The sequence below is a fragment of the Argopecten irradians genome, chromosome 2 (assembly GCF_041381155.1).
Source record: "Argopecten irradians isolate NY chromosome 2, Ai_NY, whole genome shotgun sequence".
Taxonomy (NCBI): domain Eukaryota; kingdom Metazoa; phylum Mollusca; class Bivalvia; order Pectinida; family Pectinidae; genus Argopecten; species Argopecten irradians.
Window position 1 is genome coordinate 34,747,570 of NC_091135.1, and position 70,428 is coordinate 34,817,997.

Genomic DNA, 70,428 nt, shown 5'->3' on the forward strand with positions numbered 1-70,428 from the left:
CGAATACGGTATTAGAGATAATACGCCGTTTCTCTAGAACACACCTGAAGCCCCAAGCCATTGACCCCGATTCGGGTCCCCTGACCTGTGACGTCACGAGGACTACGGGATCGAATCACTCGCATAAGTTAGAGTGACAATTTTCGGTGACTGCCATCTAATATAAACTACCTGTTTGTAAATATCGATTTTGAAGACTCAAATACCTGTATACATGTCCGATACATGTTTAATTTTATCCTCAATCAAAGATAGAGATTGGAATACGCTTGGAAATAGAGATTAATACCATACATATATATTGATGTACCTGTCGTAGAAAAATGAACATCTCTGTGCGATTACTGCATAATTATACACAATAAAATGTACATAATAATCCACGTACCTTGTATATCCGCGTTGTTTGGAACCACATATACATGTACACGAATATTATACATGTCTATCAAGGACGTATATATATATATATTCTTGATAATTTCATCCAAAACCCTCCATAATGGGTTGTTGCACTGATACGTGGAGGTGTGCCATTGGTACATTTTACTGTAAAACATGTTATATTGGTAAACGGTTAAACTTTACTGGCAAACCGGATTCCTTTTTCAGTTTGTTTAAAACAGCTGTGTACTCTAGTGTACTGTTTGTCTACCTTACCTGCTTACAAACGTTTGTGAATCAAAACATTATTTTTCTTCTTTTGCTTAAATTTGTGCTGTCGTGTGATGACTATGATAGTAGTGGTAACTGTACATCATCGTGTTTACGTAGATATCAAAGTCAAAAAGTTAACATTTACCATTTCAAAAAGTTTATTAATTCACTAATTAGAGTATTATTTTTATGTTTTCGTAATAGTCAATTCTCTATAACTTTGTTGATTCTTTTATTGTTATGTATGGATGTTGAATCAAATCCAGGCCCTGGTATTGACGAGCTTTCAGTATTTCATCTTAATGTAAGAAGTATCAGAAACAAGTTAGATTACATAGAAGATATTGCAGGTGAATATGATATATTGTGTATTACAGAAAGTCACTTGGATGACCAATTTCGTACAGATGACTTACTTATTTCAGGTTTTCACACTCCTTTTAGATTAGATAGAAATTTTGCTGGTGGTGGTGTTGTTGTCTACGTAAATGACCTATTAAAAGTTGATCGCTTAGTAGGACTTGAACATCCGGGTGATGAAGTTATATGGATACAAGTCAAACTTGAAAATACTTATTTTATTATTTGTGCCGTATATCGGCCTGAACATTCTGTCTTACCTTTCTGGGATGACTTGCGAGCATCTATACATGACGCTTTAGATATATCACCAAATTTGATCATCACCGGTGACTTCAACGTTGACTTGTTAACTGTTGCACAAAATCATGTTTTCATTGACATAATTAATTCTTTTAGTCTATCGAATGTTATACAGCAACCTACACGTATAGGTCAAACTAGGTCATCCTTACTTGATCCGATACTGTTAAGTGATTCCGTACTCCATAATGATTCGTCCGTTTTAAATATTGATAGGTATATTAGTGATCATGAAGGTTGTGTAGTTAGTGTTAAATTGCCGTGTGCCTTTAAATCAGTGTATAAGCAGATTTTCTTAAGTTAAATAATCTTATATCTGAATATGATTGGGAAAGCTCCTTACTTAATGCTGAATCCGTACATATCGCATGTGAAATGTTTACCATACTTTTTATAGATTTTGCCGCTCAGTGTATACCTACTAAAGATGTTATAATCAGGCCAAATGACAAACCATGGATGACGTCAAAATTGAGAAAGCAAATCAGAATTCGGGATCGACTACATAAAATAGCAATTTCTAATCATCCTCGAGATATACAAAAATTCAAAACACAACGTAATAAGGTTAACAATATGAAAAAATATAGTCGTCAAAGTTTTTTATGAAAATGTGCATGGCATCATCGATACTTATTTTTGTTCTGACCCCAAGGCTTATTGGAGATTGATTAAAAGACTTATGAAATCTAGTGGTACTTCACAGACTATCCCTACCCTTATTGATCCAACAAGTGACAATTTAGTAAATAGCGATGAAGATAAATCTAATTTGTTAAATGATTATTAGGTCATCTGACCCAAAGGGTCAGGATGACCTATAGTCATCATGCACCGTCCGTCGTCGTCCGCCGTGCGCCGTCCGCCGTGCGCCGTGCGCCGTGCGTAAACTTTTCATTCAAACAACTTCTTCTCAATAACCGTAAGGCCCAAAGTACTCATATTTGGCCTGTAGCATACTTGGATGAAGGGCTATCAAAGTTGTGAAAATAAATGACCTTGACCTACTGTCAAGGTCACCTGGGGTCAAATAGGCTAAAATCTTTGAACGACTTCTTCTAACTAACCAAAAGGTCCAGGGTACTCATATTTAAGCTGTAGCATGCTCGGATGAAGGGCTACCAAAGTTGTGAAAATTAATGACCTTGATCTACTTTCAAGGTCACAGGGGTCAAATAGGCTAAAATCTTTGAACGACTTCTTCTAACTAACCAAATGGTCCAGGGTACTCATATTTGGCCTGTAGCATGCTGGGATGAAGGGCTACCAAAGTTGTGAAAATAAATTTCCTTGATCTACTTTCAAGGTCACAGGGGTCAAATAGGCTAAAATCTTTGAACGACTTCTTCTAACTAACCAAAAGGTCCAGGGTACTCATATGTGGCCTGTAGCATGCTGGAATGAAGGGCTACAAAAGTTGTGAAAATGAATGACCTTGACGTACTGTCAAGGTCACAGGGGTCAAATAGGCTAAAATCTTTGAACGACTTCTTCTAACTAACCAAAAGGTCCAGGGTACTCATATTTGGCCTGTAGCATGCTGGGATGAAGGGCTACCAAAGTTGTGAAAATAAAGTACCTTGATCTACTTTCAAGGTCACAGGGGTCATATAGGCTAAAATCTTTGAACGACTTCTTCTAACTAACCAAAAGGTCCAGGGTACTCATATTTGGCCTGTAGCATGCTGGGATGAAGGGCTACCAAAGTTGTGAAAATAAATGACCTTGATCTACTTTCAAGGTCACAGGGGTCAAATAGGCTAAAATCTTTGAACGACTTCTTTTAACTAACCAAAAGGTCCAGGGTACTCATATTTGGCCTGTAGCATGATGGGATGAAGGGCTACAAAAGTTGTGAAAATTAATGACCTTGACGTACTGTCAAGGTCACCGGAGGTCAAATAGGCTAAAATCTTTGAACGACTTCTTCTAACTAACCGAAAGGTCCAGGGTACTCATATTTGGCCTGTAGCATGCTGGGATGAATGGCTACCATAGTTGTGAAAATGAATGACCTTGGCCTACTTTCAAGGTCATAGGAGTCAAATAGACTAAAATCTTTGAATGACTTCTTCTAACTAACCGAAAGGTTCAGGGTACTCATATTTGGCCTGCAGCATGATGGGATGAAGGGCTACCAAAGTTGTGAAAATTAATGACCTTGACGTTCTTTCAAGGTTACAGGGGTCAAATAGGCTAAATTCTTTGAACGATTTTTGTTAACTAACCCAAAATCCAGGGTACTCATATTTTGCTGGTGGCAAGCTGGGATGCAGGGTTACCATAGTTATAAAAATGAATGACTTTGACCTTCTTTCAAGGTCACGGGTCAATTAAGCTAAAATCTTTTAACTACACCTTTTAATTAGCCGAAAGGTCCAGGGTATTCATATTTAGTCAGTAGCATGCTGAGATAAAGGGCTATCAAAGTTGTGGAAATGAATGACCTTGACCTACTTTCAAAGTCACGAGAGTCAAATATTCCAAAATCTTGAATTTTGGACTTCTTCTGAAGTTCTACCAGTGTGATTAAGCTGAAACCTGCATGAAATGATCCTGACATGGTCCCGACCAAGTGTTGTTATATTTTATGTCAATCCAAAATCCAAGATGGCTGCCACAGATGATCCAAGATGGCTGCCACAGATGCCATCTTGAAAACACATTTTGAACTTCTTCTCAAGTTCTACCAGTGCAATTTAACTGAAACTTGAAACATGAAATGCGGCTAATATGATCTTGTCAAAGTGTTGTTATATCTCTGGTTGATCCCAGATTGAAGATGGCTACCATGACACCAATTGCCAAGATAGTCAGATGACCGTTAAGGCCCTTGGGCCTCTTGTTTTTGTAGTATAACCCGTATTGATGATAGTACTACCCCTCTCCCCGATGTAGCACTCAAAACCAACAAAACTCTTAATGCTATTAGATTAAATCATAGTGAAATTAAAGATGTCTTAAAAACTTTGAAACTCGGCAAGGCCTCGGGTCATGATGAAATCAGTCACCATATGTTAAAAAATGTTTGTAACACTATTTGTAAACCACTTGAAATATTATTTAATATGTCACTAACTACTGGTGTATACCCCAGGTCATGGAAACTAGCAAAAGTTATGCCATTATTTAAAAAGGGTGACAAGCACTCTCCATCGAACTATCGTCCAATTTCTCTATTATCAACTGTGGGTAAAGTTTTTGAACGTGTCATTTTTAAGCATATCTATAACTATTTTCATGACAACTCCTTGTTTTATAAATACCAGTCGGGTTTTTTGCCAGGTCACTCCACTGTTTATCAATTAATAGAAATGTATCATAATATTTGTTTATCGCTTGAAGAAAAAAAAACATACTTGTATTGTATTTTGTGATATTTCTAAAGCCTTTGACCGTGTCTGGCATAAAGGTCTATTAGTAAAATTAAAGTCATATGGAATTGGTGGTGAGGTGATCGTTTGGTTAAAGGGCTATTTAAATCAAAGGCAGCAAATGGTTTGTTTGATGCCGGAGTTCCGCAAGGTTCTATCCTAGGACCTCTTTTATTTTTGATATACATAAACGATATATCCGATATTTTTTATTCTGCATCTCGTCTGTTCGCTGATGATACCTCTCTCCAATCTTCCTCATCTTCCTGTTTTGAAATTCAAACTATCCTAAATAGAGATCTTGAAGCTCTGAATACGTGGGCCAAAACCTGGTTTGTCACTTTTAACCCAGATAAAACCGACGTACTTTTTATCTCAAATAGAAATGAAATAGATGAAATGTTAGAACTTGTGTTTGACGGAAATATTTTAGACTTTACGGATAGTCATAAACATTTGAGTGTAACTTTGAACTCTAGTGTAAAATGGGGGGACCATGTCGTAGCTATATACTCTTCAGTTACGAAGAAAATAAATGTTATGAGAAAATTGCAATTTATATTATGAAGAGATGCTCTCTTGAGAATTTACTTAACGTTTATTTTACCAATCTTAGAGTATGCTTGTGAATTGTGGGATGGTTGTACTATTTTAGAAGCTGAAAAGTTAGAAAAAGCTCAACGCGAAGCTGCAAGAATTGTCACGGGTCTTCCATCTTATGCAAGTGTTCATGCCTTACAATTTGAAACTGGTTTAGAAACGTTATCGGATAGAAGAAAGAGAAGGAAACTTCAACTTTTGTATACGATACATAACGATCAAACTCCAGAATATCTTTCTTCCCTACTTCCATCTACTGTTCAAGATAATGTCAGATATCCATTGAGAAATATAAATAATTATAGAATCCCATATTATAGATTATCGTCAACTTCATCTTCATTTTTACCGTCAACACTTCGTTGTTAGAACTCCCTAGACAATTCTGTCAGATCGTCAGCTTCAATTACCATTTTCAAAAATTATCTAGAACCTCTTAACCATATCTCTCCTCCTCCCTTCTTTGGTATCGGCGACCGCAAAATTAATATTATTCATACTAAGCTCAGGCACCAGTGTAGTTCCTTAAATTATGATTTATTTCGAGTGAACCTTCCAGAAACTCCGAGCTGTTTGTGTGGACATTTATGTGAGAATGCTTATCATTTTTTCTTTGAGTGTGTCCTTTTTGATATAGAAAGAAACATTTTAGTTCAGAAATTAAATAATTTAAATTTGAATATTCCCTTAGATCTTGACTTACTGCTACTTGGTAGTCAAGAACTATCTTCAAATACCAATTCGGAACTATTCATATGTGTTCAAAATTTTATAAAGGGCAGCAAAAGGTTTTGAGAAATCAATATCGTTACACAGTATATGCTTTATTGAATATATACTATTGTTGCTTGTATTATTTTGCACAATATATATATTTATTTTTTGCCCATCCATAATAAAAATGTTATGCTCTCTCTCTCTCCCTCTCTCTCTCTCTCTCTCTCTCTCTCTCCCTCCCCCCCCTCTCTCTCTCTCTCTCTCTCTCTAAAAATATATTCATATATTTATTCATTATCTAACTTTATATGTATTTAAAGCAATTGTAATTATTTATATGTCATTGTTGTTGGGAAAGGGCTTTTATAAGTTGTAATAACTTGTGTCCGATCCTTTTGTAAATTTGTTTGCAATAAAATACGTTTAAACTAAACCCGACTCGGGTCGTCTAATGTCTACTGCTCCAACCCGCTTTACAAATTTCTGAATTTTTCATAAAATATGCGCATACGAATTAAGGTATGATTCTTAACCAAGGATTTATAAGTCCTTGTTCTAAACAGATTTTTTTTTTTTTTTTTTTTTGCATATGTAAATGCATCTACTAATTGCGTTATGTCTGAAATCGATTGTGTGACTTAATTACTGTACATTTGATACCATTGCTTAATTATCAGTATGTATATGTTTGTCATTTAATTCTACTGTGATTTGGTGGATTTAATCTTAAACCAAGTTTTGAGAACAGTCACATCACAAATGTTTATCATTTAGCCAGAGATTTAAATAGTTTACTATTTAAATCTCTGGCAGACGTGATATTTTTCGATCATTTTTTTTTTTTTTTTTTTTTTTTTTTGACGAAATACATTCAGTTTTCATATAGAATCTTCTACAGTGCATACGACGACTTGCTGATATTTCGCTCAAGGTCATTCATTAGTGTCTTTACTTGAAAAATAAATCATGCACGGGTCAGGCGATAAAAAATGAGACTGAAGATGTCTATGTCTACTCCAAATAGCAGATATCAAGTATCAAAATCAGAATACTTCCCAATAGCCCATGTCGTGCTGCGTTAATCTCTTTACCTGTATACTGCAGTAACTAAAACGCGGTCAACTCTGGCTAATTAGGGGCTAACGAGTTACGTAAGAAAGGTGTGACCTGTCACGCTGTGTAAACTAGCACACGTCACGTGTCAAAATATCTGTCCACAGGTAAGTTAGACGGACCATCATGTAATTGTGGTATAATGTCATATTTACAGTAAAATATACCGTTCGTATATAACATATAACAAGTGTATCACACTACATGCATGGTTAATATTTCTGATAGTTGCTCCAATTCTTTTTTAATTTTGGTCAATTTCGATCATTGTATGATACCAATAATGACAATATATATGACCAATAAATGCACTGTTGAAGATTGTTTAAATAACACATGTCTACATAGTAAGTTTTTTGTTGTTTTTACGCCCCCCCCCCAAAAAAAAATAAATAAATAAATAAAATAAAATAAAATATGTCTGTGATATCTACGTATTTTGAACTATGAAATACATCATATAACAAACTTTCTTTTTGTTACGTTTGTTCTTATACAGAAACATATTCCAATGGATAGTTATATATGACCAAGGATTTTATGGCCATCATTTTCCAAAATCCTCTCCTTTTAGATTACATAGTGAAGATTAAATATTCCCGAACTTTGATAATTTAATAATTTATTAAAACAGAGATTATATTTCTAGTAAAAAGGTACCGAGCCGTGCATGTATGAAAGCTTACACAAGGCAGAGATATAGATGAATTAAATTATTGAAATCCCTGCACAATTATGTATTTTAGCATTGTTTCAGTTGCAATATTTCCTTATACATAATCAAATCGTCATCATAACTATATATACAGAAACATGTATATATGTTTCTGATAGGCCCCTATATACTTGTGAAATTCTCGTAAGCCTATTTCAGGAAATCATTTATGTCCACAAGCGAATACTCGCCTGAATGCCAATTTTAGTGAGGCGGTGTCAAGGGAGACGTTAGGAAGAAGGAAGCTATATAGTTAGGAAGAAGACGTTTGCTTGTGTTTCCGTGATGCAATTTATTTCAAGTGGCGACAATAAATACATGACTTCACTTAGGTGAGACAGATTGCAAGGCAAGGCTTTTTGTTCTTTCAGGAACCAGACAGCGTGCAATACTTCAACGCCAATTTCTAAAGATTCCATACTTATACACAAGTTTTAATTATAACTATTTTGGTACAAAAGTATAGTCCATAACAATTGGACTTATCTAAATCTCCCATAGTCTTTTATGAATACGATATCATATAGCACCAAAACATGTGGCAAGAGTTGCACTGTTTGAATTTCGCACATCCGGGCGGTATACATGAACACGAGCACGTGTGATATATACATATGACGTCATGACATTGCATAGTAACAACTAAGGTATTAGTCTATATATAATATAGATTCACGTATTACTCCTGGAGGAGTTGTCATTTTTCATCCACTTCCGGCTAAATACTTCTTCAGAGAACGGATCTTCGTCACTATCGTCAACGTGACCATACCGGTTACTTCTGAATGGAACAGGATCTGAAGCCTTGGGCTCGAAAAACTCCAACACCGGAACGGTAGAGGATACCTATAGCGATCAGAAATTAATTGGCAATTAAGATTAGATTTACTAACTTTGTCTTAATCTCTGTAGCATATTTATACAGAATGACGTTCATAAATCGCCCATTCCCTACCTCAAGTAACGTTCACAGTGAACTGGCTAGCTTTAACTTATTAACCCCTGAAAATCCATAATGAGCTATTCAATCGTCTGAAATGGAGAGTTCAAATGCGTCTTCGGGGTAAATGAGTTATATTTAAAAGATCTAAAAAGATTTAAAAGAAGTTTTCAAGAACAAAATTAAGAGAGTCAAAGCAAACCAATATTTCATTCATACGTATGTACGTACAGAGAATGTCATTCAGGTCTGACAAAATTTCTACTTTTAATTTGGGATTAGTTCGTAACTTTTTACAGTTATTTGAATTGTTCATGTACTTTGTTCCACGGACCATAAGATATACAGATTACGGTTCTAATGTGGTTTAGAGTAAAATGAAACAGTTTTATAAGATAATTAACCTTTGTTTCGTCTGTGTGTTATCGAGGATGTCTGTGTGTTTGGATTCTGTTTTTTTGTGTGTGTGTGTGGGGGGGGGGGGGGGGGGTGTTGTTTTTAGTGATATACATAGTCCCTGATCCTGGTACTGAGGAAAATTGACGTTTCGGATAAAATCGTCTATCGACGATCAATACATAACAACAACTACACTTTGCCTATATTCATAAAGACTAGAACGCTAGATGGTCTAATGTGAATGCCAAATACCACAGGGATCTGAGAATTAGTTACAGATTATATAATCATTGACCCACCAGAGTGTCCCAAGACCATTTTTAGACGTTTTAGAGCTCTAGATAAAAAAAAAAGATACAAATCATACTCTACATGGTACTATACTCTATATAGTACCATGTAGAGTATGATTTGTATCGTTTTTTATCTAGAGCTCTAAAACGTCTAAAAATGGTCTTAGGGCACTCTGGTGGGTCCATAATTATATAATCTGTATACGTAACTAAACAGCGCCTACAGTAAAAACACATCGTGGACGTTATATGACGTCGTGTGGAAAAAGTAAACATTACCAGGGGATTTCCGTTGAGGAGATTTTTGACGAATTTATGAAGTTCCGCTTCTCGCTCTTCCGCAAGGTCACGTGTGTAGCGTCGGAATAGCTTCAGACCTGTCAAAAAATCAAATAAGTTTAACAAACGATTGATTTTGTTTTGTCTTGAGAGTGTAATGGGTCAGACGTAGATTTTGAAATGGACGTGTGCAAATTAAGGTACTGCGCACTACTCCACAAATACGAGAGGCCTTTTATAGGAACGTCGCAGCTTGCACTTTAAAACTGTCTTGGTAACGTATCGATTATTTAATCAGACGTATGACGTAATAAACAAATATTTACTTATACATGTGATTTATATATTTATTGAACGACACAACACCGTGTATTCACGATATATATGGAGCAATGCTATCGTTTCAAATAATCTACATTACATCATAGGCTAAGATCTTCATAAAAGCAAGAGATTTATAAATCTTATCACTGGCGAAGTTTGTGCATGTGGTATCATGAGGTAATAGGTTATCTCTCAATTAGTTGATATGAATGACCTTGACACGGGGAAAAATATGTGAAGCAATGCAATTATGTTGTACTTTTTATTTTGTGTATAACCATTTCTTACACGGGATCTTGTAACTTAGGTTTAAGGGATATTGAAGTGCTAAATATTCAGTATTTGCAATGTTACAAACCCCTGTGATTTTCTCCCTAGTGTTATTCCCTCCTTCAGAGTAAATGTTTCTTACCTTCAAGATGTGGTATGAATACTGGTCCTTTATTGTGATCATCTTTCTGAAAATATTCCACTAACACTTTTCTAAAATTTAAGAAGTGTTTGTAAGTTCTTTTTATACACATTGATCGTCCGTCTGACCAGAGTACATCCACTATAAATAGATAGTCGCACGTGTTTTTACATTTCACTTCCGAGAACCCAGAAACATCTGCTGACGTCACAGAAACGTTTGAACACGTGTTCTGCTGCATGATGTCGTACAGTTCAGGGGACAAATCCCCGTTCAGGTTCACGTTCTTGAACACCTCCATCTTCCAAATGTCAATCCTCTGTTGATGACGTGTCCCACTCATTGTGAAAAGAAGAAACAAATTACAATGACGAAAAGTTCAGTTGTTTGGAAGTTACTGTTGTGTTTGGTTTTGTAAACTTCTATATTATCGTTGCTTGAGAATTAATCGATTTCCGATTTTGCATTTGGAATTACAGCTTAGATGGTAAGTGTTTGATAACATATGTCGGCATTGTTAACATCCAGATCACGTGTGTGTTGTGTTTATATTCAGATCACGTGTGTGTTGTATTTTCATCCAGATCACGCGCGTGTTATGTTTAAATTCAGATCACGTATATGCGTTGTGTTTACATCCAGATCACATGTGTGTTGTGTTTACATCCGGATCACACGTGTGTTTTGTTTACATTCAGACCACGTGTGTGTTGCGTTTACATCCAGATCACGTGTGTGTTGTGTTAACATCCAGATCACGTATGTGTGTTTTGTGTTTACATTCAAATCACGTATGTGTGTGTTGTGTTTACATTCAGATCACTTGTGTGTGGTGTTTACTTTCAAATTATGTGTGTGTTGTGTTTATATCCAGATCACATGTGTGTTGTTTTTACTTCTAGATCTCGTGTGTGTTATGTTTACATTCAGATCATGTGTGTGTTGTGTTAACATCCAGATCACGTGTGTGATGTGTTTACATCCAGATCACGTGTGTATCGTTATGATATCCAGATCACGTGTGTATTGTTATAATATCCAGATCACGTGTGTGTTGTGTTTACATCCAGATCACGTATGTGTTATGTTTACATTCAGATCACGTATGTGCGTTGTGTTTACATCCAGATCACATGTGTGTTGTGTTAACATCCAGATCACATGTGTGTTTTGTTTACATCCAGATCACGTGTGTGCTGTGTTTACATCCAGATCACGTGTGTGTTTTGTTTACATTCAGGTCATGTGTGTGTTGTGTTTATATCTAGATCACGTGTGTGTTGTGTTTACATCCAAATCACGCGTGTGTTGTGTTTACATTCAGATCACGTGTGGGTTGTGTTTACATCCAGATCACGCGTGTGTTGTGTTTACATCCAGATCACGTGTGTGTTGTGTTTACATCCAGATCACGCGTGTGTTGTGTTTACATCCAGATCACGTATGTGTTATGTTTACATTCAGATCACGTATGTGCGTTGTGTTTACATCCAGATCACATGTGTGTTGTGTTTACATCCAGATCACAAGTGTGTTATGTTTACATCCAGATCACGTGTGTTGTTTTTACATCCAGATCACGCGTGTGTTGTGTTTACATCCATATCACGCGTGTGTTGTGTTTACATTCAAATCACGTGTGTGTTGTGTTTACATCCAGATCACGTATGTGTTATGTTTACATTCAGATCACGTATGTGTGTTGTGTTTACATTCAGATCACGCGTGTTTTGTGTTTACATCCAGATCACGCGTGTGTTGTGTTTACATCCAGATCACGTGTGTGATGTGTTAACTTTCAGATCATGTGTGTGTTGTGTTTACATCCAGATCACGTGTGGGTTGTGTTTACATTCAGACCACGTGTGTGTTGTATTTACATTCAGACCACGCGTGTGTTGTATTTACATCCAGATCACGTATGTGTTTTGTTTACATTCAGATCACGTATGTGCGTTGTGTTTACATTCAGATCACGTGTGTGTTGTGTTTACATTATGTACATCCAGATCACGTATGTGTGTGTTGTATATCGTTACCACAAATGTAGTGTCCACCCTGGTTATTTCCTGGTCGTGTGAATATTGTAATTATATATTTGTGAACGCATGCTATCTCCAATTATTCCATGCAAAACTTTAAATTATATGTTACCATAGCGTTTTATAACTGTTACAAGATGTACATTTACTATATTCTGCCCTGAAGTTAAGATTAACAAGTAAATGTTTATAATTTACTTAATCAGATGTCTATTCCACGTCATACATATAAATACCTGGCGAGACATTCCTGTCCACACTATTGTGTATCTGACATGTCCTTACTAGTCCGGGGAGACACCATCCTTCACGGGCCACGAGAAGCAGTTTAACTGGTGACAAATGATGAATTGGTCCAGCTGACTGATCACTATTACACTAACTTGTGTGTAGTAAAACCCTCGCCAGGTACAGTGAACATGTAACGGATTTCTTCAAAGTTCAGGGGTCAGGTATATTAAGTACACAATATACGTGTGCGTCGATGTCACAAAGTCCCAATATAAGTATATATGTATGTATTGTGTAATTTCCGTGTTATCAGCGTGTACCAATAGGTCCGTTATCTCAAATGTAGTTATTTTTAATCCACAACAGATATCTACTTCTGAACTCCGCAACAAACACGTACCGGGAACTTGTATTCGAGCACGATGTTGATGAGCCGGAAAATGATGTACACGTCAAATTATAGCTTCAAAGTCCTGTGGCGTCATGATGCTACATGTATAGTACAATTATGATATTGAGGCTAAACCTTACACGCAGCGGTGTACGTAGCCAATTTTATGTGAATTCATCTGTGTTGAAATTACATCATTGTATTAATATATATGTATACAAATGTATGTATATGTTCAAGGTGAAGATCATCCACCTCTTTAGTTAAGGACGTTACCGCTGTCTCTTCAAGTCTACAAATGTATGTCTTAAGGGCAGTAAATGGTTTGATAAATATTCCATTATATGTAACTAAGTGATTTTAATTGTATTAGATATGTCGGTGAAGTGTTCCGACATGTTTAGTGATCTAACTAATGGCTTTAGGGTGTCCCTACATGTATACATATATACAGGTATCTGAAACTACAAGAAATAAAGATAAACTAAAACGCGTGCAAGCCCTCTAAATGCCGTAAAGGTTTTTTTCTTTTCTTTTTGTCTTACTTTCCATATTCTATTAGATAGCATAACTATCATCTGCGAAAAAATCCTACTTTAACAACTTTAGACTCTTAAAAATTGCATTGGCTTTATTAGTACAGCTTAATTTCCATTCCTGACAAATCCTCGCCTCCTCAAAAAACAACACACATGCCAGATCTATACTTGTCTGTTTCAAACATTAGAACAATCGCCAATGCTGTGAGAGTTTTGACGCTGCAACTTAGGAGGGCACGAAATCCGACACTGCCGCTATATATATGTGTTGTTTTTCACTACGTCACATTTGTATACGTGGCTCTGTTAAATATAGACAGACAGGTTCCACGATGACGTGATGAAGTGACTGATCTGCTCATCATTCTCTAATTAATTACTCAATTGATAACTTTATAATGATATAGATTTAATGATAAATTTTAATTAAGACGTCAATTAATTTGCGGTTTTCCTTTAAACGGTCATTTTTCTGTCACTGATTAAGCATTTTGTTGAATGATTGAGTCTGTAGGTTTCTTATTTCATCCTCTTTAACAATCTATTTTAATGACGTATCAGATTTCGTTGATGTGTGTAGATACAAGGAAGATAATCTAAGCCGTTCTGAACACCCCAAATGATATACATGTACATTATAATTATATTTTATTTCATGTGGAAAAGGAAAATAACGTGAAGTAAAAAAAAATAACAAATATTACATTTGATGAATGTTGAAAGTTATGAGTTGACAGGCAATGTAGACAAAATAGACAAAATATTCAAATTAGACTTTCTTGAGAAGAATTGTAAGATGCTTGTCAATTAGATCTGAGTTTACATGTTAATCGACTGAGAATAAAGAATCAAGTGTAAAATTATATTTCAGACAGGCGCCTTTGAAATATAAAATGTCATAGGATGTCGCAGGTTTGAATTATGTAATATATCAACTTTCAGTTTTTAGCTCACCTGGCCCGAAGGACCGGTGAGCTTTTGCCATGGCGCGGCGTCCGTCGTCCGTCAACATTTCCTTTAAATCGCTACTTGTCCTAGAGTTCTGCATGGATTGCAACCAAATTTGGCCAGAAACTTCCTTAGGGGAAGGGGATCAGATGTTGCATAAATGGTGACCCTGACCCTAATGGGGCAGGAGGGGAGGGGCCAAATAGGGGTAATAGAGGTAAATCCTATAAATCGCTACTTGTCCTAGAGTTCTGCATGGATTGCAACCAAATATGGCCAGAAACATCCTTGGGGGAAGGGGAACAGAACTTGTATAAATTTTTGCTCTGACCCCCCGGGGGTAGGAGGGGCGGGCCCAATAGGGGAAATAGAGGTAAATCCTATTAATTGCTACCTGTCCTACAGTTCTGCATTGATTGTAACCAAATTTGGCCACAAACATCCTTTGGGGAAGGGAAACAAAACTTGTATAGATTTTGGCTCTGACCCCCCTGGGGGCAGGAGGGGCGGGGCCCAATAGGGGAAATAGAGGTAAATCCTAAAAATCGCTACTTGTCCTAGAGTTCTGCATGGATTGTAACCAAATTTGGCCAGAAACATCCTTGGGGTTAACAGAATTTGTATAAATTTTGGCTTTGACCCCCTGGAGCAGAAAGAGTGGGGCCCAATAGGGGAATAGAGGTAAATATTCAAATTCCTTCAGAAAAGAAACAATGAACTTGTATTGAGAACATTACTTGGCATTACAAACCAGGTGAGCGATACAGGCCCTCTGGGCCTCTTGTTTATTAGATGCAAGCCAAATTTTTCAGTAATCATTTGAATGCTCCTTCCAAGTTGTAATCCCTCAAAATTATAATCCCTTCAAGTTTTACGTTGAAAAAAACCCAGTAACATACAGACAATAGAGAACAGTAATATTGTATATCGGATAAGGATGGGAAGGGGGGGGGGTAAATTGACCCCCATGCAGACCCCCCACTAAAGCGAATAGAGTGAGAAGCGCTTTAATTTCTAACTTGCCAAATAATCATATTAAATAATTATGTTAATTATTCTAAATGTAATACAGGTTACAGTATATAACACCTTTGTTTCTCTTTACTGCTAATTATTAACATTCAACATCATAGGTGATTCCACATTTTTTAATGTTCAGCGTTTGGGCTCTGTATTAATTGTTTCTTATATATTTGTCGAGGGCATTTTACGCACAGGAACTTGGTACTGTACAAATTTCTAACCAATATAATTTATTTATAAAATAATATATATATATAAATAAATACTATTGGTTTGAGAATCGTATCAGATCCCTGTTATTTTACGCTGTCATTGGTATAACCTAAAATTTTGAAATAACATTTTCCTTGAAAATTAATTATTTGAACAATTACGCACCTTTCAAGATACATGTACTAATTAACATTACCCGATATTTACTTGAAACGCTAATTAACAGATAATAGCCTATGGTAACTTTGTTCCTTTCATTAACGAAATTTTCGTTACCATAGTAACCAGATCATTATATTTACACGGGTTTTGTAAATGAATCGCCAATTACTCAATGGCTTTCAGAGGAATTTCGTTCAAACTAGTTCAGCTGTTGTAACATACAGATATTAATATTCGACACATCACATGCTTCAATAACGATAATGGTCGATTATCGTGGAAACACAATGGAGGAAGATTTGGTAATAAGAGGTAGCGGGGTAGAGGGGGCTATTAGTTAGTCATTGACTTACAGCCATTCGATATCATTTCTACTATGTCATTTGTTTAAGTTAGACTTGTAAGTACTCAAAAACGTCAGTAAACACAATTGGTTTCCTTTATTTGTGTGCCCGAAATAGCTGTTTGAATGGGACATCTCTATTCTACAGTCATTGTTCGTGAGATGTGATAAATATCTAAGTAACTTTTCTGATAATACGGACAATCACCTTACACAGATAATTTTGATATTTTTTCAAACGTCCGGTAAAACTCTGTACTCAAAATGTTTCTTTACATATTTGTACTGATGGAATACCCAGGGGCCGTACAACTCTGGAATATGTTCGGGACCACTTCCGGTATATTTCGTCATAAAGTTCAAACCGATATCAGCGTTAAAGGAAGGTTCGAGAAAGAACGGAAACGAAAATCTATCTGTGCCAATATCTACTACCCGATGACGCGTTGCCCGGAATCGGCCTCCAAGCATGCGCGAGAATACGTCACCGATGTTCATAACGAGACTAGTTGAACGTGGAGCGACCTCTGCCCAACGACCGTCTGCTGTCATGACCTCTAAACCCTTATACCCAAAGGTCGGCAGTAAGGTCATGAACCCTGTATCGGTGTGTTCCGGCGTGGTGATGACCTTGCCATTGTCAAGCAGACACACTTCCGGTGGTGAACTTTCCCAGGTAGGGTAGTGAATCATACGGAATGTTGTTAGCGGTTTATCGTCAAACAAACTGATAAATGCATTCTCGTCGATTCCAATTCCATATGCAGTCAATCGCAGTATTTCCATAGCGGTGTTGTGCATTATTGCAAACGCTTTCGTCAGTTCTGTTTTGAAAGCTAGTGTTCCATCTTCCTCGGGCCAAACGTTTTCCTCGTAGATCCATGCTGCACGTGTTGTTTTCCTGTCGAATTCCGGATACACTGGTCCGAATTCGAATCCTTCTTTTCTGCTCGGTTCCCCTTCGATCACCGGGAAATATCCTCGGAACATGTTCGTATTTTCCTGGTTCCATTGCCTCCGTAACAAACGGCTCTTCTTTTCATGTGGTTGTTCAAAGAACCATTTGCAACTCTTTAGAAGAATATCAAAGTCCAGCCCTTCAACGTTGTCTATGGTGAGAAATCCCACATTTTCTAGTGCATCAACCAAGCTTCGAGATATTTCGTCTCGATGTGTGCGTGACTTTGCCATGTCTATAACCGGAAGTTCCAGAGGCCCCGACGCCATTTTGATGACAACTGGAACAAACAACCTGTTGGACAGAGAGATAAAAAAGAAAATCTTGGTAGTCACCATGCTGTTAATGTAGCAAATGTACTATAAAACAGTGGTTTTTTTTTATTTCTAATATGACCGAAGGCAAGGCCTTAGAGGGCGCCGCCAGTTGTTTCAGTAAGCATAAATTATGCAATGTTAAAAAGTTCAATTTATGGAAATAACGGAGCCGAATTTTTGGTTTATTTTTTATCCTTATATTCACACTCTATCTTTGTCCCAAAACCCACATAAGAGAAGAAAGAAACTTTTATTTCCGTAACGGATATGCCGTTTTTGGTCAGGTGATTATATTGGACGGTAGTTTATCACTTGAACGCTTGCAAATAAAGAGCAACTAGCACTGAGCTTCTGCTGGATGAAGATTACGTTCGTCGGATCTTAAAAGCGTTTGAATCGCTTGATTATACAATGTGCTGACTTCAAGAATCGCATTCACGCTGATGAGATTTTTTACAGTGGATAAAAAAATGGCTGCCGCAAAGTGAAGCTGTCAGTGTGTAGGATTGAATTTTGAAGATTGTGTTTTTTTCTTTATTTTCATGTATGCGTTACTTTAGAAGTACTTCGTGCCCTTCGGGGCTGCGCCCTTATTAATTTTGTAATCATTCAATGTCATCAACTCTGTTGGTATTTCAAAAAAAAAAAAAAAATCGTTGCAAGAACGAATACCAAGGTTCACATTCATTCACGGTCCATTCACCTCAAGATGATATACGTCCGCAGATATTGATATCACGTGTAAATATTCGCGAACATTTCTAGAAGATGCTTAAATCATAAAGTATACTTCGATGCAAAAAACTGACTTACATTTTAAAAAATTAATACGCTGAATACCTACCGTGTGCAGTGTTATTGGTGAAATGGATCTCAGTCGATGATTTTCTTTTCCAAATATCTAGCTAAGTGGGTAGAATTACGATGGAATTTCTTTTTAAAGTAGATTCCCTGTCGTCTATCATATTCCCAACAGTTGTTGGACTGTAGATGTATTATTAGTATAGCATATCTCTGTCTCATGTCCTGATAAGTCTATTTACATGACCTTGTGCATATGTACATGTTCAGATATACAGTATCAAATACAGATTATCACGATACCACATGTAATGTACAGTGATTACTTATGTCTAAATAATATTAACTAACTTATCAACATATGTACGTACGATATATCATCATCCAGACTTTTAATGTTATGCTGAAAATCTATATGAAAGTCCGAATATCCGGAGAAAAAACCCCGACCTATGATTAGTGCTCGACAGCTCTCCCTAGAACGAATACGTACCCGGCCTACTATACCTTTCGGCCGGGTACAAATTGATCCCTATATGTGTCGTAGTGGAGCACTGCCTCCGAAAATCACTCGGGGACAGTTTTCTATACTTTTTTGTAGGTTTCCAAATATTTTATGCGTATACATGCATTAACATAACTACCATTCTTAATATCTACCGTACCGCTCACAAGACGTCAAATTCTCAATTTGTGGACTTATCGTATAAATACCCTTCAGAAAGACCTCCATATGTATTATGTAAAAAAATAATGCCTCGATGAGAATTTGATATTTTATGTGGTTCGGTTTTATTGCCTAGTAGGTTGGCGATATCAAACAAGTACGATAAAATGCCAACAAACGTTTTATAATGGTTTGCATAATCATTACTTTGCTCCATTAGCAGTAATAGGCACCAATTGTAGCTCTAAAGACGACACCATTTTCTGTCTAAAAGTCTTTTGAGCTACAACATTGCAGCTAAGCTCTCCCACGCGTGTTATATTTAGTAAAAGTCTTCAATATGCCCATCCGCGATATTTCAAGGGTTAATATCACTGTCGTCATACCCACCTACACTCCTAGAATATTGTGTGCGACACCAAATGTATAGGTAGTTTGGTCCTTTGATGTACATCAAAAGAATTGAATGATGGTACATTGTGATTGGCTTTAAAGTTAGTTAGCGGTCTCTGTAATCTTTAAAGGAAGTCGCTGCAAGCCTGTGATTATTTTTTTTTCACCTGAACTGCCTCCAATTTAATTATGAAAGAGTCCAGAGGCGAATATAACGACAATGATAGTAACCCCTGGAATATAGAGGATGCAACATGTCAAATGCCGTCAACGAATAATATAATTTAGATTAAGTGACTTCATAAGATCGAATTTGAAGATGGATGTTCTTTTAACTTCAACTAATGATTAAGATGAACTAATGATACAGGTGAATACGTATATGGCGATACTTGATAATGGTCTAGCGAGGAAGGGGAAGTGTTGGTGTCCCATAAATAATATAAAGATTATGTTTAAGGCATCCTCGGTACATATGATTAGACTCTTTCATATGTGGGTATGAAGAATAGGGATATTCTACATGAGGGTTTTGCAACATTTTTTGATCCTAAGGGTAGACATCCTCGATACTCCAGGGGTTTCGATCACTTACGATATCCACACCCCTGGACTATCTCATATACATGCAGGTTTAGCGGACTAGTAAAATCCCATCAATCAAATCAAGATTACAGTTAAACTATTTCTTAGTGCAATACTGTCAATGTTTGTGATCAGCATATACATAGTAAAACTTTCAAGTTTATATCACCATTCAAGTTTCTTTAGTTATCTAATAAAACAATTCTGCCATTCACATAATAATACACTGGAGAAAAAAAATTGATAGGCACTCTCACACTTATGACCACAGATTGGACTGTTGGTGAGGTTTACACGAAATAAATCGAAATTTTACTGACTACATCGATGACTTAACTTTGTATGTACAATATTTGCATTTTTGTCACAAAAATTGTACTAGGCTGGATATTTTTCATCCGAATTACGTGATATACATATGTATATGATGTAGTCGCTTCATCCAAGCTATTTCACATTTGAAGAGAAGAAGGTATAAAAGAAGATTTAGTTAAAGAAAGTCTGTAAAGAGGACTTCTGTAATTGCTGTTAGTTCTTAAAGGGACAATTCACTCAGGATAATTCTTTTACATAACCAAGAAGCAAAATATGGCATAAAGGTATTGTTTTACATTTCTTATGAAGCATATAACATAAAATATTGAAAAATTCCGCGTCATTGTTTAGTATTTTATTTGATACTGTTGTAATTACAAATCGTTGATCAATACGATTAAGCAGGTACAATATGTACGCTGTACCCATATCCAAGCCAAAGTCACGCACGTTAAACAAATGAACTACATAACCACTGTGGAGGTGATAAAATGATTTTTTAGTCAAGACATTTCACCTAATAAGGTAAACACACTACTGTCAGGACAATTTGAGCAGTTTTAAACAAAAGTAACATTACTCTAAGAGCAAGGGACAGGGTTCGGCATACAAGATGTTCGACCAAAATGTGTAATGGCGGCCAGCGAGCGAGTTTGAACATTTCATACGCATTTCACCACCATGGGCTTTTCTGGCATATCCAGTAAAACCGACTGATCTAATTTCCATTAGAACTGGGCATTTTCCGTTATATGTACAAATTTTAATGTTCTCTTAGACTGAAGTGTCCCTTTAAAGCATAGTTATTAGTATCTCCGACTTTAGGAGGAAGAATTGAATGAAGATAGTCTAGTGCTAAATTATTTTCGATTTTGTAGACTACACAAAGTTTTCTTCTTTTGCGTCTCTCAGAAAGTGTCTTAAGGCCCGTGTCCGAATATGAAGCTGAAACAGTTACATAAGAAGGTAAACCAGTAATAATTCTTGCCGCTTCACGTTGAGCTACAATATATTTCTAATTTTATAGAATCTGATACCAAACACCCATCCCAAAGCTCACATGCATATTCTAAAATGGGTAAAATAAACGATTTGTAAATACGGAGTAGAACATCTCTTTTTAAAATGAGTTTTAATTTCCTTAACATGTTAGGTTTTTTTTCATTTTTTTAAAAGGCGACTAAATTTAGGATATTATCTTTTCTCTTCTTCCTAACTGACTTTATTCTTCCTACCGTCTCCCTTGACACCGCCTCACTTTTGGCCTTCTGTTGAGTGCTCGCCCCTGTGAAGTAGGCTTTGGGTTCTGTCCCCTGGCCGAGACACACCAATGTGTATAAAAGTGGTACCTTCTGCTTTCTACTCAACATTCAGGGAGTAGGAAGAGTGGTCCGCCCATTGTCAGTACATGTATAATATGAACGGGTGGGGTGTGTTGCTTGGTGCCTTCGGTAGCATGCATCAGTGATATAGCACTATAAAAAGGACAAACGTTCCACTATACAAGAAGACACAACACGACCATACCGCAGTCTCCCAAAACACGCACCTCGCACTACACACACGCTACACACCGCATACATGGGAGGCCGTCCTTACATGACTCTGGCTGTTAACAGGACGTTAATTAATCATACAAACTTACAAATATTACACCAATGTGTCTATGTTTGTCCGTAAAGTTTAAGAATTTACCATCAAATATAATATCAAGGTCAATTTCTTCCGAATTAGTTATAAAAACCATTTCATTTTTGTCAGGATTAAAAGTCACTAGCCAAGTTTTAGCCCAAACGTTCAAAGAGTCTAGGTCTCTGTCTACACATTTTTCAATATCTTTACTTGGACTGATCGAAATACTTAGAGAAAACTAGTAAAGTTAGGAACTTAGGCTACTAAATATTTTGACATGCAAGATTTCAACAAGACAGCAGGAGTTATCGCCCTTTAGTCATGGTATACATCGTATGCGTAGTTGTGAAGGATTTTAGTGCTTACTAAACTGAACTCTGTGTTGATACTTCTGCTGTCATTTGTGTGTATTTGAATTACAGTAATTTCCAGTCAAAGAGAGTATATTACCAGAGACTCTATGAAGTTATTAAACATCGTCAAATCAGCTCAGATAATGTAACCATTTTTGAGAGCATGGGTATCAGTCACATTTTATTCACCAAAATAATTTCATTTTACATTCACAAAGTTCTCCCATTTACTAATTTGTAATTTTTTAAAAATATGTTACTGTTGAAAAATAGAAATTCATTATTATATCTGCTATTAGAGAAAAATAGACGGTGTTTAGTTAACAATCATAAAAGTGATATCGGTCACGCTTAGAACTTTGCTGCCTCTGTACTAGTCCGCTAAACCTGCCTATATTATTAGGCTTTTTTATTTTTTTTTTTTTTTTTTTTTTTTTTTTGCCTAATATATAGTCAGCTCGCGAAATTAATTATATCATGGGAATCTATCTTCAAATTCCATATACATAATAGCCGGCAGTGCGACTTTCTTGATTCTAATAATACTAATAGTCGGACATTACTGGCTTATTGGTTCAAGATTGCAATTCATTCATTAAAATGTGAATAACGTATATTTCCCTAGTAATGGCTATTTAGATAGTTTGTAAAATAGAGGTAATCCTCTCCCTGTCGCACGGATTTGCTACTGTATCAAATAAATTAAAAAAAAATAATAAGAGAAAGTCACGTGGTTTATCGAGTGCCCAGCCCGCTACACATTTCTGATATGTTGATTTATTCCCCTTGTCACGCAATACAGTTGTTTGAATAAAGTTGAGGTTAAGTTACCAGCATGCTGCGAATTCTAACGCTGGGGGGGGGGGGGGGGGGGGGTTGGGGGGGGGGGGGGGGGGGGGTTTTTCCGTAGCGGTCTCAAAGCCGTGTGGTGAAAAAGGATGGAGGGTGGTTAAGGTCGCCGAGTAAGTAGCTGTAAACCTGAGATTAAAGGGCTTTAATAAACAGGTCGTACGTATATATAGTATTATAATCTAGGTATCCTGCTTGTTTTACTAAACATACCAACAATCTAAAATTCAAAATCCTTCGAATATTCTCTTCACGTTAAAGGCTCCAATCAAACCAATCAATCGGCCTCCGAATTAACTGTACTGTAGCTCTTTGACTCGCCCTCTCACAAGCATTTCGCATCGCATTATAAATTGGGGTGTGGAAATTTTCCAAAGAATAATAGCTGACTCTGCTAATACTGTCTATGTGAACTTCACATGTTTCCCTATTCCAAATTTGAAATTGTATTACATACTATGGACAGAGCCATGGGATAGCAGAGATTGTGGTCTATAATTTCATTTACCATTTTTACAGTGTTATTAATGATTGTTAAGTGATTTCTGCAGGTATGTTTTCATCTAAATATATATAAGGCATAAAAAATAAGAATTTTACAGTGCATAATTATAGTCTGCGTTGTGACTAATGTTTATAAGGCATCACACATGTTTTTGGTTTGTGTATGTGTGTGTTTTTGTTTGTTTGTTTGTTTGTTTGTTTGTTTTTTTTTTTTTTTTTGTCTGTTTGTTTGGGGGTTTTTTCGGGAGGGTGTGTGTGTGTCTATTTGAGTGATTTTCACAGCTTCATCTTATCAAACCTGATGGTTTGTAATAAATTTCTGAAGGAAAAATAACATGTTTAAAATATTCCTCCAGTTACGGCACATATAACCTTAAAATTTAGCTTAATGCATGTGTAACAGGAGACACCGAAATGTCTCTCTTTCCCATACATGTGTTGATTTGGATTTTCAGATTATTTGTTCAAGATCTTAGTTTGTTTGTTTGTTTGATTAATTAACGTCCTATTAACAGCTATGGTCATGCAAGGACGGCCTCCCATGTATGCGTTGGTGTGTTGTGCGAGGTGCGCGTTTTGGGAGACTGCTGTATATTTATGTTGTGTCTTCTTGTATAGTGGAACTGTTGCCCTTTTTATAGTGCTATATCACTGAAGCATGCCGCCGAAGACACCAAGCAACACACCGATCTTAGGGTCACGTGAGTTGGGTTATGGCAATAAATGAGGTCGTATTGAATGAATGTTAAAATAAACATATTTTGGTTTACCATGTTTAAAGCTGCAAGTAGAATGTTAGAAATGAACCCATAGCCCCACCGCATGCCTGAATTGTAAAATACATTACAAATGTCTGAATTTTCGATATTTAGTCTTAAAGTTATATGTGCCGTATTTTTCACTCACGGATCTAGATGAGCTTTTAATATGTTATTCATCACCAAAAGTTACCAACATTTTGAGAATTACAATACGTACAATGTATAGGTCTTAATTTTACAAGCACAAATAAGAGCTGAAAATGATTATGGAAGAATGGCCAAAAATCATTATATTTACATCTTTAATGAAGTGAAATGAGAACATGCGTTCAGACCATGAAGCCAAATTGTGTTGTTCAATTTCATTTCACATTTCAGAAATTGTAAAGTGTTCTCTGCAGTTATGTCTCCAACTTAACATAAATATGGTATAAACTACAACAATGTTACACTACATAATTCCTGTGTTGTAACTATGAGGCATCTGAAGCCATTTGAATGATTTTCACAGTTTAATTCATCAAAACCTTATGGTTTTCAATAGATTAATCAAGAAAAAAAATTAAATGTCAAAATTTTCGCTCACATTCCAAATACATACATTTATCCTCCTACTGGGGCCCTATACTTGTTTAATGAGTTCCATCAAGTTCAGGATATGACCTTTACACCGATGAGGTGACATGTTCAGCGAACTAGATAACTTACTGCTTTTCATGATGATGTCTGTGTATGTCCAATAAGCTGTAAACTTACGGAAATAAAATAATTAAATTAAAAAGATTTAAGCGAGGTTATATGTGACATCAGTGGACGAAACATTTTACATGCTATTTTTTCTTTAGTTATTTATTGAAACAATAAGTTTTGAGTAATTAAGCTGTGAAAAGCATTCTACTGTACTGGGAAAGGACATGAAATAATGTAAAAATATAACGTGTGAACGCAATACTATTGCGTGCGAACGCAATAATTACTGCTTGCGAACGCAAAACAATTGCGTGTGAACGCAATAATTACTGCGTGCGAACGCACAATAATTACTGCGTGCGAACGCAAAACCATTGCAATAATTTTTTTTTCCATGTCCTTTCTCAGTCACCGTAGCATTCAAAGGCGCGGCCAAAAATATGATGCCTTATAAACATTAGTTATAGCACAGAAATATTAATATTATTATTTAAATGAAAACAACCTGCAGAAGTCACAATTACTTACAACACTGTAAAATGTTGTAAAATGAAATTGTAGACCACAACTTAGATTCATGGTCTGACCACAGTTACTCATTTTATCGCACTGTAGCAATTTAATGATTTTTGTATTGCCAAAATTAATTTTGAGCTCATACTTTTCAATGTAAAATTAAAACCAATATTGATTGTAAGTATTGTTATTCTCAACATATTGGTAACTTTTGTTGGTGAATGATATATAATATATGAAAAGCTCTTCTTGATTAGGCAGTGTGAAAATTACAGCTCATAAGATAATTGGGTAATGTTACATAGATTTGGCTAACCCAGGTGTGACACTTATCCCCAAGACAATACCTGTCTGAGCAGTACAATAATATTAGAGTTGTAAGTGTGTTGTTTATCTTTTGTATCGATTCTTATTACATAAATTTCTTGATTTAATCTTATATTTCATGTTTTGTAAAATCAGCAAAGGCCATGACCATCGAACTGTTAACGGGGGACTATTTTGAACTATCCAGTATACATGTATGCTTACTACTCACGGTCAAAATATAATAAAAGAAAAGTGTAATAAATTCCGTCACAAGAAATCATTACGGAAGTAAATCCTCTTTTTTATAACAACCGAAAATGAAAAATTCCGTGTTATAATAGTCTGTGGTTCGTTCTCGGTAGTCAATGTCGGGTGATAAAATCCTGGTTTTAGTATAAATTTCATCAGTGATATCAATAAATTTAAGTCTTTGATTTGATATTGTAAGAATTTTTGTGTTACGTAAGAACTGTTTTTATTAGCCCACCATCATCAAATTTTGAGCTATTCAATTCTGAAGCCTTTCGGCCGTGGTCCGTCGTCCGCCCGTAAAACAATGCTTGTTACAGCTATTTCTCAGAAAGTACAGAAAGCACTGAAAGAAAGGATCTGTCTCAAATTTCATATGTAGGTTCCCCAAGGGAACACGGAGTGTCATACAGATATTCAGTACTGAAGGAATCTTTCTCTCAAATTTTCATATGTAGGTCCTCCTTACGACCCTAGTGTGCATATTGCATTTTGGGACAGATCGATGCTCAGCAAGATGATCGACAGGTTGCATATTGAATTCTTGATAATATGAGAAGTTGTTACTTGCTCATATTCAGGAAAGTTACTGAACAGGATCTTTCTCAAGGTTTCTATATAAAGTATGTAGTAAAATAGTTTGCAAAAGCAGGGTAAAAAGGCATTTCCCTCTTTCTGTTGTCAGACATAGATCATTCTTCTGGTGGGCGCCAAGATACCTCTGGGAATCTCATCTGTTTCTTCCGGAGGCGTGTGTGTGTGTCACTATTTGAGTGATTTTCAACAGCCTGTCTTCAACTCAAGACAACCTGTAAAGGTCTTGTTATAAGATTGTCTGAAGGAAAAATACCATGATTAAAATATCTCCTCCAAGTTACACGGTCACATATAACCTTTAAAATTTAGTGCTTCATGCATTAGAAAAAGGAGACACTGCCGCCAACACTGTTCTCGGTCTTTCCCGCACACATGTGCTTGAGTATTATTTTATCAGATTAATTTGTTCATAGATCTTAGTTTGTTTGTTATGTAATTTGAATTAATTTACGCACTATTTAACAAGCTACATTGGTCATAGCACGGACGACTGCCTCCTTCCATGTACTTGCGGGCTGAGAAGCGAGTAAGTTGTTGACGATGGATGCGCGGCGGTTTTGGGAGGAATGCTGATGTTATTCAATGTTAGTGGGCTTCACTTCCAAGACTAGTGGAACCTGTTGGCCCATATTTAAAAAGTGCTATAATATCCCTAGTGCAGCCTATGTCCGTCCGCAGACAACTAGAACACACCAATCAGAGCACATGAAAGCCTGCTCCGCTACTTTCTGGTCCGCGTGCTAGGGAACAGGCCATCCCACGGACGTATCAAGTCCACGCCAGAACCCCACCCCCACATTTTGCGTTTACCCCCCAGAAAAGATGCACATAGCCTCGACCTCCCAGAACGTCCCAGCCCCCCCCCCACTCCCCCGCCCCAACGTCAAGCCTAAGCCAAGACCACAACCCAACCCCAAGACTGAGCCAATATACGTGCACCAACGGGCATGCACAAACCCGATAAACAGAGTCTCTCCGACAGTTAAAAACCCCGCAATATCCCGCACGGATACAAGATGAGCATTCTAATATGATTATATCCTAACACCAACAAGGATAACCACAAAATATTAGAAACATACAATTTCGCTAACAACTGTATTTCAGTCTATAAATTTTAATAAACACACAAAAGGCAGCCTAGAATCAAGACCTACTGGAAAGCCATTGCCGCACACAAAAAATACAATGTAAATAATATAACAATTCAAAACAGAAGAGAACATAGACAGAACAAGACGTTTACAGACGCAGACAATGAAGCCAAAAATTGTGTGGTTGTTCACTTTCAATTACACATTTCAGAAAATGTTACTAATGAGTTCCTCTGTGCAGTTATGACTCCAACTTTAACATAAAATACACGAGGATATCAACTAAAAACAATGTTACACATACATAATTCCTGTAGTTGTAACTATGGAGGCATCTCTGAAGACTCCATTAGAAGGGATTTTTTTCCACCAGTTTTAACTTCATCAAACAACCCTTAATCGGTTATCCCACAATAGATTAATCAAGAAAAACAATTCAAATGACAAAAATATTCGCTCAAACATAATCAAATACCTTCACAAAAATCATCGCAGTAGCTACGTTGGGCTCAACTTATACTTGGTATAAAATGAGATTCCATCAAGTACAGGATATGGACCATTTACAAAGCCGATGACAGGAGCACCATGATTACCAGCGAACAAGATAAACAAACTGCTTGTCATCCATGAAGGAAGTGTCTGTGTTATGTCCAACATAAGCATGTAAAAACTTACACGGAATAAAAATAATTAAATAAGAAAAGATTTAAATCGAGAGGGTTATATGTGACATCAGCCCCCCCCCCCCCCCCCCCCCCCCCCCCCCCCCCCCCCCCCCCCCCCCCCCCCCATGGTACGTAAACCTTTTAACAATGCTATTTTAATCTCTTTAGTTATTTAATTGAAACGAATAAGTTTTGAGGTATTTAGTCTAGTGCAAAGCATTCAAACTCAGGAATCCGGGAAAAAGACAAAGAAATCAGGATGACACCCTAAAACGTGACGACCGCCCGACCTACAATAACGCGCCTGAGAACTGCCATTATCACCATTCCCAATACCTCGCTCAGCGAACGCACCACCGCCACTGCGTGGGAGAACTGCAAAAATATCTGGATGCGCACAGCCCACATAATTAATTAACATAGCGAATGCGAACGCAAAACTCAATGGCACATAAACAAAAAATGATTACATTTCTCTTTTCATCAGGTCCACACGTACGCATTTCAACAGGCCGCGGGCCAAACAAAAACTATGACTGCCTATATAAAACATTAGTAATAAGCACAGAAAAAATTAATAATATTATTATTTTTAATTGCAACAACAAACCAGCAAGAAGATCCATCAATTACTTAACAACCACTGTATATTGATGTAAAATAGACATATTGTTTTAGACTCATAACAATAGATCTAATGGTCTTCTGCCAACAAGGTAATCATTTTATATCGGCACTGTATGCAAATTAAATGTGATTATTTGTCATTGGCCAAAGATCTAATTTTGAGGCTCATAACTTTTACAAGGTAAAATTAAATCCGACCCTATATTGACTATTGTAAGCTATTGGTGTTATTCTCAAAAAAAGATATGTAACTTTTGATAGGTGAATGGATTAATAATTTTATGAAAAGCACTTTATAAGCTGTAGGGCAGATGTGAATAAATATCCAGACTCATAATGATACAATTGGGTAATGTATACTTAGATATTGGCTACACAACCCCGCGATGAGGAATCATGGACATTTACCCCAAGTCAGAAACTGTTCTACACTGAGCCATGAACAATTAATATTAAGATGGTATGATATGTGTGGATTGATTAAAACTTTCTGTATACGACATCATATTACATAAAATTTCTTGATTTTTAATCTATATATTTCACTGTTTGGTTATAATCAGGCAAAGGGCCCAAGACACCTTCGACACAGAAAACGGGGGACTATATATGCACAATCAAGTTACAACAATGCATTCATTAACTATACACGGTCCAACAACTATAATAAAAGGAAAAGTGTATTAAATATTCGTCACAACGCACTCACTTACGGATGTAACGCTCCTCTATATATATAAAACATAACCAACACGAACATGTTAAACATTTCCTGTGTAATAATACGATCTTGTGGTATACGTTTCATCAGTATTCATATGTCGGGTATGATTAAAAACCTGGTTTTAGTATAAATTTGTCAATCCCCAGTGATTATACATTTAAATTTAAGTCTTTGATTTGATATTGAAAGAATTTATTGTGATTAGCGTATAGAACTGCTATCTTTTATTAGCCCACCCATCAACAAGTTTTATGAGGCCTATTCAATTCGCCTTTTCGGGCGGCCGCGCGTGGTCCGTCGTCCCGCCTCTAACCAATCGCTTGATACAAGCTAATTTCTCAAGAAAGCGTACAGGAAAGCACTGAAAGAGGACAATCTGTCTCCAAATTCATTATGTAAAGGTAGAGTTTTCCAGCGAAGGGAAAAACGGAGTCTTGTCCATTCAGCTTATTCTCACAAATGATCGGGGGGGAAAAACACCACAAGGCCACCTCCACAGGCAACAATATCTGGGATTTATATAGTAAAGAGTTGAATGAATATGGATTCATCCCTGCTATTCTATCTCAGGGAATAGAACCTGAATGGATACTGACACAAATTTCCACACAATCGTAGTTATCCATAAAGGCCCAAGGTAGTGACATGCTGTTATTCTGGGACTCAGATACTGATACAACCAATATAACCGCTTAGATGCAGCCATCAAGACTAATGAAAGTTTGCGGTTTGTCATCACGATCAATTTCTACTACAGAAAGCACCAGAAGAAGATCATTAATCAAATCGATCATAGTACACCTCTACATGGCCGATGTTAGATGTGAGAAATAGTGGAATTATTCGGACCAGTCACTCAGATATAACTACGAAGATCAACAATGCACGCCCATAGCCTTGGATAATGATGAACAAAATCAATTTTGGTAAAAACTGGATAACTTACATACGGCAACTCAGCAGGCGCAAACGAATCATCACCCATGTCAACAGTGATGAACCCACTACAGAGCCACCCTCAGTTTCGCATATATTTTTACATTATGGGAGCATATCGCGTGGAGTAAACAAGCATAGGCCAGCCTAGTCAGCCGTCTTGTCTTTTGGATTAGTTAAAGTTATATTTTACAGCAATTTATCTCTGCAAAGAATCTGAAACGCGGCAATCGAAGTTTGCAACAAATATCTCATATGAAGCTTCCCCTTAAGGGTGCCCATAGAAGCACATCATATAGTGACCACTCTATCGCTACACCAAAAAGCAAGCAACCGCTACCATCTATAAATTATATGAAATTTAAAGATAATAGTTACCCAGACGATGCGCTTTTTCTCAAACAGCCCGAGTCCGAGCCACGCTCGTAATCAATCTACCAAATAATATCAAAAGAAGCAATCTTCAAGGGCCCTAGTTTCAGAACTATTTGCCATTCAAGGGACCCCGATACGGAACACACGATTGGCGCCGCCAGGCAACAATCCATGTGAATTTATGTTTAGTAACAAATGTGTGTGTACACGCTATATATTTCACGGCACGTCCTATGCAGGGGATTGTAACACTGCATAATTCTCTAAGAATAAAATATAGTTGGTTTGTTCCTTGGGAATGTCCACGTTCAACCTAATGCATATTTTTTATTGCGGACCGATCTGGTTCAAGCCAATATAGATCGAAGGGCAGACCTCTCCACATCTGGCAATTATTACAAAGTTACAAAAGAGCGTTTATGACAAACAAACTAGCAGGAAAAGAAGGTTAGAAGTTTGAGAAAAAAGCAGTGTAAAAAAGAAGCGTTGATTTGATTTGATTTTAGTAGATATATGGAGGGAGCATAATCATGATAAAAAATTATTTACATGGCACGGTCCCCACAGAAAACAAGCTAGGCTTGATTATTTTTTAATTACATCAGATTTAATTCCTTTTGTATGTAAAGCTGATATTGGTACAAGTTATAGATCTGATCACTCGCCAATTTCTTTAATCATAAAATTCATTGACCAGCCTAAAGGAAAAGGAACATGGAAGTTCAATAACAGTTTACTAAATGATATTGAATATGTAAATCTTGTCAAAAAATTGTATTAGATACTGTCGAACAATATGCTATTAATCTTGAAGAAGAAAACATTAACAATGTAAAAAGAAGAAACTTTAAAATTAATGATTAGAGGAAAAACTATTGCATACTCAACATTCAAAAAGCGTGAAAGGGAAAAATTAGAAAATGAACTAGAGTTAAAATTAGGGAAATTACAACAAGGGGAAAATAGGAACCTAAATGAAATTGAAGAAGTAGAAAATGAGTTGAAATTGATAAGAGAAAACAAAATTAAGGGCATTATACTGAGAGCAAAATCAAGATGAAAATTGCAAGGTGAGAGAAGTTCAGTTTTTTTGCAATTAGAAAAAGGCATTATCATTATAAAGTTTTATACCAATGCGTTATTTAATAGAAAATGGTGGAGGACATTACAAACATACTCATGATATATTTAGAAGTGCAAAAAATTTTATTATAAATCACTTAATACTTGCAGTTTCATTTGGTCAGTGGATAAATATCTGTTAATCGAAACATTTTTTGATGATATAAATCAACTTTCTTATTATAAATTAGAATATCAACTGAACATGAAAATGTGAAAAAAAAATAGACAATTAGAGGGGAAAATTTAAGATTCGAGGGAATCGTCTGAAATCTACTAAAAATATGAATAACAAATAAGTACAATCCTGGAATAGTAAAAAACGATGGATATTCTGTTTGAATGTTTACAAATTCTTTTGGGGCTGTTATCAACAGTTTTTTGAATTAATTCTCTTAATCACAGCTTATGATGAGGGGAAGTACTTTTTTTTCTTCTGATAATCCACCAATCAGCCTCCAGCGTCCTGAAATTACATGTATTCCAAAAGATAGGTAAAGTTCTAAAATTAAAATGCTAAAAATTGGGATGCGCTATAATCTTATTGAATGTAGATTTATAAAAAAGCTTCCTCAGTTATTTCTGATAGAATAGTTAAAACAGTTTTAGACAGTATCATAAAGTTGAAACACAAAAGAGGCTTTTTTTTCTCAAATGATAGGTATATTGGCGAATGTACTGTCGCTTAATAATATGAATATAAAAGAAAATACAGAGAAGGACAAGATTCCAGGTATATTTTGTGTACTCTCCAATTGGATATTGAGATGGCCTTTGAGGTTCTTTAAGAGTTAATTTCTTATTTTTAAAAAAAACACTTAACTTTTATGGGTTTGGTCCATCTTTATATATAAAATGGATTAAAAAAACTTTTTTATAATAATAAATTCATGTTTGTCGGTGTATTGAATAATGGGCATTGTGTGTTCCAAATTTTTTTTAACTGTGTTGTAGTTGGAGGTTAAGACAGGGTGACGCCATAATTAGTCCCTCATATAAATTTTCATTCGATATTTGTTGATAAATTTTAGTAAGTCAGCAAATTAAAATGATATTCCGAACATAAATGGTATCAAAAATAAATAACTCAGAAATACTTGATAAACAATTTAGCCAGAGTGACACGTCCTTTTACTTTATCTGAAGATCCTGTAGACTCCTTGAAATTGTCTAACTTGAAATTTTGAATTGATTTTTGGTAATGATTTCTGGTCTGTGAGTATAAAAAGTTTAAAAAAAAACGACAATGCACGAATTTGGAATTGGGGCAAAACAGAGGGTTGTGTGTGAGGAAATCCATTGCAGAAAGGAATTTAGTTGGAACCATTCAGGTAAATTCAAACTATTAGGTCTCATCTTATAACCTTCAGTCAGTAAATATTTTTTGAAGATAATTTTAAGACAAAAAAAAGTTACACAGCTGTTAAAAAAAAACATTTTACATGCATTGGTCATTCAGAAACCCTCACGTATATAGGGAGGGTAAACATATTATAAAATCATTAGCAACTTACCCATTTTTATTCAAAACTGTCTCTCTTTTACTGTCTTACCAGATCCTCCCAAAACGAAATTAATCATGTGAATTTTACAATTAAAAATGCTTTTATTGAATGTTTTATGGAATGCAAAAAGACTGATAAAGTAAAGCGCCAAACTGTTATGTATGTGCGATATATGAATGATGATGAGGGCTCTTCGAGTACCACATATTGTGTCTTTTTTGTCATGCTTTAAAAAAATGTGTTTGGATAAAAATATTACTTGGATCCATTGAATTGCCCCTCCCCTTGGAAAACTCTGTTTCTGGATAAAATTGAAACTTATGGTGTGAGATAAAATTTTCAAAATTGTTTCAAATGAGAGAGAAGGTCTTTTTAAGAATTTCAAATTCACTGTCTCCCCCCACCAACCACCTAAACATATTCTGGGAAAAGAGATTATAAATAAATTCAGGGTGGGCAGATCTGTCTGGTGATGCAAACTCCCCAACAACCCTGACAAAGTTGCATCTCAGCCCGATAAAATGGTATAATAATTACATAAAAATTGATAACAATATAATAATTATATAAACAATGCGTGTGAAATAGGTGTGTATAATTTTATTGGGGAGACCTTGTTGAAAATAATGAATTTCTGTCATACAATAAACTTTTGCTATGAAATAATAATTTGAATCGAAGACTTAATTATTATTGAATTTTAATGGAATTTGAATGCAATACCTAGATCTTGGGAAACATATTTTGTACCAAAATAATACACCACCTGGACATGCAAAATACCATGTAAAACATATTCAAATACTTAAAAAGTCACGAAAAGGTTACAAGGGTTTGTTTATAAATGTTTTACTGCACAAAAAGTTACAGAATAGAAACAAAAAAGAGAGTCAAGATTCCTGGCAGGACATGTTATTATGTCAATATTCCCAAAGAGTCTTGGTCTAAGTTTTACCTTAAATTATTCCAAGAATATATTACAGATGACACAATATTACAAAAATTTTCAATTTAAAAAACTTCTTCATAGAATAGTATATACAAATAACAAATTAATGCAAATTAAAAAATGAGTAGCGAAAGGTTCAGGGACACGGGAAAGGTGCACGATCTTTTTGCGAAGAGGCTGAAGAGAAACTTTAATGGCACCTGTTTTGGGACTGTAAGGGGAAAGCATAAACTGCCTGTCATGTACAATCTTTTTTGAATCATCTTTTTTATACCTTTTAAGAACAAAAAAAATACCAATTAGAAGTGCCCATAGGACTCCAGGGATTATTATGCTTTTCTTGGAATTTTTGGACAATGAATATGAAAAATTGTGATCAATTTTTTATTCCTAATGATGAAATATTATAGGTATACATGTGTAAATTGAAAAAGAAAATCCCCTACAATTAGAGATTGGAAAACAAATATTTTTCATTATAGAACATAATGTAGAAATGTATAAGGGTTACACACTTATTCAAATAAGAAACAAATTACTAATAAATCAAAAGTGGAAAAAAAAACTACCTTTATTGATAGACTTTTAGATTAATTATTCAAATCAGTTGATGAAATTGGCATTAGTTTAGTGATGTCGTTAACTGTAATAAGGCACAATGTCTCATTAAAATAAAGTTGTCTTCTTCGATTATGTTTTCTATTACACACTCCAATTATTATACAATATATTATAGCTGGTTATAGCGCAGATGGATGGAACTACATTGCAAAAAATATTGGTAGCGTACTATAGCCTAATATATATTTATTTTTTCTTTCTGAAAGTTCCTTTTTGAGTGTTGGGGTAATTTCGATTTACATATATATGATATACCTGAAAAACTCACTTTTTTCAACGATATTATGAAGTATTACTTAGTGAGCGATAGAGTCAAATAAATATACCTAAATAATAATTGTTCTCACATTAAACCAACAATGCTATACTAAACCCGTTTTTTTTAGTTATTCAACCAATTTGCTATACATTTGGTATTTCTTTATCAATGAACAAATAATGGTAGACTCTCTGTGTGTAACACAATTAAGCTCACCCGTCTTTATAGATTACAGCTCTTTTTTAATGTAATAGAAAATTGTGTATGAACAAGAATTGATCATCAAAAACGTGAAAATAAAAAAAAAAAAAAAAAAAAAAAAAGTTACGTCCTAACAGCCATGATATAAAAGGATGAGCCTTACTGGCCATAGGTTATTTTTGCATGATAATTTGGTGTACTTCCAATGGGCTAACAAGCATAAAATTATCACATTACCAGTTTATTTTGATATAACCAATTCTGCAAAAGCTTTCAACCATTCTATATCCCCTTCCATAAAATATTGCATGCCACTGCTTAACTGACACATCACTAAATTGATGAAAAAGATAAGGAAAGAAATGAGCCTTTTGTTTTATAACGTCTGACTGATTATTTAAGCTTAGCCATTTTGATATAGACGAATACTATATCAAATTTTTTCAAAATCGATTATGTGATTACATCACAAAATAAAAAAGAACACATAATTCTACTAATTCCATTATTTCGCGATCGCATCAAAGATTCAATAAAATATAAACGAAGACAATTGCAATTACAACATACCTGAGGTGAGCCAACCTGCAGTAGTCTCCCCAGACATAAGGTAGTATCCCTCCCATCCCGATGAAGCGATGGTCCTGGGCTACCACAACTTACCACTGATATCTGTCAAAAGACAAATGCACTCTTAACTTACTTTTTGTAACATACGTACACAAGAGTCCGACTTAATATATCAAGAATTGATTTTGGTAAAAGGGACAAAGAACTTACGATCCTTATTAAATTTGCACAGAGCATGGCCTAGAACCCCGGTTTTTCCAGCTTTAAAAAAATCTCAATTGGTGTTAAAAATTTGAATGTTAAAATTTCAAAAAGGTATAAGAAACAAAAAAACCACAAAAAAAAAAAAAAAAATTCAATTGTAACCGAGGCATAATAAAAATCATTGAGAAATTGGCAATTGGGGGGGGTTGGTGGGGGGGGGGTGGAGCAGGTAGGTGTGGGGTTATTATGATGGTGTCGGGTTGGGAGGGTGGGGTGAGTGGTGGGGTGGGGGTGGTGAGGGAGTTTTTGGTTGATCGGGGGGTGGATCGGTGGGTTGGAGGGGGTGTAGTACACACCACCAGGGGGGGGGGGGGGGGTGTGGTGGTGGGGGGGGGGGAATAGGGGCTGTGTTTATAGTGATGGATGTGGGGGGTGGGGTACTGGGGTTATATATGGTGTGATGGGTGGGGGGTGGGTTGTGGGGGGGGGGTGGTTATTTGGTGTTTGTAATGAGTTGAAGTGGTGAGATGGGTGTTAGTTGGGGGGGGGTAGTAGAGGGTCATGTGTTTTTGGTGTTAGTGGTAGATTGTCTGTTTTATTGTTGTTTGGGGTAGACCTAGACTGTGAAAAGAATCATGGATAAGATTGTCTGTTTTATTGTTTTTGGGTAGACCTAGCTGTGAAAAGAATCATGATAAGATTGTCTGTTTTATATTGTTGTTTGGGTAGACCTAGCTGTGAAAAGAATCATGATAAGATTGTCTGTTTTATTGTTGTTTGGGTAGACTAGCTGTGAAAAGAATCATGAAATGAGATTGTCTGTTTTATTGTTGTTTGGGTAGACCTAGCTGTGAAAAGAATCATGATAAGAGATTGTCTGTTTTATTGTTGTTTGGGTAGACCTAGCTGTGAAAAGAATCATGATAAGATTGTCTGTTTTATTGTTGTTTGGGTAGACCTAGCTGTGAAAAGAATCATTGATAAGATTGTCTGTTTTATTGTTGTTTGGGTAGACCTAGCTGTGAAAAGAATCATGATAAGATTGTCTGTTTTATTGTTGTTTGGGTAGACCTAGCTGTGAAAAGAATCATGATAAGATTGTCTGTTTTATTGTTGTTTGGGTAGACCTAGCTGTGAAAAGAATCACGAAAAGAATAACGACAGGTAGACCTAGCTGTGAAAAGAATCATGATAAGATTGTCTGTTTTATTATTGTTTGGGTAGACCTAGCTGTGAAAAGAATCATGATAAGATTGTCTGTTTTATTGTTGTTTGGGTAGACCTAGCTGTGAAAAGAATCATGATAAGATTGTCTGTTTTATTGTTGTTTGGGTAGACCTAGCTGTGAAAAGAATCATGATAAGATTGTCTGTTTTATTGTTGTTGGGTAGACCTAGCTGTGAAAAGAATCATGATAAGATTGTCTTGTTTTATTTGTTGTTTGGGTAGACCTAGCTGTGAAAAGAATCACGATAAGATTGTCTGTTTTATTGTTGTTTGGGTAGACCTAGCTGTGAAAAGAATCATGATAAGATTGTCTGTTATATTGTTGTTTGGGTAGACCTAGCTGTGAAAAGAATCATGATAAGATTGTCTGTTTTATTATTGTTTGGGTAGACCTAGCTGTGAAAAGAATCATGACAGTGTTAGACGTGATTGTCTGTTTTACAGGTAGTTTGAAAAGGTAGACCTAGCTGTAGCTGGCTGTGAAAGATTGTCTGTTTTATTGTTGTTTGGGTAGACCTAGCTGTGAAAAGAATCATGATAAGATTGTCTGTTTTATTGTTGTTTGGGTAGACCTAGCTGTGAAAAGAATCACGACAGGTAGACCTAGCTGTGAAAAGAATCATGATAAGATTGTCTGTTTTATTGTTGTTTGGGTAGACCTAGCTGTGAAAAGAATCATGATGAGATTGTCTGTTTTTATTGTTGTTTGGGTAGACCTAGCTGTGAAAAGAATCATGATAAGATTGTCTGTTTTATTGTTGTTTGGGTAGACCTAGCTGTGAAAAGAATCATGATAAGATTGTCTGTTTTATTGTTGTTTGGGTAGACCTAGCTGTGAAAAGAATCATGATAAGATTGTCTGTTTTATTGTTGTTTGGGTAGACCTAGCTGTGAAAAGAATCATGATAAGAATTGTTACGACTGTGTGAAAAAGAATCTATGACAGGTTGTTTGGGTAGACCTAGCTGTGAAAAGAATCATGATGAGATTGTCTGTTTTATTATTGTTTGGGTAGACCTAGCTGTGAAAAGAATCATGATAAGATTGTCTGTTTTATTGTTGTTTGGGTAGACCTAGCTGTGAAAAGAATCATGACAGGTAGACCTAGCTGTGAAAAGAATGGGTAGACCTAGCTGTGAAAAGAATCATGATAAGATTGTCTGTTTTATTGTTGTTTGGGTAGACCTAGCTGTGAAAAGAATTACGACAGGTAGACGTAGCTGTGAAAAGAATCATGATAAGATTGTCTGTTTTATTGTTGTTTGGGTAGACCTAGCTGTGAAAAGAATCATGATAAGATTGTCTGTTTTATTGTTGTTTGGGTAGACCTAGCTGTGAAAAGAATCATGATAAGATTGTCTGTTTTATTGTTGTTTGGGTAGACCTAGCTGTGAAAAGAATCATGATAAGATTGTCTGTTTTATTGTTGTTTGGGTAGACGTAGCTGTGAAAAGAATCATGACAGGTAGACCTAGCTGGGATTTGGGACCTAGCTGTGAAAAGAATCATGATAAAGATTGTCTGTTTTATTGTTGTTTGGGTAGACCTAGCTGTGAAAAGAATCATGATAAGATTGTCTGTTATATTGTTGTTTGGGTAGACCTAGCTGTGAAAAGAATCATGATGAGATTGTCTGTTTATTGTTGTTTGGGTAGACCTAGCTGTGAAAAGAATCATGATAAATTGCTGTTTATTATTGTTGGTAGACTTACTGTGAAAAGAATCATGAGATTGTCTGTTTTATTGTTGTTTGGGTAGACCTAGCTGTGAAAAGAATCATGATAAGATTGTCTGTTATATTGTTGTTTGGGTAGACGTAGCTGTGAAAAGAATCATGATAAGATTGTCTGTTATATTATTGTTTGGGTAGACCTAGCTGTGAAAAGAATCATGATAAGATTGTCTGTTTTATTATTGTTTGGGTAGACCTAGCTGTGAAAAGAATCATGACAGGTAGACCTAGCTGTGAAAAGAATCACGACAGGTAGACCTAGCTGTGAAAAGAATCATGATAAGATTGTCTGTTATATTATTGTTTGGGTAGACCTAGCTGTGAAAAGAATCACGAGACAGGTAGACCTAGCTGTGAAAAGAATCATGATAAGATTGTCTGTTTTATTATTGTTTGGGTAGACCTAGCTGTGAAAAGAATCATGATAAGATTGTCTGTTTTATTGTTGTTTGGGTAGACCTAGCTGTGAAAAGAATCATGATAAGATTGTCTGTTTTATTGTTGTTTGGGTAGACCTAGCTGTGAAAAGAATCATGATAAGATTGTCTGTTTTATTGTTGTTTGGGTAGACCTAGCTGTGAAAAGAATCATGATAAGATTGTCTGTTTTATTGTTGTTTGGGTAGACCTAGCTGTGAAAAGAATCATGATAAGATTGTCTGTTTTATTGTTGTTTGGGTAGACCTAGCTGTGAAAAGAATCATGATAAGATTGTCTGTTTTATTGTTGTTTGGGTAGACCTAGCTGTGAAAAGAATCATGATGAGATTGTCTGTTTTATTATTGTTTGGGTAGACCTAGCTGTGAAAAGAATCATGATAAGATTGTCTGTTTTATTGTTGTTTGGGTAGACCTAGCTGTGAAAAGAATCATGATAAGATTGTCTGTTTTATTGTTGTTTGGGTAGACCTAGCTGTGAAAAGAATCATGATAAGATTGTCTGTTTTATTGTTGTTTGGGTAGACCTAGCTGTGAAAAGAATCATGATAAGATTGTCTGTTTTATTGTTGTTTGGGTAGACCTAGCTGTGAAAAGAATCATGATAAGATTGTCTGTTTTATTGTTGTTTGGGTAGACCTAGCTGTGAAAAGAATCATGATAAGATTGTCTGTTTTATTGTTGTTTGGGTAGACCTAGCTGTGAAAAGAATCATGATAAGATTGTCTGTTTTATTGTTGTTTGGGTAGACCTAGCTGTGAAAAGAATCATGATAAGATTGTCTGTTATATTGTTGTTTGGGTAGACCTAGCTGTGAAAAGAATCATGATAAGATTGTCTGTTTTATTGTTGTTTGGGTAGACCTAGCTGTGAAAAGAATCATGATAAGATTGTCTGTTTTATTGTTTGGGTAGACTAGCTGTGAAAAGAATCATGATGAAGATTGTCTGTTTTATTGTTGTTTGGGTAGACCTAGCTGTGAAAAGAATCATGATAAGATTGTCTGTTTTATTGTTGTTTGGGTAGACTAGCTGTGAAAAGAATCATGATAAGATTGTCTGTTTTATTGTTGTTTGGGTAGACCTAGCTGTGAAAAGAATCATGATAAGATTGTCTGTTTTATTGTTGTTTTGGGTAGACCTAGCTGTGAAAAGAATCATGATAAGATTGTCTGTTATATTGTTGTTTGGGTAGACCTAGCTGTGAAAAGAATCATGATAAGATTGTCTGTTTTATTGTTGTTTGGGTAGACCTAGCTGTGAAAAGAATCATGATAAGATTGTCTGTTATATTGTTGTTTGGGTAGACCTAGCTGTGAAAAGAATCATGATAAGATTGTCTGTTATATTGTTGTTTGGGTAGACCTAGCTGTGAAAAGAATCATGATAAGATTGTCTGTTTTATTGTTGTTTGGGTAGACCTAGCTGTGAAAAGAATCATGACAGGTAGACCTAGCTGTTATATTGTTGTTTGGGTAGACCTAGCTGTGAAAAGAATCATGATAAGATTGTCTGTTTTATTGTTGTTTGGGTAGACCTAGCTGTGAAAAGAATCATGATAAGATTGTCTGTTTTATTGTTGTTTGGGTAGACCTAGCTGTGAAAAGAATCATGATAAGATTGTCTGTTTTATTATTGTTTGGGTAGACCTAGCTGTGAAAAGAATCATGATAAGATTGTCTGTTTTATTGTTGTTTGGGTAGACGTAGCTGTGAAAAGAATCATGATAAGATTGTCTGTTTTATTATTGTTTGGGTAGACCTAGCTGTGAAAAGAATCATGATAAGATTGTCTGTTTTATTGTTGTTTGGGTAGACCTAGCTGTGAAAAGAATCATGATAAGATTGTCTGTTATATTGTTGTTTGGGTAGACCTAGCTGTGAAAAGAATCATGATAAGATTGTCTGTTTTATTGTTGTTTGGGTAGACCTAGCTGTGAAAAGAATCATGATAAGATTGTCTGTTTTATTGTTGTTTGGGTAGACCTAGCTGTGAAAAGAATCATGATGAGATTGTCTGTTTTATTGTTGTTTGGGTAGACCTAGCTGTGAAAAGAATCATGATAAGATTGTCTGTTTTATTATTGTTTGGGTAGACCTAGCTGTGAAAAGAATCATGATAAGATTGTCTGTTTTATTGTTGTTTGGGTAGACCTAGCTGTGAAAAGAATCATGACAGGTAGACGTAGCTGTGAAAAGAATCATGATAAGATTGTCTGTTTTATTATTGTTTGGGTAGACCTAGCTGTGAAAAGAATCATGATAAGATTGTCTGTTTTATTGTTGTTTGGGTAGACCTAGCTGTGAAAAGAATCATGATAAGATTGTCTGTTTTATTATTGTTTGGGTAGACCTAGCTGTGAAAAGAATCATGATAAGATTGTCTGTTATATTGTTGTTTGGGTAGACCTAGCTGTGAAAAGAATCATGATAAGATTGTCTGTTTTATTATTGTTTGGGTAGACCTAGCTGTGAAAAGAATCATGATAAGATTGTCTGTTATATTATTGTTTGGGTAGACCTAGCTGTGAAAAGAATCATGATAAGATTGTCTGTTTTATTATTGTTTGGGTAGACCTAGCTGTGAAAAGAATCATGATAAGATTGTCTGTTTTATTGTTGTTTGGGTAGACCTAGCTGTGAAAAGAATCATGATAAGATTGTCTGTTATATTGTTGTTTGGGTAGACCTAGCTGTGAAAAGAATCATGACTGTTTTATTTTGTTGGTAGACCTAGCTGTGAAAAGAATCATGATAAGATTGTCTGTTTTATTATTGTTTGGGTAGACCTAGCTGTGAAAAGAATCATGATAAGATTGTCTGTTTTATTATTGTTTGGGTAGACCTAGCTGTGAAAAGAATCATGATAAGATTGTCTGTTTTATTATTGTTTGGGTAGACCTAGCTGTGAAAAGAATAACGACAGGTAGACCTAGCTGTGAAAATTGTTTGTTTTATTGTTGTTTGGGTAGACCTAGCTGTGAAAAGAATCATGATAAGATTGTCTGTTTTATTGTTGTTTGGGTAGACCTAGCTGTGAAAAGAATCATGATAAGATTGTCTGTTTTATTGTTGTTTGGGTAGACCTAGCTGTGAAAAGAATCATGATAAGATTGTCTGTTTTATTATTGTTTGGGTAGACCTAGCTGTGAAAAGAATCACGATAAGATTGTCTGTTTTATTATTGTTTGGGTAGACCTAGCTGTGAAAAGAAGAATAACGATTTGTTGGGTAGACCTAGCTGTGAAAAGAATCATGATAAGATTGTCTGTTTTATTGTTGTTTGGGTAGACCTAGCTGTGAAAAGAATCATGATAAGATTGTCTGTTTTATTGTTGTTTGGGTAGACCTAGCTGTGAAAAGAATCATGATAAGATTGTCTGTTATATTGTTGTTTGGGTAGACCTAGCTGTGAAAAGAATCAGATAAGATTGTCTGTTTTATTGTTGTTTGGGTAGACCTAGCTGTGAAAAGAATCATGATAAGATTGTCTGTTTTATTGTTGTTTGGGTAGACCTAGCTGTGAAAAGAATCATGATAAGATTGTCTGTTTTATTATTGTTTGGGTAGACCTAGCTGTGAAAAGAATCATGATAAGATTGTCTGTTTTATTGTTGTTTGGGTAGACCTAGCTGTGAAAAGAATCATGATAAGATTGTCTGTTATATTGTTGTTTGGGTAGACCTAGCTGTGAAAAGAATCATGATTAAGATTGTCTGTTATATTATTGTTTGGGTAGACCTAGCTGTGAAAAGAATCATGATAAGATTGTCTGTTTTATTGTTGTTTGGGTAGACCTAGCTGTGAAAAGAATCATGATGAGATTGTCTGTTTTATTGTTTGTTTGGGTAGCTGACCAGTTTTTTATTTCTGCTGTTAAAAGATCCTCACTGGATACGAGATTGACTACTAGGTACTTAGATTTGACTAAATGCATTTGGGGCCCAAATAGTAGGTAATAGAATAATAATAAAGTCCTACTGTTATATTGTCAAGTTTTGACCATTGGAAATAGCGTTTAATTTAAGACTCTGTACAACATCCTGACTCCCCCTTTTACGCCATTGTTGAATTTGGGAATTAACTTAGACCTGTTTTTCTACGTTTTTAAAATTATTATTATTATAAATATTATTATTTTGCTTTTCTTCCGTGTTTTTTATGCGATTTATAAATTCATTGTGCTAAATTTTGTCTTATACATGTATGACCTTCTCTGTTAATTATAAGTTATTTCTTTAATGCCATTTATATATTAATTGTGCCAATTTCTGCCTTACATGACTTTCGTTGTCAACGAGACTTTTCTCAAACACGATGTCCATTCCTATATCATCGTTATTTTTTATAATATGATTATAAACAGTTGTTGGCGTAGCGTCTGTATCTATCATGGCATCTACTCCAGGCTTTGGCTTAATTAAGATGTAGAATTACCGTAAATTCTCAGTCGATAAGCTTTCTCATTATTTATTTAAGCATTTATTTAAACTTATTTTATTTCGTGAAATAGAGTGAAATGTTCGCAAATTTCTGTGAAAATCCTCTTCCATGATTCATACAGTTTGCAAACATTTTTTTCATATCTTTATGAAATTAAAAAGAAATCACATCGATGCTTGTAATTAAAAAAAATTTATAGACTATTTGAAAAAATGTAATACATTTTAATGTACGACTTCATTCATTTTTAAAGAGATTCTTTTTTCAAAATCAATACGCAACGTCAAAACATCTTTTGATAACAAGAAACAAGAAAAATATCTGGCAAAATCTGAGGACTAGCGGAGATTCGAAATGCTTAATTAATTGATACTCTTCAATCATGTAATATGTACTTTTAAAACCACGATCGCATGAAATATAGAAATGCACGTTTTATGCTTTGTTTAAGATTGGACTTTCTACACTTAATAAATGTACTTATATAACCTATTCGTTACAGATTATGTGCGATTAGTTTAAATGCTACAGTCCCACTGTCAGTAGCCTGAGGCTAATGGTTTTTGAGAAGAAGTCGTTTGAATGAAAATAAAGTTGACCCACAGCGGACACTGGATGAACCAGAACCTTGATGAACTAAGTTACATCTAGACACCGGATTTTTGTCAGGTTATGTCACATGTGGCTTTAAAGTTAAGAAAACTTATTATGATACAGATGTACATTTAAACATTGATGTCACTATTTTTTAATTTTATCGGGGTATAATTAATTTTTCTTTGTTTTCATACAAAATCTGGCTTTCTGATTGGCCAATATTTTTTTTGCATACCACTATGAAAAAAAAATCCGAGAATGGCGCGAAACCCCGACGTTATCGTGACGTCACAAAGACATTGACGTTGCGTATTGATTCAGAAAAAGAATCCCTTGAAAAACCACTATAATGATACATTTAAACATACTTCGTTTTATCAAATAGAGTATAAAATTAATTATAAGTATTGATGTCATTATTTTTTAATTCTATCGGGTTATGAAAAAAAATTGTTTGCAAACTTTTGTGAGAATCCGCTACGCGGATTCACACAGTTTGAAAACAATTATTTTTTCATACCCCAATAAAATAAAAAAACTAGTGACATCAATGCTTAAATGGAAAAAAAATGTTTGCAAACTGTGTGAATCGGCGTAGCGGATTCTCACAAAAGTTTGCGAACAATTTTTTTTTCATACCCCGGTAAAATTAAAACATAGTGACATCAATACTTATAATTAATTTTACACTCTAGTCGATCAAATGAAGTATGTTTAAATGCAACATTATAGTGGGTTTTCAAGGGATTCTTTTTTTCGAATCAATACGCAACGTCAATGTCTCTATTGTGACGTCACGATAACGTCGGGGTTTCTCGCCATTCTCGGATTTTTGTTCATGGTGGTATGCAAAAAAAAATGGCCAATCAGAAAGCCAGATTTGGTATGAAAACAAATAAAAAATTAATTATTGCATTTTGGTCCACACTTCAAATTAATATCTAGCCTTGTATGTATGTATGTTTATCTAGGTCATTGAACGTGACTTCCAGATAGATTACGCAACATTTCACACCTGTCGGTCATTGACCCGGTTACATGTATTGACCTGTCGTTAAATCATTTAAAGGATCATGCTACCTTTGCCTATTAGGGTAGGCTCTCTTATCTTGCAGAATTTCTAAAATTTAGATTACGGATAAGATCAGAATTGCTGAATTAAATTTAAATCCACGATCCCATAAGATATAGAAATATGTATGAGTTTGACGTTGTATGTTTAGTTTAAGCTAACTTTCTACACTTATATATATAATAATCAGTGTGAAATAAACTGTGCCAGGTAATGAGAGTGAATCATACTGCTTATTATGAGTTTATTATACATGTAGATAGTATAGTTGTTATATTACATGGCGATATATTCTTTATAAATGATAAACATTTAGGTTTAAAATAATAAACAAAGTGAACGTGACTTGCCCTTCATTCCGGAGTAAGTGGATGACGTGTATTGTTTGTGCAGTACAGACTACCGATTATAAATTATGCACCGAAAGGACAGGCTATTAGTCGGCACGTGCACAGTGGGATTGTAAAGATTTGTTTTGGATAACTCTTCACGATAAAAGATATAACGATTACGTATAGTAACAGTAAATATCAATGAACTAAGTTGGGCAATGGTTTTACGATAAAAAGTTAATCATGATATAAGACGAAATTGTTTGATATTATTTAGGTAAATAGTAATGATTTCTATTTCTGTTTCCCACTACATTTAATATTTTATTTGAAAAAACAAAAACAACAAAAACAAAAACAAAACAAAACAATCAACAAAAAAACCAGCGCACTATAAAGAAAGGTCTAAAATGAGACTGAGGTACCATCGTCAACACACACATTTTAAAAAAATTGCATAACATGTTTCACATAGAAATGTTATATGCACCGATGGAAGAGAGTATTGGCCGTGACGGTGTCTGATTTTACAGATTTGTTTTCGTGGAAATTATCAAACCATTTGCAATAAACAAGTTGGTCACCTTATCTTATTTTGCATATCGTGTTTGGTATAGAATTATATGCACTGAGAGAAGAGAGTATTGGCCGCACCGGGGTTGATTTTAAAGCTTTTTTGAAGATGGACATGACCTGTTTGCGCTAAAGACTTCTCTGAACTAAGCTACCTGACCGTTTTCTATCGGTTTAAGGACACACCAAGTCAATTTTCTGTTTTATTTCCATAATTATGTCATCCTTGATACTCCAGTGGTTACTATAACTGACGTTATATCCCCCCTGAGCAATCCTCGGTACTCCAGGGGTTACTATGACTGACTTTATACCAACTCCTTGGCAATCCTCGATATTCCAGGGGTTACTTTAACTGACGTTATATCCTGTCCTGGACAATCATCGATACTCCAGGGGTTCCGATCTCCATTTACGATCTCTACATCCTTGGACTATCTCATAGTAAAACTGAAGGCAACAGAACAAGAAGTCCTTTGATGCACATAAAAAGCCGTTTAACGGTACACCGTGGTTGACTGTGTTGCTTTGAAGTTGGGCGCCGCTCTCTCTGTAGTCTTTAAAGGAATATTTTGCTAGCCTGTGATTGGTTCAGATGTTTTCCTCTGAGCCCCTCTATCTCATAGTGAAGCTGAAGGCAGCTCAGGAGAAAAACAAATAACCAATTACAGGTCTAAAAAGATTTACTTTGAAGACTGCAGAGAGAGCGAAGTTCAACTTCAAAGCCACACAGTCAACCACAGAGTACCATTATATGCTCTTTTGATGTAAATCACCTGTTCTGCTCTGTTGCCTCCAGTTTTTCTGTAAGATAGTCCACGTGTTAATATAACGTCAGTTATAGTAACCCCTGGAGTATCGAGGATGCAATTATGTATAATGATGACATTTACATTATTTTAAATTGACTGGATTCGTTTTCAGCAAGAATAGTTTTGGAATAGAAATATGTAGAAAAATGGATTAATTAATAATATAGTAAAACATGTCTATAATGACCACACAACGTACATCTGTAGCAAGGGCCATAGAAAAGCTGTCTGTATAGCTAAGTGGTCTTTATTCAGACGTCAAAATGTGTTATAAATGGCTATTTGGGACTCTATAAGGTGTTCTTTACAAACAGGTGGTCGCTAAGGCAGGTTTCACTTTCTGTTTAAAATGAAACGATAGGATTAATTTGTATCAACTTAACCAGACATGAACACCATATTTCACTGTATTTATTACCATTGCCTTTTATGGTTTAAATGATTTGTTTATCTTTCTGAAATCTGTACCTTTTATGTGAATAACAGGAGGATATGTAACACGTGTTTATTGTTTCAATGTCATACGCCAGACACCGTGCTCGATAAGTAAACGGAACAAACTAAATTTATGTGCATCCATGCACATATGGCTTCATGCCGTAATAAATGATTGAATGAACGGACATACCACATGTATTTTTCGTCATCGTTAATCCATAAGATTAGACGAATTAAGCTGTAAAAATCTTTTATAGGCACAGACAAAAATGTATGATGCCTTATAAACATCAGTTACAACACATAATGTTTGCACTGTTGCAGCAATAGTTCTCTTATGTTATGTTTTATGCATACAGAACTGCATTTAGATGAAAACATATCTGAAGAAGTCACTTTATATTTACTAATGTCTAGACTACAACTTGACTTCATAGTCTGACCATATGTGTTCATTTCACTGCATTGTAGGCATGAATACAATGGATTTTAGCAGAACTTCCTTAATGCATTTTAACGTAAATTTAAAACATCAGTCTTGTGCATTGTAACTAAGGTAATTTTCAATATGTTGATACATTGTGGTGGTGAATAATGGCCTTCTTGATTCGTTGGTATTAAAATTATGGCCTTTTAAGCATTCTGTCGAGCTGCCCTCAGCCCGTTGTATGTGTGTCGATCGGCACATATAGAATGCACCGGAAGCCGAACAGGTAATGGCCGTCACGGTATCTGATTGAAGCACAAGTTCAAAGTGAACTTATTACACCAAAGTTTTCTCTAAACTACTCAGCCTTTCTATATATCAACCGTAGTTTTTTAGTCCTTTTAGGACACAAAGGGCACACCAAGTCAATTGTCTGTTTTATTACTGCAATCGTTTCTACTGTTCCCATTAACATTATATCAAAATCTACATGTACAAAATGTAAATAGTTATTTTCCTTGAGAACTTTGGATTGAAACAGAGTTACATAGAAAAGAAAAGGACTTCTTTAACACCATATTTGGACAAGTGCGTTGCCATCGCCTAATAGTGTAAATAATTCAAAGGATTCCTCCGCCCAATAACATAGGTCTCGTTGATAACAGTGGACAAACTGATTTTCGCGAGATCGCGTATATCTTGGACGATAATAAATGGCGATTTGAATCACTGTCATGGAGATATACAGTTGTGTCGGATAACATGTAGACGACCCCCTCCTCTTTTAGGAACACTGGCTTCCTTCTGACCGGCTACATCAGAGAGAGAATTGCAGAAGACATTTCCTCCCCACTGTTGGTTGTAAAATATCCTACTTCAATACTAGAATTACAGCCATGGCGTTTAGGAAATAACATTATAATTTTACAAATAGATTTGAACATTAGTTTAGCAACATCGGAGATCATCGGTTGATTACATGACACGCTTGAGTACGCTAGATATGGTGCAAGTCAACGCAATTTTACCTGTACCATACTTAACTCACTTTGAAATATTTTTTTTTTCAAAGAGAGTTATTTTTCGAAGTGGGTTGTAACGCACTCTCTTCTACACTGATCACTTATTTGAGTCTAGCTGGGATAGTGCAGCTCAAAAGACTTTAGATCAATAATAGTGTCGTCTATAGGGCTACAATTGATGCCCATTACTGATCATGGAGCAAAGTAATGATTATGCAAACCATAATTAAAACGTTTGCATGCATATTATCGTACTTTTGTATCGCTTACCTACTAGGCAATAAACTGAGCCGTAGAAAATAAAATATTCACTTTTTTTCACTTGTAAATATGGCGGTCTTTTCGAAGGAAAACTATGCACCAAGTCTCCAAATTGTGCACTTGACATCTTGTGATCGGTACGGTAGATATTCAGAATGGTCGTTATGTTTGTTTTGGACAAAATATTATATAAATGCATGTATACGCATAATATAATTGAAAACCTTAAGAAAAAGTATAGAAAATTGTGCGCCAGTGATTTTCTGATTCAGTGCTCCACTGTGACACCATAGACGCCATTTCTTACCAGGCCGAAATGCATAGTAGAATGGGTACGTATATTCGAATTCATTCTCATTCGAGTCATGTGATAAGTGTAGCATATAGGGATATCTGAAATTGCAAAAGTCTGCGTTTTATCGCGTCAAAATCTTTTCAAATCATTGTGCAATTACATTTAAAAATAAAAAGGGTTTTTAGCCTATTTTCCTATTGATGTATAAAGTCGGTAATGTATAAACACTGTATGTGCTTTAACAAACAACCAATGTTTCACGTTGTAATTATATAAGGAGTGTCGCACATCACTAATGCACTTGAGTATGGTGGTACAGGTATCTGTCGTAAAATTGGTTAAAATAAACTAATAAACTTAAACATTTTGAGTCAAATGTCATTAAGTTGTTATGTTTACAAAGATCTTCAGGAAACTGCCCGATAGGCTGTACATTGTATATGTGTAAAATGTACCGCAGTCACAATTGACACAAAGCATGTGGTATTCTCTGTGGATCACTCACTATTTGTATACTCATAGTATAGTGAAAGTTTATCGTAACTGTAATGGGTTCTAGATAACCAACTGTATCACTGCTTTTTTATGATAAACTACAACTACATTCGAAACGAGTATGGATTCTTTATAAAAATACTGGGAGTTTAAATATCCCGAGATATGGTCAGGTTGGAATTATTGTCGATGGCCTTTAAAGCCCCATTATGTTTTGGGGTGAAAAAAATATCGTCATAAAGTACCAAACTTTGCTGAATAGTAGAGCATATATCCTTATGAAAATATCCGCTAATAAAAAATGCCCAACATTTCCATGTTTTTCAAAAACAATAGAAAACCCCTCTTCGGAGAGGGGGAAATCCGTAGTTCCGCCCCAGAGCCAAAACAATCTAGTACGCATGCGTAGGCACATAAAAAGTGGGATTTCCCTAACAAGCATGGCGAACGCAACTCGCCAAACTTATGCGTGTCACAAACAACGACAATTTAGCGGTCAAGTTGCTCGATCGCGATCGACTGCACGTTACGAACCCACGCATTCCACGCGTGGACCTAAAATTCATGTTGTACATGTAACTTATGTATTTACATGTAGTTTCTATATAAAACTAGGCTAAAACTATTTAAAAAGTGTTTGTTCTTGAATGGAAAGCAAGCAATTAACAAAATTATAATTACTATTTTATTTGCTGATCTTACGTATTTTGTATCAACGATTTATAGATGCCTTTATGGCCTAATCTGGCTTTATTGAAATGTACATCGAAACCGAACACACGTTTGTATTACCTGATGAGGCCTCCCATGGGTTTGCTCGACAAAACTCGTAAACAAATGAAAGTAAACACAAACACGCCATGTCGTTACCTGCTATATAGATCTTACTCTTTGGTTCTTTGTATAACAATACAGCGATGTATACATTCATACGAAGTCTGGTAAGCCCACAGGTTCTACCCCATCGAAGACCGAACATAAACTTAGACCAGTGTATCGGCATTATCAGATATATCCATGACAGGTGATCATGATCATGAATTACTAACTGAGTACAATCCACATTGTAGCAAAAAATTATTAGTATGAACTTTAAAATTACTACATGCAGAAACATAATTATGTTTATGTTACATGTAAAGATACATGTATATGAACCACAGGTGTTTGGCTCTATAGACATTTTTTCTACACACACATATATATGTGATACTGTGTCAGTATATAAAGAGAGAAAAATGTCTATAGAGCCAAACACCTGTGAATGAACCACATGTAGGCCTATGTGATTCATATCATCTCATAATTCACTGCATGCACGGGACAGGAAAAGGAATGCATGTACAAAATGTAGAATAATTTGGTTTGATTGAATAGTACTAAGAAATGAAGTATAAAAACAGTCAGTTAATGATTTCTATACAGTTCATCAAGTGAACTAAAATCTGGTGGAAAAGTATACCAGAAAAGCTAAAGAAACCCTGGATCAGTCCTTCATTAAAAGAAGAGAACATGGGGAAAATATCCGTTTTAATAAGACTTGTAAAGTCCTAGCAGGTATCACGAACCTATTTTTCTTACATATTTTATTTAGCGCATAAACTTTTAGACTTGCTCCTCCATAAATCGAACTTTTTCTATGAAAACAAATAGGCTGAATGCTAATAAACATAATAATTCAGTGGCGTAGGAAGATGAAACGTCATGGAGGGGGGGGGGAGGGGGGGGGGCAAAGGTCTCAATATTTTGTAACACCCCCCCCCGCCACACCTACAGGAGGAGATTAATTCAACTCCCAACCATATAATATATGCTTTATGTACATTTTTCATATATCACTAAATTTAATCCTTGTACACATTTATAGACAGTGGGGTCGCTAAGAGGAAATTAACGAATACGCAAATTGGCCAAATAAGCGTGTGAGCGTCGAAGGCGCGTGTTTTATTCCCTCTGAGGGTGACCCCCGGGATGAGTTTTATGTATTTTGATGATTTTGACGTCGCGCACAATGTTCGGTCACTTTTATGTAACGTTATTGAATGTAAAAGACGTCATTATCTTATAACATGACGAGCGCAATTGACGTCATTTCCGACATTCGGCAAACTTGCAAGACAAAGAAAAAACGCAATTTTTCGAATACTTTTTTTAATTTTCAGTAGAGATTTCGCACACGTATATTTGAGCAAAAACGTATTTTTTTATTCTGAATAGAAAACATACTTCCTAATATAAAGTCATTTTTCAACGTCGTGAACTTGCTTGACAGAACAGTCAATCTAAAAAATTCATTTTGTGTCATTTCTGCAAGACAAAGGTTTTGTTCGATAAAAAAGTAGAACGACGTCGCAGTCTATATTTTCTGACATGTTATTAAAATAGAAGAAAAACGTATTTTTATATTAACAATTCATGTCTCTATCTCATGTATTAGTACCGTTTAGTACTGTGTGTATTTATGTTTTTTCACTTTTTTATCTTTTCTCTTCGGATCTGTCGATCGGCAAGTCTACAAACAAAGTCCACCATTTTGAAGTATGACGTCACAATTCATTATAACGAAATGACATCATGATAGTTCGTTTTTGGGGAATCTCTTTGTCAAATTTTACCGCCATGTGGTGTTTAGTATGACCACAGTGACACTTTAACTGAAACCACATACAGGTGCGTGTTACATCTGTCGCGCCAAAAAACGTCATTTTCTCAACAAAAACACATAAATAGAAAAATAAATATTACAAATATTTTGATAAAAGTCCTCCCGTAATTGAATAAATATATCCTTTCTGTTTTTCAATTTAAAAAAATAGTATTGCGCTTATATTATTTTACTGTTCAACGCTTTTTCCAATGAAATTCCGGCGTGACGTAAAAGTGACCGAACATTGTGCGTTATGTTTTTGCGATCGCCCGAAAGCGCGAGATTTTGGTGTTTGGGGGGTCCGGGGTCTCACCCGGGAAAAAATACGATTTAGAATGGCTTAGATGAGTTTTACGATGCATTTTGATGAATTTGCGAGCGCCCAAAGGCGCGAGAATTTGGTGTTAGGGGGGTCCGGGGGTCTCCCCCCGGGAAAAAAAAATTCGATTTAGAATGGCTGAGATGAGTTTTACGATAAAGTTTAATGATTATAAAGCGTTCTTAACATGGTAATTTTTCGATTTAAAGCTACCTGCATTTAGAAATGATAATTGTGTCGTCATAACATTATGCAACCCTACTCGATCTGAATAAATTGTCTCGCTAAGACATATAAACAAATTGATCTTTTAAGAGACATTTTTTTAAATAGTACATCGAATCCCTTGATGGACATTTTTAGTCTAGTTTGTGTGTCTTGATTTTTTACTATTTAAGGTTTGACATTATGTGCTTGAACGTTTTAGGAAATGCGCCGCGCAGCGGAAAATTTTCTAGAATGAAGTACGAAAAATGTGCAGGAGGACCCTTTTTTCTTCCAAATAAGCATTTTTAAAAAATTTCAGTCGGCGAAAATGGGAGGGCAAAAAGACAAGAGCAGTTTGCCCCCCCCCCCCCCCCCCCCCCCCCCCCGCTTCCTACGCCCCTGTAATTCACGTTCGGCGTAAAATGGAATGCACACTCGTGAAATTAGAGAAATTTCAGTTTCAATTCCCTTTTCCTTTTTACGTACTACTAAGTATACCGTACTAAGAATTACGTACTGGCGGAAATTGATAGTCCGCCAGGTAGCATCATGGGTCAAAATAATACATGTTGTGTCTTTTTAATGATGAAATAGTCTGACAATATTTATATCCCCTTAGTTCACTCTAATACTGGCGTTTGTACGAATACAAATGCGAGTCTTTGATTACTTTAATTCGTTCCGTGTACATAGAAATGTAGGCCTACATGTATATTTAAAAATGCCCATACGATAATTAAGACTCATGCATCTTGTAATCAATACTTGATGTATATACACGCGCACTCTGATGAAATGTATGATGATCCTTTTCTAACCACACGAAACGTAATCGAGAAACATTTAATCAGTTAATTATACAGAAATGAAATCTCGACAGGTATCGGTATATAGCCCCCTGGTTGGAATATATACCAGAAAATGTTTACATGTATAATTGATAAAAAAATAAAGGAGGTAATAGCAACGGTATATATGTCAATTAAGTGCTGGGTCCTAACAAACACATATATGTTGGGTACATGAATACTGTGAATAGATATGTATAGATGTAATATACGATATGTATACTATCACGTATAAATATATATGCAGTAGCCGTGTTGATAACGAGCAAAGTAATATATATAATACAGACATGTCTCAACATACAGATTGACGTATCTCGACTAGCACCGATTCCAGTAATCTTTCATCTACATGTACTATCACATATTTCATAGACATAAGAATATCGTTATAAGATACCCAAAGAAGAAATAGAAAGCAGTTATACATGTATATAGTAAGCTATTGGTCCACCTCTTTACGTATGTTCTAAGTATTTTAGATATACTGTGCTCTCCTAACTCTCAAATTATGAATAGATTAGTAGTATCATGATATTTACTTATCAATATATAGTTTGGGATAAATACTGTATTTATCTCAAATTATTACACGAGAAGAAAGTTAAAATCAACCGATCATTACCAAAATTGACACGGCCACGTGTTTATATTGGTACGATAATACCCCATATGGTGCCCCATGTACGCATGTCACTATTTACATCCACTATTTTTCGATTAATACGTATTCTGTATTAAGCTTTATATAAACTATATGTAACCTTTGACAGGACACATTTATAATTTGTGAAATCTGATATGTATCATATACTAAAACAATTATAGAACATTGTATTGCTCACCGTTTGCTCATAACTGCCCTCTCTCTCGGCCATGCGTGTTTTTGTTTACTATCCGGGTACCGAACATACGTATACACGAGGTATTTTTAACTATGCAAATCAACCCGTTCTATTTTAAGAATTCTTTACTAATTGATAATTGCGTAATTATCTTCATTGGAAAGAAACCAACTGAAGAACCTTTCATAAGGGATGTTAATATATATTTTAGCAAAGTTTGGTGAAAGCATAATGGGACTTTAAGTTTGAATATATGGAAATATGAACTGCATTAATGTCGAATATATTTGCCATTTTTTGTTATGAATGCATCACGATAATGTGTTGACCATGCGATGAATTACGTCGAGAATATCTTTCTTTCAAACCTGAAAAATGCCGGTTTTCAAAAAAAAAAAAAAAAAACAAAAAAACTCCAGAATAAGCGGAAGTTATGTACAAAATGATGTCAATACGCGGGGCTTAATTATCAAGATGAAGGCCTGAAAATCATGACCAGATAACCTTATAAATTCATGAATAATAGGCAAATTATTCAAATAACCGATATATAGATAATCTGCAGTTCTTTGTATAGCAAATACTGTGAATTTAAAATTTCGAGTTAGCAAGGTGCCTGGGACTATATCCGAAGTCAAGGTGATGCAGTCGTGTGTACTTTATGTACAATGTACACATGGCCAAAATACGAGGGCGTTGATCGTCACAATGACTGATTTTAATAGACTAATCTGGGCACAGGGACTGTGAATCTGGGTGGGTTTTAAACGATAAAAGCGTGCACATATTGAAATAAATTAGCACATCTTATAATCCAAACCAGCAAAATGTGAAGTAAAAAATTATTTCACATTTATTTATCTTCCTATTAAATTTCAATGCTAATGGCAATACTGCTATACATGATTTGAAATGTATTTTTGATTACACGGCGAATAAGCGTTTTCTCAAAGAAATTATATGCTATGCATGCATTAGGCGTCTTTTGAAAGTTAGCCAAACACATTAGTGATATTTTTGAAAACAAAGAAATGTTGTAAATACTGATAATATCTATATTTACATAGCATTATGTAACATCCCAGAAAAAACTTAGAAAGGCTGTAAATGCCGATAACATCACTATTAGCATATCATGCCCGGTAATGCTTCATAGTGTCGAAGTATCAAATGTCACAAGACAACTAGCAAATTACATAAATTAATGTACATGGATGTATGTCAAAATATGTTGTCCACATATTTTCTAGGTTTGAGTAAGCATATTATACGTTGAATAAAGCCGCCATCACATTAGATAAGACGATAGTGTCAAACTAGGTTCACACTTTCGTCACTTTATAACAATAGCATGCTATAAATCTCATGCATTAACTTTCGTATTACTCTGTAAAACATTATCGTAAGGGATTTATATTTAAGACTGACTTCCCTTTGAGATTTAACGCGAAAATAAACACTAAATAGAATCGAGACATACCGCAATATGTTAAATTACAGTATTATGTTATATTTGCTTCAATGTTGATATTTGATTCCTGAACCAAGTTGTAAAATTTAAACAAAAAGTGCGTGTCACATTTCCCGCAAAACATTTCGTCTGGGCGTCTTTATTTTGCCGGCCTCAAATGTTATTTTCTGTTTTTAAGTTATATGAGCCGTAATGTTCGTACTGACGAGTCATACGTTTTACACCATCAGTTACCAGCATTATGAGAATTACAGTTCTTATAATATATAGATTTTAATTTAACATAGACAAATAGGAACTCAAAATAAAGTTTTATGTCTAAAGTGTAGTGACATGAGTAGATGTGATCAGAACATTTGATACCAAAAACGAAAGATTTAAAGTAGTAAATTTGATATGTATCCTTATATTTACATACAAACGATTAAATGACAAGCATCTATGTTCTTTTAGACATGACAAGAATTTGTTGGTAGATGTATTAAACTGGTGCATTTATTCATAAAAGCTATTTTTATGGAATGCTACCGCTCACAAATGTTTTTAATGATAAAATTGGTATTGCTTTTTTGTTTTGTGTGTTTTTTTTTGTTTTTTTTTTTTAAACTTGTGTAACACATAAGACAGGACAAAGATTTTCACACACAAACCCACGTTTACCTCCTACAGCATGACGCATACCCTTGTCTATCTCTACATATTTCTATCAGCTCACTTCTACATCAACAAACATAACGCTATCCAACTCATCACCACACTTCTCATCGCACTTATCATCAATGTAACCATCAACTTACTATCACTATTATCACACAAATTATCTTTTTAATTTTCCTTACCAAAATTACAGATATAGTAGTAACACGTTATACCGCTCCCCAATGTACCTCATGTTGACGGGTATTTTCTTTCCAACATGACTACACAGGTAATATTTCTTGAAGTGAATGTCACATGAATGTCACATGAAGGCCCTTTCACGTGAATTTCACGTAAATTTCACATGAAATTCATGTTGTAAAATAATCATATGAACTTTGCATGAAGTTCATGTTAAAATTTGCATGTGAAATTCACGTGAAAAAACTTCGTGTAAATTTAACGTGAAATTCATGTGAAAAAGTTCACGGGAAAGTCACTTTTTTGCCCCGTTTCACATGAGAATTTCAGTGAAATTCACATTTTGAAAAGGACCTGTGTAGACTGTTGATATATATGGTGCATCGACGAGATGTTTTCAATGCGTACAGGTATATAGTTCAAACTATAAATACCTTCACAACTGAACTGAAGTAAACATAGACATGCACTATAAAACAGCTGGTAAAAGAACATTCTGATAAAGATACTATTGTTTATTGAATCTATTTCAAAGGTATATACTTTTGTTATGTTAAAAATACAAGATGTGAAATATTTTATAGTGTTGTGGTTGGGTTGTTTTTGGAATGAGAATAGAGGCTGGTATTGTAAGTGCAACTGGATTCGTACTCTGACATCCAATGGCCGTTTGGGACCCTACAAAAATATTCAGGTGTATCATTTACCATATTTGGTCAAAACAGTTTCAATGACTTACAACAATATGTATTAAATACAGCGTTTGTTCATCGCATAGCGTGGGTCTGAACAGACACAGTGTTAGTAGGTAAAAAAAATCTCAGTGATCAGATTTTAGCGTAAGTTTACCCAAATATTAATGGCTTCGATAGGACCACTAATTCCTTAACAATATAGGTGACAGTGACAGTCCGGACTGCCCTGGAATTATGAAGACCCAAGATAGGAGCCGAATCAAAAATGGACCAGAATTCCGAGTTTGTATATCACATGTAAGTTTCATTTAGTGTGATTAATTACAATGTGACATCTTGTAGTTTTATAAATCAACGAGCATCTAGGTTTGATTCTTTGTAATAGTGAACGCATCAATTTCTACCATTTGAATCGAAATTCTATTTGCAAAAGTTTCTCATTCTTTATATTGCCGTATTGTTACAAGTTTGGTTTATGATATCACCTGAGTTTTACCTTGATAGTAATCATTAAATGATTTGATGCCAGGTTTGTACAGCACATCTTGTAGTTCTGTTTAGATGGCATTTGTTTGATTACTTTTCACATCATACAAAGAAGATTGGGCGACGCTACAATGTTTCGTTAAAAATATCGTAAAACATTCGACTAAACGTCCCGAAAACAATTATGTAATGTCGTGAGTTATAATAGTAAACATTTTTCTTCATTGGGTTGATTAACACTGATTTTGTTGACCAAATCTTGAACCCTTGTGTGTCCTTCATATATCTAAGAGAATTCACTTTGCCCTTCTGTTGAAAAGGTAGGATTTATTGCATACCAAGTTAGATAGAGAGAAGAGTTGACCATAGCAGACAATCATCAACATTCTAAGTCATAGAGATCATATTTTCAGTCATACAATGGCATGTCTAAATAACAATACTATGGGTCATGCCGGTCGGAGGGTCTCTGTGAAATTTACAGTCATCCTCATCATTACGTCTTCAGAATCGTCTGCTTACCTTGATATTTCTTACAGCAAAATAATCATTGACATCTCATAACAATTTGATACATAGTAAAACTGACGCAAACAAATCCTTCTCCTTAGGAGGGGAGGTGTTGAATGGGTCCATCTGCGCGAAATTGTCATCTCTGTGATAATGCTAACAAAGTTTGACCTATTTCTTTAGTAAATGAACAATAACGCTTAAGCACGTGCTTTTCCGTTATGAACTTTACGTATACTATAAAATTGATCCCCTCCCCAAAGGGACAGAGACGACAGGACCAATAAATGCAAGAATTTTCAATCAGTGAGAAATATTTAATTGTTATTGCCGGAAGTTATTCTAAAATTCAATTTAAAAAGACTCTTTTTCGGTCTCTTTGACAGCCCTCTGGGTGTGAAAGTCAAAGGGCCTGAAAAGTGATAGCAACATTTCACTGAATTTGCTTCTGTAGTTTTTAGAGAAGAGGTCGAAAATGTATATCATTTACCAACACACGAGCAAGTGACAAAAGGAGATGAAAATAGGTCACTTCGTCTAAGGAAAACATGTATACTGATAACAAAACATAAAATCAACAATTAAAACGGTCATGTTTATCAGAAATAAAATAATAATCATTTGCCATTGAAGATCATCCTTATTATTTGATTTTCAAACTCAGTACTATAACAACTACTTAATACCAAAACAAAATCTAAAATATGAAATTTTATAAAACAGAGCAATATATTTGTATAACTATCAATTCATGAATAAACTAAAACAACGGGAAATCTTCTACACGACAAACCAACTACAACTAACTCAACCCAAAACAAACAATCCATCTATCAAAACATCATGGTATCAAGAAATGCGCAGAAATGTGGTGTAAAACGTATTAAATGTTTCTGCTTCAATATGTCATTTTAACACCATACTTTTATTTTAAGTCTTCTCTGAGATTCATGGTGCAAAATACAAGCAAAAGCAAGTAAATTATAACTGATATTTCACAGGTTTTAAATATTTTCTATATCCCAACAATAATTGAACACAATTATGAGAATAGTCATTGAGCGGAATGACAGTCGAATGTATATTATACAAATACATAACAAAGTGATGTATGGGAATGATACATGTAAATGTAATTACATTTTATATATGAAAGGGTTCAGTGCTGCCGAAAGCAGTAAATTGCATTAAGTACATCATTAAAGTAAGGCTTGTATAAATTGATAGTTATTCATTTCCCCTCTCATCACCTGGCTGCCTGTCACGTGACCTAAAGCTTATCCACAACTGCAGTGTATAACGTACTTTAGTGTGTGACAGGGTCAGATTTAAAGACATTTAGCGAAAAGAAATAAAAACCTATGTTCAATAAATTAAGGTAAAGATCACATGCATAAAGTAACATTAAAATTTCAAATATGAAAGACCATAAATTAAAAAAGTAAAGTTCAATCGTTGACTTCACAAATAATTAAAGTTGGAAGGAATACAAGGCGCGTTTATCAATTTAACAATTCAACACACAAATACTCTCAAATTCTCAGTTGTATTGTCAGAACTCATCCCATTTTAAAACCCTATATTTATCAAAAAAATATCTATCATAATCACATTCAAAACATCCACAATCACCCATATGCACGTGTCGAGACATGAAAATGACTTTAAAACTAAGTAAAAGATATATCAAAACATGTCAAAGAAACGACCATGGAAATTAAAAGGGACGGTTGTCGGCATGTTGGCACGATTTGACACAACCATTGTCTTTGGATCAATCATAAGAAGATAGCTTTGTTTTGTGTTCCCGTCGAAGCTGACGTCATCAACACTCCTACGTCCTCGTCATTACCCCCAGGTTTGGGGACGAACCATGGTTCTGTGAAGTAGTGATGAGGCTGCGCATACATAAGGTCCCCTTCGTTATTGCACACATCCTTTTTTACCAGAGCAAAGTGACTAAAACCCTTCCGATTGTAATTATAAACCAGGCCATATATAAAGCAGTAATTAGAGTGACGATAGTTTTCGTTGATAACTGGAAATTCGAGTTCACCGGCACATAAGGCTTTAGGCCCACTCTCGAAGGTAGTTATCGATACTGATTTTGTCGGCAGATTAAGGGTGTAACGCTTGAGAGTGGGCATCGAGCCAACATCCATGCGTGCTGTGTCATTCAGAAGAAAAGACATCTCAAAAAGAGCAAAACCAGCCGGACGTTTTTGTGTTGGAAGATCCATAACGATTTTGCCGCTTGGTAGTTCAAAGGCATTAACATGATGAACGACGAATACGGACTCAGTATACAGTGTGTGTACTATTCCTGTTTTGATTTCTACCACGAAAATGATGGTACGGTCGTTATCGTCCCAGACCATCCCACCCCTAACAGTACATGTCGCCATTATATGCAGCAAATCCATTCTGCATGGCGCTGCAAGTAGAACAACATAGTTTCTAGTGACAGAGAATGAATGCATGTAACGAATTTCATCTATTTCCCTTTCGGCGATCATTTCCGTGGCTTCCAGAGACGTGATCCGGACCACGCCTAACCGATGCTTCATTCCCAGAATTAAACTCAATGCTGTAATAATTTCAAACCTGGCAGATGTTCCATATTCCGGAACTGGATGTGCAGAAGACATTGAGTGTATTGTACCAAAGCTGGGAAACTTAGATTTTGGAACCGGTGGAGTTAAAGATCCTATTGTATTTAAAGTCTGTAGGTCAAATTCGTAAGCGAACCAAAGGTCATTTATAGCTACTGTTCTGTTGCGATAGTTAAATACATTAACATTCATGTTATCCATATTTCTCATCATACACCTCATCCTTTCTATAGCGCTGAAGGGAGGGCTAGGGCCCTCAAACATCATACAGGCTTCCATTTCTTTTTTTTCGAGAGACGAGATATAGGATTTTGATTTTATCATTTTGGAAGAATAAAACGCAGACCCGTCCCCGGGAAAATTCCAGCTATGTAATTTTGCATATCCGTCCAAATAGCTCAAGAATTTCCTAGTTCCCATCTCCATCTGCCCGGGTCCGTTCCTGACCTATAAATGTACAATTGTATTAATATGGAAATATCACATTGCTTACGTAATCATTCTTTCCATCAAAAAGTTGTCAATTGTTACAATGGTCTGTATTTTCTCTCTACGTTGCAATTTCATAATGAACCATCATTATGGAACAGATGACTTTTAGACAAATATATATGATAGCAAAAGCGACTGCGTATTTCAAAGAATCAGCTGTACGCACCAAATAAACGGACTTAGTTTTATGTTGATAGATAAAACATTTTATTTTTTGGAGCTAATCATTCTGAGTAGGACGTGTTCAGGAACAGACATAGAAATCACTGACAGATATTATACCTACTATCAATAACAATGAAACTTACCAAAACCCCACGAAGCCACTTTGGTAAAGGATGATGAAACTTAATAAGAATGTTCTCATATGGTTTGTTGTTCGTCTTAAACAAGTCTTCGAAGCCAGGATCGTTATCATCTGACGGTGATGCAGCAATCAGTTCACAGAGACAGCCAAGCGTAAGAGGAATAACCATGGTAACAATCAAATTTTGCAACGACATTTTTTCAGATTCCGAATGATTAGCAATTAAAGTCAATTGTGTTAACATCGACACTCAATTAATTATTATGCGTGAATTAGTATGATATTTAGGACTACATATGTGTATTTCATTGCTACTACATGTACATACTGACGGTAATCAGTTCTTGGGTGAATCAAAAAGAGGTGTTTTATTGTAGATCCCTTTTTCGTCTTAGCTAACAAAATGTTGGTTTCTTTGATAGTTGCGCCTGAAATATAAAAAAAATATCTATTTCGAAAAAAAAGGTGAAGTTGAAATGTGCTATCTGACAATTTGTAGAAAACTGATATTGCTTCATTCCATGCATATCAAAGTTGTTTAGTAAAACATAGTATAATCTTTACTGATTTAAGCTTATTAAGGTATAGGATTATTGAACTTATATCTGCCATAACTAGGCAATTAAGGTATAGGATTATTGAACTTATATCTGCCATAACTAGGCAAAGATTTTTACATGTTATTTTTGATTTTGTAATCTATTCAAAACTATGAGGTTTGATGAATTTAGCAGTAAAAAGCTTTTAAATGGCCGTATAAAATGGTTGATGCCTTATAAACATTAGTTACAACATAGAATTTATGAACTGTAAAATTCTTGCTTGCTTATGCCTTATGTTTGTTCAGATGGACACAAACCTGCAGAAATTACTGTACAATTACTAATACCACTATAACGACTTCCTGGTCTGACCGTATGCACTCATATCACAACACTGTAAATGTCAGTACAATGTTTTCTAATATCTGAATAATCATTACATTTAATTATAAAACGCCAAAAATAATTATATTTACAACTACAGTACAGTACAGTACATACGGTCAGATCATGAAGCCAAGTGGTAGTCTACCATTTCCTTTCACATTTTTATATTGTTGTTAGTGATTGTAAATAGATATCTGCTGTTAATTTACTATATTTCCATGTTCACAGCTTAATTCATCAAACCTGATGTTTATCAATAGATTACTGAAGGAAAAACAACATATAAAATGGTTCACCAGTTATGGCATATATATATATATAAGATCCATTTTTCTTTATCCATTTTTCTCTACCACATTGAGTACAGTTTGAGACATTTGACATTTACACACACACACACACACACACACACACACACACACACACACACACACACACACACACACACACACACACACATACACACACACACACATATAGCTTATAATCAGAAATGTATATGGATGTATTATTATATCACCAAATTGGATATATGTGGCAGGTGTTTTATCAAAACATTGGCAGTCATTATAAGTATGCAATACCAGGTATATATTATATATAGATATTCCAGCGGAATTCTAATTTAAATACTCATGATTTGCACTGAGTAGTTGGAAATGTTTTATCAGAAATATTATGATCATACTGATACCACGGCAATACTAATTATCAATTTATTTTTAAATATGAAAATAATACAAGATTTTGAGAAATATTTGTTGACAAAAATAAGTATTTATCTTCATGATCACTATTCTTCCCTTGGAATTTTATCATTCCTTCCACATGCCGCTGTCAAAGAAGAGGTTTTTTTCTAATTAGAAAATATGGTTTATGGGGTACATATTTTTGTATTACATTAAAAAGAGATACAGACATGTACAATAAAATATCCCTGCCAACTATGCAAAGGCTATCTCGTACACAAATATCCAGTACCGATACCTGGGTATTACAGTAAAGAAAATGTGTTGTGAAAAAAATAATATCAGATAAAAAACTGGAATTATATGTTCCATTACCAAAGCTTTATCAACGATGAAACTTACATAAAATATAAGAGAAAAGCTTAGATACAGTAATGGGCTGATTAATACAGGAAATTGTGATTTCTGCATAAATAACAATTTATATGAAACAAGAGTATTGCTTCTCATAGCTTATAAATCATTAAAGTAGTCATACGTACATATGATTGATGATAAACCTAGATATGAAATTTCAAGCGACATGATGCCTTCATGATAAGGTATAAGTAGATTGTGAATTCTGACTGATCAATATGAAACAACCTATTATGTAGTGACCTTAGAATCAGACGCCATTGTCAGTTGTAGGTACTTACTCTGGTGTTTGAGCTTATTAATCTTCCCACAAAATTGTAGAATTAAGATACCATCAACTGGTTTTTGTTTTACTTCACAATCTTTGGCAGTCAGTTGACATTTATGCAGCTAACATTACGTAAGCACGTATTTTATGTCATTCTTGTGTTACATTCCCTCACCCACAGAAATTTATGCGAACGTCTGCCTTGAAAATTATCAACAGAAATTCATACGAACGTCTGCCTTGAAAATTATCCACATAAATTCGTGCGAACGTCTTCCATAAAAAAATCATTCATAATACCAAGCTACTATTAGCCACAATATTTTTTCAGACGTAATTCACAGCATAGAAAATTAAGAAAAGCATCGAAGATGCATCTGATAAGTGTGAACAAAATGCCGCTGATGTGACAATCGAGCGTCGTTGCGCATGTCTCTGCATATGCAATTATCATACTTCATGATGTATCATGTTTGTCCAATATATTTAGTTATTAAAGAAATGAACAGGAAAATTCCATTGCTTCCTTTTTAAGCATGTCGTCAGTATTATTTTTTTGTTTTTATTATTTTTTATTATTTTGTTATTTTATATTTGTTTTCTTTTAATTTTCTTAATCGGTTTTATTTTTGCCTTTCTCTATTTTTCTATCTGTTTTTCTATTTCTGGAATTGAAGACTACTTTTAGCTAGAAGATATCTTAATCTTAATTACATAATGTAAATACAATGTAGAAACATATATAGCTAGTGGACATGTATCAGTGTTAAAGTAATCAAAAGGATTTTCATACATTATTTTATTTTTCTTTATTTTTATATATTTTTGCAGTAAGCCGTAGTCACTCTTTTTACCAAATATCAGTTAAAAAAGGTTTTTCATGTACAAATTATTTTTACACCATCTACAAAACTGCTTCAAAGAGGACATTATTTTAATGCCTACATCTTTTTGTTGTTGTTGTTTTTATTTTAGTTAACCAAAATATGAAAAAATATCATGGAGGTTTCCAAAAGTCTATTTTATTTAATTATGAGATAACTAGATCACAATCTCAGTGTTGTTGTTTTTATCATTATTTTGATCATTTCGATTAAAGATATTTCAACTGAAATTACCTTTTTCCGCTTATAAAAATAATTGTACAAATATGTTACAAACCTGTTTATAAGATCACACGTTCTATAAGAAGTATTTTATCCATAAAATCAATAGATCAGTTTGAACCGTTTCCTATACACCACATCCAACACCACGCAAGGTGCATCCTCAAACTGAAAGTTTAATACCACCCGTGATCTGTGCGTGCCTGTGAGGCATGACTTCACATTTCAATTTTAAGGCCACAGACAAATACACATACACAATATTGTGCATGATCTATTAATATCGGCCAATGAAAATGTGCTGGGCCAAATGCACTGCTTCTGCTATCAGTACAACAAGAGGCCAAAGACCACGTTTACATATATTTTCTATTAGTTTTGTTTATACGATAAAATAAGATAGATTAATGATCAACTCGTGGTGAGTTGAATTGTTTTTTAACACGACCCACACATTTGATTACCTCATTTGAAATACATCTGTGCACTTAAATTACATCACTCAGGTCAGGCGGCTGCTTAGGTACATTATATATTCCTTTCACATTTAATCAATGATATATGACTTTATTATTACCATTAATGCTGACATACAAATGCGGCGCGTTATTTTGACGATAGACATGCCGAACAGAAGATTCCTTACGTGCATGTTTACGACCTGTAACAAGATAGCCGGCCGGGCCAGCGGTCGGCTAGCTCCCCCTCCTCCCATCCCCGAATCTCCTCCCATCATCTTTACACTCGGCTGCAGATTTCTGTAGTAATATTAAATTTATAGTGATTCCCATAGTTCTCCTATTAGCAATTGTAACGTGATTTCTGCATGTATATCTACAACTAAACATACATAAAAGAAAAAGCAAATTAAAAAAAAATGTCAAAATTTTCGCTTAGTTAGGACACATTCCAAATACATACATTTATCCTCCTACTGGGACCATATACTTGTTTAATGAGTTCCATCAAGTTCAGGATCTGACCTTTACACAGATGAGGTATCTACTGCAAGCGCTTCTGTGGTGTGACATCATGATAATGTATAGTCCGCTAAACCTGCCTATATTATTAGGCTTTTTAAAAACAAATTATTATATACGCAATTAAAGAAAACAAGGAGCCGCAAAACGTGGCATTATCCCCCGCGCCCCGCAGTTGGAATAAAACCCGCATACATCATGGTCGAAGTAACAAATATTCAAGTATAACTTTAAATGTATGCTAGTATTGTAAAACTGTAAAACAAATAACAGCAGGTAACAAAAAGAAACTGTAATTTGGAATTTTTGACTGAGTTTCCATGGTAACAGAAAAAATTCCAAAAAAAGGTCTGTAACAAAAAAGGCACAACTAGGGGATCCTTGTCTCATATGTTGAACGGTTTTAGAGTTATAGCCCGGAAACAAAAATAAACAGTAATTTGGTATTTATGACTAAGTTTCCATGGTAACAGAAAAAAACATCTAACATGGAAGGTCCACAATAACAAAAGGCACAACTAGGGCACTTGTCTGATATATTCAAAAAATTTCCTGGAGCTGCATTGAATGGTTTTGGAGTTATAGCCCGGAAAAGGATCTCGGACGGACGGAAGGAAGGACGGACGGACGGAAGGACGGACCACGGACCTCGGACGTAACGCGATTTGAATAGCCAACCATCTGATGATGGTGAGCTAAAAAGTGAAAACTTTTCGTCTAATGAGAATTGTCTAACTTTGTTGGTGCGTCTTTATTTTGACCTCAAATATTACTTTTCTGTATATTGATATTACATGTAGTTATATATGTCGTAATATTCGTAGTGACGAATCAAGATGAATCATACATTTTACACCACCGGACGTTACCACGTTCTACACCACCAGACATACCAGCATTTTGAGAAGTATGGTACTAACAATGCATAGGTTATATTTTATTAAGACAAATAAGAGATCAAAATTAATTTTGACAGCCTAAAGTGCAGTGAAATGAGTTCATATGGTCAGACCATGAAGCCAAGTTGTGGTTTACGATTCCCATTTCATATTTGTTAGTATTTCTGGTAATTATAAAGCGTCTTATGCGGATATGTTTTCATATAAACATACATTAAGTATAAAAACAATAACCTTTACAGTGCATACATTTCTGTGTTGTAACTAATGTTTATAGGGTAACATACATGTGTGTCTGTGCCTTTGGATAAGGAGTAGGTGCAATAAAGGTCAATTTTGGCCCCAACAGAGATTGCCTTTATTTTGATACTATATATACATCAATATATGGGAATTATAAAATGCACACTTTCAATACATTCTGTTATGTTGTTGCCTAGCAACAGGCCTGGCAACGAGCATACAGTATTGATGCTAAAACAGACACTTGAATTGCTTTTAAAAATTTCTAACGTGTAGATTAAGGTGGAAACTTTAAGAAAGTTAGTACTTTGTGATGTGTATAAGAAATCATCGAAACCATGTCATGTTTCACAACACTTAACCATATTATAGCCCATAGTTACACCATAGCAACCATTTTCTCTCCATAGCAACAACACTCTAGACACTAAAAACACAAAATAATGAGATTTTAAACATATTTAATCAATCTAATTTTACGTCTGTTCATTCCATTTCTGTATTTCAGTTGTCGGTATTATTCTGACATTATTTAATCATCTAATTCTATTTGAGGGTAGCGTAGAAATAAAAACAACAGGGCAGTCTTCACATTTCTGGAATTTTATATCAAAGTCCCAAAAGGATAGCAACAACGTAATATAATCACAATCTTATGGCACTACTACACTACGGTACTACTTATATATATATATTTATTACATGTATACGCTCGCTATTTACAAAAGTAAACTCGACAGTACTCTAATTCATGTAAATATTTCCAAGCGCAATAAACGAAGATAATAGATTTAGATACATGTACAGCAGGTCATGTTTAATTTACAAGCATTTTTCAACCGCGCAAGTGACTTCGGACTTGCACCTTTTCAATGTGTTCGAGAGGTTTGTATCCTGTTCTGGGAATTACGTTACGTCACATAGATCTACCCTTTCTTATCAATTAATAAGCTGTTTTTTATGTTATTTACTTTCAAGCATGATCTTTTAATGTAAGAAATTACTTTTGACAAGCAACGCCAGTGTCCTTGCAGTGGTTTATTCCTAAATATTTAGTATTAATACTGGTAGCATGGCAACCATACAGTCTTTCATTAAGAAGTGTCCCTTTTTCACAATCAAATAAAATTAATCGCTTAGGCATCCTACCATACAGATGTAAATATAATCAACGCTCAGATAATGCACGAACAACAAGTTGTAGAATACATGTACATGTATATGCATTTTAACATTTGATCACAGTAAAGTCAATGGTTACATGTATAACTACCGGGAAGTATGTACATTGTACATATGTTGACTACGGTAATGGTGTCCTTATTATTATTATTTTTAGCTCACCTGACCCGAAGGGCCGGTGAACTTATGTCATGGCGCGGCGTCCGTCGTCCGTCCGTCGTCCGTCCGTCAACATTTCCTTTAAATCGCTACTAGTCATAGAGTTCTGCATAGATTGTAACCAAATTTAGCCACAAGCATCCTTGGGGGAAGGGGAACAGAACTTGTATAAATTTTGGCTCTGATCCCCTGGGGACAAGAGGGATGGGGCCCAATAGGGGAAATAGAGGTAAATCCTATAAATCGCTACTTGTCCTAGAGTTCTGCATGGATTGTAACCAAATTTGGCTAGAAATGCATCCTTGGGGGAAGGAGAACAGAAAATTGTATAAATTTTGGCTCTGACCCCCCGGGGGCAGGAGGGGCGGGGCCCAATAGGGGAAATAGA

The 70,428-nt window shown here is 35.2% G+C and overlaps 2 protein-coding genes and 1 pseudogene across 3 annotated transcripts; all 3 read right to left on the minus strand.

Annotated features, from left to right (window-relative positions):
• Positions 1-8,106: 8,106 nt before the first annotated feature.
• On the minus strand, positions 8,107-13,316 carry LOC138315271 (SH3 and PX domain-containing protein 2B-like). 2 transcript variants are annotated; one of them, XM_069256161.1, is made up of 4 exons: positions 12,765-13,316; positions 10,487-10,824; positions 9,751-9,848; positions 8,107-8,685 (listed from the first exon to the last, which is right to left on the minus strand). In XM_069256161.1, exons 2-4 carry the CDS (start codon positions 10,785-10,787, stop codon positions 8,512-8,514), a joined length of 573 nt encoding a protein of 190 aa, XP_069112262.1. In that variant the 5' UTR covers positions 10,788-10,824; positions 12,765-13,316; the 3' UTR covers positions 8,107-8,511. The 2 variants fall into 2 exon arrangements, with proteins under 2 accessions (XP_069112262.1, XP_069112261.1); XM_069256160.1 differs by lacking the exon at positions 12,765-13,316 and having other exon boundaries at positions 10,487-12,758.
• Positions 13,317-16,456: 3,140 nt separating this feature from the next.
• LOC138315272 (uncharacterized) lies at positions 16,457-18,652 on the minus strand. Its single transcript, XM_069256162.1, has 2 exons — positions 18,498-18,652; positions 16,457-17,630 (listed from the first exon to the last, which is right to left on the minus strand). The coding sequence occupies exon 2, from the start codon at positions 17,603-17,605 to the stop codon at positions 16,613-16,615; it is 993 nt and encodes a 330-aa protein (XP_069112263.1). The 5' UTR covers positions 17,606-17,630; positions 18,498-18,652; the 3' UTR covers positions 16,457-16,612.
• Positions 18,653-60,335: 41,683 nt separating this feature from the next.
• LOC138315274 (beta,beta-carotene 15,15'-dioxygenase-like) lies at positions 60,336-66,938 on the minus strand (annotated as a pseudogene).
• Between the last annotated feature and the right edge of the window lie 3,490 nt (positions 66,939-70,428).

What these genes read in the sequence shown, in the direction of transcription:
- LOC138315271 (XM_069256160.1), bottom strand. Translation starts at nt 10,829, where the DNA reads ATGAGTGGGACACGTCATCAACAGAGGATTGACATTTGGAAGATGGAG. An exon ending in ATTCATACCACATCTTGAAG is followed by an intron (nt 9,849 to 10,486) that starts GTAAGAAACATT and finishes ATTTTTTGACAG; the next exon opens with GTCTGAAGCTATTCCGACGC. An exon ending in TCCTCAACGGAAATCCCCTG is followed by an intron (nt 8,686 to 9,750) that starts GTAATGTTTACT and finishes TGATCGCTATAG; the next exon opens with GTATCCTCTACCGTTCCGGT.
- LOC138315272 (XM_069256162.1), bottom strand. Translation starts at nt 17,605, where the DNA reads ATGGCGTCGGGGCCTCTGGAACTTCCGGTTATAGACATGGCAAAGTCA.